Source organism: Sinocyclocheilus grahami, unplaced genomic scaffold (assembly GCF_001515645.1).
Source record: "Sinocyclocheilus grahami isolate Dianchi unplaced genomic scaffold, SAMN03320097.WGS_v1.1 scaffold76.1, whole genome shotgun sequence".
Taxonomy (NCBI): Eukaryota; Metazoa; Chordata; class Actinopteri; order Cypriniformes; family Cyprinidae; genus Sinocyclocheilus; species Sinocyclocheilus grahami.
The window spans coordinates 2214801-2286889 of NW_015505255.1; the positions used below are offsets into that span (position 1 = coordinate 2214801).

A 72089-nucleotide genomic window follows, 5' to 3' on the forward strand; every position below is an offset into this window, starting at 1 on the left:
CAAAACAACATGGAACCCCATTAATTTTTATTGTACGGTCAATAAACACAGACATTCTTCAAATCACCTTTTGTGTTCTGGAAGACCATGTCAAGGAGCAAATTTGTTCCTTCACCTAAGTTGCACAATTAGCACTGCCTTGTTTATTTAACAAAACAACTGAATTACACTGAACCCTTCATGAGTTCTTGTACACTTGGTAAATAAATGCATTTAGGTTCTGAACGCTCAAAGTTCTGTATGTTTATATTAAGGGGCTTCAATTTTAGGAAGCATCAGACCTCAGTGTTGGCAAAAGCAAGAGATCCGACTCTCAGTCAACAGTCTTTTCCGTCAATGGATGAACAGCAAAGATGTTCTATCACTCACTGCTCTACATATCAGCACTTCAATGTTTGTTTTCCTGCTCTATCTCTGCTTTTGGCCCCCTTCTTCAAATGAAGATCCCCTATTGTAAACTTAGCTTTTGCCCTCATCCATTATCATCACATTGTCAGAGATGGGAAATCGTGGGTAATGTTATTTTGGGGATGAAAGAATGAAAAACACTGTAAAATCCAATTTCCTCAGCTTTGTCATCAGCTGTACATCGAGGCAAATGGTACAGACAGCACAGCTGTGAATCATAAGAGCTGAAAATATAAACTGTTTAGTAGTAGAATCCGATGCTCTTTCTGCCAGGATTGTGCCATAACATTCATATGAAATCATTTCAGCTCAAATCCCAAGGACGATCTGCTGGAAGAGGCTTGCGTAAGTGTGATGGATGTGCGCTTGGCTGTTGAGACATGCAACAGGAGGTTTACATCCTTCTTCAAGCCTGAGCAAACCATCGCCAGGAGATATTGAGGAACCAAATGGAATTCAGGTCATTTCAGTTTCATGTTTGCAGGAATTTCATGTTACAGAATCACAAGTACTCTCAATTTTCCACCAGCTTCATCACAGGAAATCACCAAGCCACCTATCAGTGAGAGGATCTGAGGAAAGCTGCCAACAGTGAGCTCAGCCTCTCGTTTGGAACATTTATCGCAAGATATCAGTGCTCAAGCTTATAGACAATAAGTCTGTTTATAAGCAGTCGAGCTACAGCCTTCATACGACTGTCCGAGTGTACAATTAAATATTTGTTTTAAATGCCACCTTTGTTTTCTGGAGCAAGCACTCAACGCAGGTAATTTGATTGACATGTTTAAATGTTAGATGTAGCCGAACTACAATCGCATTGTGTGATGATTTCACAAAAACTGAACTGGTATGATTTCAGACTAGAATGTTTGAGTCATTTTAAAATGACCAAATATCGTTTGTGCATGTAAACACACTTATTTTGGAGAACATTGGATGCCATAAACCTTCATTGAATGGACCAAAAAAAAAAGTTGTCGTCTTTTTTTTTTTTTTTAACCTTGTCTTACAGGTTTAGAGCAACATGAGGGTGAGTAAAAAATGGCAGCATTTTCATTTTTATGTGAACTGTCCCCTTGGTGGTTTAGTTTCACATGTTACAAATGGATTTTACCAAGAGCAAAGTCTTGTCAGTTTTTAGTGATTTGTTCAGTGATGTATTATTCTTGTTATTTCTATTCTATTCTATTTTAACAAGAAGGCTGAATTCATGATCTTCTTTGTGACAGGGTGTGGAAATGCTCAAAACAGCTACGGTTGCTATCACGGGGGGACGGAAAGCACAATTAGTGGGCTCTCATGCAGGCAGCTGTGTGAGTTTTCTGCGCTCCGCTGGGGGATCCCTTGGCCTGCCGAGCTCCAAACAAACACCACGCTTGCGTCCTTTGCAGGGTGAGTCATGGGGTTTGCTGGGATATGATCAGGAGGAGACGTGCAGGAAATGAGCTGATGCTTTCATGCCCCTGAATGCAAAATTACCAAAGCGCCTTCTCTGCCAGTGTAGGGTGTCTTCAAAAAATCACAGAACTGAAAGCACTGATTATACCATCTATGACTCAAAAACAACATTTGTGTTCTCTTCTGGTAATTCCTCCCTATTGTTTTTCATCACACAGCTGTAATATTTAAAGAGCACAGGTGTAAAGAGCTTTGTTTAGGATTTCATGGAGCCCAGCAGTTGACAACTGGACTGCCCCTGTTCCCCACCCTGATACTTATGCTCAATTATCACAACTTCATTTAATTGACCCAATAAAACAATCCAGCTGCATAAACATGTAACAGAGGGTGTGAGATTTAGAACAGGGATTTCTCCCTCACCATGGATATACGGCCGTCTGCCAACGCAAATGAATCATTTCACACTGCGACATGGTGGTTAAAAGGTGGCTGAAGTAGAGCGCAGCTCCGCGGCACCTTGCTGGGACAACGTGTTGCTTTCTTATGCATCCATCACAGTGAACGACTCTCTTCCCAAATGGCTGCCACATAGACTTTGTGCTGCCCCATTTGGGGTGCTTTCATGGAGGGTTCTGCCCATGTGGGGTGTGAGGATGGGGGCTTAACATTAAGGTGATATGGGGGAGGGTCTCTGACAGCCGTGATAGAGTAATTACATGAACTGGCCATTTCAATAGTTGTGAAGAGGAGCTGGTGATCCCAATATATCTGTCTACCTTATTTATGTGCTTTGCTTCAAAGCAAGTTCCTATTGTGGAGACCAAACTGAATGCACCTTAAGATAATCTAACAAAGATCCTTGCATGAGATTACACTATTAACCTTAAATAATAATGTTTTGAGTTACCGCACAATCTGCTGTGAATTCTACAAATACAACATACTCAGATCATGACAGATCTTGTTCATACACTCAAGTATCCTGTCTCTTGAGAGATGTAATTGCAGAGTTTGGACATATTTTTCTGTTCTGCTCAATGTCTATCCTCACTCAAGGCTTTGACACATGTAGTGGCTCTTTCCTTCATCCCAATAGACTGACTCACCAGCCATACAATTATAGCTGATTAGTTTTAAAACTACCCAGAAAGCTTGTTTCCAAATTGGCCATACTGGAAACAATCCTTCATATTACAGACGTGATATGGGTCTCTCTGAGACTGAACTTCTCTATGTAGTAAGAGTGTAAGAGCGGTATTTGAAATGGAACAGGGTTATATGCTTTCAGGTTTATATTATCTTTGAATATGAACTTTATATAAATATGAATGTATACACTACAATGCAGAAGTTTAGGGTCGGTAAGAAGTTGTAATGCATAAAAACAGTGGTATTGTGATAATTTAACTGTTTTCTCAAGACATATTATTTATTATCACAGTTTTTACAGTAACTTGATCTATTTAATGCCTTGCTAAATGATGGAATGGTAGTTAGTGTGTGTGTGTGTGTGTGTGTGTGTGTGTGTGTGTACCTAGTACTTCCTACATTATAGGGACCAAAATGTTCCCACAAGGATATTAATACTGGTAAAATTTCTAGTTCCCATGAGGAAAACAGTTTATAAATCATACAGAATTAAGTTTTTTGAAAATCTAAGATAGTAGAAAGTTTTGTGTGAGGGGTAGGTTTAGGGTAAGGGGATAGAAAATACAGTTTGTGCAATATAAAAAAAACATTACGTCTATGGGATGTCCTCATAAAATATGGAAACCCAACATGTGTGTGTGTCCATATGGACCTTTATGATACACATAACAGTACCTACCAGAAGTTATGGTCTGGCTGGACGGTTACACAAAACCTTGGCAGGATAATCTAAGTTATGTTTTCAAACCAGACCTCCTAAATGTGATAATATTGTCCCTCAAGGACAGCCAATCCTTCAGCCTTAAAGTGAGAATGTGACAAAGAAAGACATGAATGATATGTTTTACTTGACTGATGATCTGACGCTGAGAGTGGACCCTTGGTATGGCAAGTTTATACAACACAGAGTGTTGGCCGAGCATAATTCACTTTGAAATCATTTTCATCATTCAGAGGGAAAATAATTATTTACGACCCCGATGGTGATACAGGAATAGGTTCAAGCCCCTTTCCATCTGTGTCCAATCCCAGGCTAATGCTATCATCACCTGTTTCCATGTGGCTCAAGAACATCTGGACCACATTAAAAAACGCACACACACAAGGTGCATTTTGTTGGCTGTGTCTTTGTGCATGTATTGGCACATGCTTAAGCATTTGGCTCGCATTCGTAAATTAAGTTAAAACAACAAATGAAATGATCAAAGAATGGAATGAAAAGTCCTGATTTCAAAAATCAATGCATTTAATTTTTGAGATGCCAGACTCCTTGGGGAGCTTTGAGCTTGTGCAGATTTATTGCTTTGTTAAAAAATAAAACAAATTATCATTCATCTGGCCGTATCTCTAGTGATCACATATCAGACACTTATAATCTAGTTTTAACATTGTGTTCCTATCAAATTCCAAGAATTTTTCTCATAAAAATCCAGTTTGTTTCTCAAGTAAGATGCTGCTAATAATTCATGTAAAAAAATACCAAAAGAAGCCTGTGAATCACTTGTCATTAATACATCCGTTTCCTGATTTTAATTGCACAAGGGGCAGGTGCCCTTATTGACAGTGTACTTTTATTTTAAAATATGCCTTTGGGACCACAACACAGCTGCATCGCATTTTTAACAGTGGTACATGGACTGCCCAGAGATGGGAAGTGCTCTGTTAGGAAACTTTTTCTCCCCAAAACAGACTGGAATCTCTTTATCCAGTTGTGTTCCTCCCATGCAGCAGCTGTGCAGCTGGTTCTAGCTGGGAACTGAGCGCAGTACGTCTGCGGTCAGGAGGGAGTACCTAGTACTTCCTACATTATAGGGACCAAAATGTTCCCACAAGGATATTAATACTGGTAAAATTTCTAGTTCCCATGAGGAAAACAGTTTATAAATCATACAGAATTAAGTTTTTTGAAAATCTAAGATAGTAGAAAGTTTTGTGTGAGGGGTAGGTTTAGGGTAAGGGGATAGAAAATACAGTTTGTGCAATATAAAAAAAACATTACGTCTATGGGATGTCCTCATAAAATATGGAAACCCAACATGTGTGTGTGTCCATATGGACCTTTATGATACACATAACAGTACCTACCAGAAGTTATGGTCTGGCTGGACGGTTACACAAAACCTTGGCAGGATAATCTAAGTTATGTTTTCAAACCAGACCTCCTAAATGTGATAATATTGTCCCTCAAGGACAGCCAATCCTTCAGCCTTAAAGTGAGAATGTGACAAAGAAAGACATGAATGATATGTTTTACTTGACTGATGATCTGACGCTGAGAGTGGACCCTTGGTATGGCAAGTTTATACAACACAGAGTGTTGGCCGAGCATAATTCACTTTGAAATCATTTTCATCATTCAGAGGGAAAATAATTATTTACGACCCCGATGGTGATACAGGAATAGGTTCAAGCCCCTTTCCATCTGTGTCCAATCCCAGGCTAATGCTATCATCACCTGTTTCCATGTGGCTCAAGAACATCTGGACCACATTAAAAAACGCACACACACAAGGTGCATTTTGTTGGCTGTGTCTTTGTGCATGTATTGGCACATGCTTAAGCATTTGGCTCGCATTCGTAAATTAAGTTAAAACAACAAATGAAATGATCAAAGAATGGAATGAAAAGTCCTGATTTCAAAAATCAATGCATTTAATTTTTGAGATGCCAGACTCCTTGGGGAGCTTTGAGCTTGTGCAGATTTATTGCTTTGTTAAAAAATAAAACAAATTATCATTCATCTGGCCGTATCTCTAGTGATCACATATCAGACACTTATAATCTAGTTTTAACATTGTGTTCCTATCAAATTCCAAGAATTTTTCTCATAAAAATCCAGTTTGTTTCTCAAGTAAGATGCTGCTAATAATTCATGTAAAAAAATACCAAAAGAAGCCTGTGAATCACTTGTCATTAATACATCCGTTTCCTGATTTTAATTGCACAAGGGGCAGGTGCCCTTATTGACAGTGTACTTTTATTTTAAAATATGCCTTTGGGACCACAACACAGCTGCATCGCATTTTTAACAGTGGTACATGGACTGCCCAGAGATGGGAAGTGCTCTGTTAGGAAACTTTTTCTCCCCAAAACAGACTGGAATCTCTTTATCCAGTTGTGTTCCTCCCATGCAGCAGCTGTGCAGCTGGTTCTAGCTGGGAACTGAGCGCAGTACGTCTGCGGTCAGGAGGGACCTCAGCCCCGGCCCTTCCATGTGCATGTAAGGAAGCTATAATGTCATGCAATTGGGTCCGTATTATTGTTGCATGAGGCTTGAGGAGTGATGTCAGAGGAAAGAGGAAACTAGCTAACTCCCAACTTTGCTCCAGAGGTCCGACTGAAGCTGGCTGAAGCCCAACATGCTTCAAGTGTTTTTCATTTTCATTGCCCCTTCATTTTGTCTTGCTAATTAGTCATGCGACAATGGGAGTACAGGTTTAGAAATAGCAGATGGTTATGTTAAGATTGAGGTACCTGCAGTGACATTTGACTGAAAGAAAAAAAAAACAATACATTTTGTGAAACTTCTATTCGTGTATTCTGAGAGAGGAATTATTGAAAGATGCATCACAATTCTACAGTTCAGATGCAGCATTAATGCATTTCAGCTGTTGTCTAGTAAAAAATATATTTTAAAAAGTTTTTTTCTTTTTCTATTAAGAATATAGAGTTATTCAGGTATTTGGAAGTGTCTAATGTGAACTGTTTGTGTTTATATTGAAATCTTTGACTTTTGATTACATGCATTGTCAAAAAAGTATTTTTTCAAAGTAAATACATTTGAAAGTAAATAAAAGATTATTGGAGTATGTTTTACAAGAACATATTTCCGTTTTTCTACTTAAAAATGTCATGTTTAATTTAATATAATTTAATTTGTGATAAAATTTACTAGCAATTACAAAGAAACTGCAAGTAACATTGAATTAAACATGGAGTTCTGAAGTAGGAAACTGAAATAGCATTTTTTATAGCAAATAGCAAAAAACTGAATTTTTTTTTTTATATATATATATTACAATGTACATTCGTATCTTGACAGACCGTGCACATTACTGAAATTTCTTCTGAAAATCTCAAGATAGAAAGGTCTTTTTTATCAAGATAGATGTCTCCATTAGGTCTCTAGTTAACTTAATTGATACCTAGGAGAAACGATTGAGAAATTTAAGAGCTCTCATATGGGATTTGTCTTTCCCGAGGAATTTTGAAGAGGTCCAAACACACTACTGTGTGATTCTAACTGATCTCTGAGATATGGCAGAAGGGGAGAAAGTGTCTCCCACCAGCTTAGCTTTCTCCGCTTATCTTGATGAAGACAAATGAACACATTCTAGTGTCTAATGTTGCAATCTCATTTTAGAACATCTGCATTTATAAATGTGACATGCATTAGTTTTATCAACTATTTGGCAAAGTGGAGAAAATCCATAGTTATTTAGAGAAGATGAATTGGGTTGGAAATGTACGCCAGCGCCTATTTGAGAGATAATACACAAATGTTTAATTCATCCTCTGGTTCAGTAGATGGGAAGGTTATATGGATCTATTTGACCATAAATCCTCTGAAAGAGCATAGGCTAATGATCAGTGAATTATACTTATCAGACTCCATAAGTGCTTCATCTAATAAATGTATGTCTCAGAGGAAAGATATTGGAATTCAGACCATTGATGGAGTCCACGCTGGTTGAAATCAGGATCCCAAAGGAGAAGCGATCATTGTGATCATTTAAAAAAAAGAAAATTTGTAAGGGTGTGAGAACGTTAATATTAATTTGAATTCACTATGCACTACCAGAGTCATAAAAATGAAAATACACCCTTAAGAATCACACATAAAGTCTGTAATAATGCCATTTATTGATTTATCATGTTTTTCTTTCTAAAAAGCAGCGATTTTACACTACTGTCATGTAGAAATATCGGTGTGAACTTGGTACACTGTAACCATATGAGACTCCAGAGGATTATAAATCTTATTCAACAGACTCCTAAGGAGGGAAGGGTTGATGACACCATTGTGCAACAACGTCAAATGGATTAAACAATCCTTGTAAGGCCTTTCGCCTGCAACCTTCCAACACTTTCCTGTGTTGATGGGTTCACACTTGAAAACATGCAACACTGTCTTTGAGGTGAAACAAACCACTTTTGTTCTTCGATTGTTGTCACATACTAACTCATGAGGGAACGGTTCAGACTCATTTCCACGCGATCCACAGGAAGGCGAACTATCACTGTGTAGTGGCCTTTCTGTGGTCTAGTTCAAAGCTCTGTGCTGTCCTTTTCTGCTCTTCCAGATCCAGACCAGTGTTGTGTAACGTAGCCAAGTCTTTTCATCATGCATGTTGGTCTGACTAAGGATATCAGCAGATTGGCTGGGCTGCTGGGAAAATCCATTGTGACTTGTTTCTTTGGGAATGCAACTTCTAAGGTAGTTGCACTACTGGGTGCTTCTTTTATCTGGCTCACGTTGCTCATATCTGAAGAGCTCTTACCAAACAATTTCTGACTCAGTCTGTTCTCACCCTGGTTGACATAAATCTGAATACTCAGTCATCTGAAAATGCAACAACTGAAGCAGAAATTAATCTTGCAAACGGATCTCTGTACAGGGATTTTTTCCCCCTGTCTTTTACTAATGATTTTTTTCCCTCAGTCATAATTTCTGTCATTATGCTGTAGCAAGACAATTCGAAAATCACCTTCAAGAGAAGCCTTTGAGTAAAACATTTTAATGAAGAAATTACTCTATATCTTAACTTCTATATTCATAGTACATAATTCTTTAACCCTGACAGTAAATGGGCATCAATAAGGAATCATTTGTCGAAAATACACACCAAATATTTTTTTTCCGTTTTTCTTTTTTTGAGGTAAATCATTTTTGTTTACATTGGTCAAGACATCGACAAAGTTACACATCGTAAAAACAATCAAACAATGAAATGAAAAATAAAAACAAAGCAATTACACAAACTTTAGAATTAATACTCATTCAAAGAAAACATATTTTTTTCTGAGATAGAGAGCTTCAGTGGTCTTAGTAAAAACTAATATGCCTACTAGATTTCTACCCAGTGGAAAGGCAAGTTAATTATGAGGTTTGAGAATGGCACCCCTCAGACACAACAGAGCTCCTTTGGCCACTTGCCGTGGGAGATCATCAGAGAGAGTGGTCGTAGTCTGTTAGTGTCTGCATGTCGCTGGTGCAGTGGTCAAAAGCATAGCCCTCTTTCACCGGGACTCCGAGTGCTTTAGTATGGTTAGTGGAGCCGGCGAAAGGAGGTCACAGCAGGAATGGGTGGAGGCAGTTAATTGTGGCGTGGATGTGGAGCTGCTAGTGGACGCGGGATGGAGATGAAGGGTAGTTCATGAGAACAGCCTACGAAGATGCAGGAGAAGAGGTGCTCCAATGCAGAAGTGACGGGTGGTTACTGTGTGGTGTTTTACCACTATAGACAACCAAAGGATAATGGCTAGTGGTTAACCTCAGAGGAAGACTTCCCACTGCTAGGAACGTACATAGTTGTGCTTTAAGATTTCTTCCCTGACATCTTCATTGTAATGGTTTTCACCTCTGTATACTCTTTCAGTCCGATCTCACCCCTGGAAAATGAAGAACAACTGTGTCAGTGGAAACATAAATCAAATGTATAGAAAACGCAATTTTCTGAGATTGCGTCTCATTGATATAACATTTTCTGATGTTATATCATTTATAAATGCACTTACAGTTCACGACCATTGCCGGACATTTTGAATCCTCCAAAAGGACACTGGCAGCTCAGGGCATTATAACAGTTGATCCTGCACAACAAAAAATACATTTCATAATCTTAGCAAGTTCATGGTATTACATTCAGCTCTGTGACATATTAGTGCTATTTCAGGATTTCAGGTCTTAGGGAAATCTTTCACCTTCACACATAATTGCAGATCATGTGGATTACTATTTAAATTATTGGATTTAAATAAATGTGACTACACTTGCAACCTGCTCAGGTTTTTGTTTTTTTGGGTTTTTTTACAGTACAAAGATCTGATCATTCTTAAATTAAGAAGCAAATTTACCTAAGGTATTAAGTCTTGTTTTATAAAAAAATTATCAAAGTTAATATCTGCCAATAGGTAAGAAAAATTAATTAAATTAAAAGAGAAAACATTCAATTTCGATAAATCTACTGGTAAAAAAAATACAATATATCTTATGGCATTTTGCTTCTGAAGTAAATATATCGTGATTTAAAAATGTTTGGATATTTTAATAAAAAACAAGACAAAAATACTTGTTTAGAAAACAAGATTTTTTTTGCAGTGCGCACGTTAAGGTGTGCATATAACAATGATATAAGGGCCCAAAACAAAACAACTGGATGGCATTTGTGTTTTATTTTGTGTGAGGATCTGTTGATGTGATATAACTCTTACCAGACAGTGCCGGCCTGCAGAGCTGCAGAGACATTCATGGCCTTGTTGAGGTCTGTGGTGAAGACCGCTGCTGCCAGACCATATTCTGTGTTGTTGGCTCTCTCAATCACTTCTTCAATAGTTTTAAACTTCATGATCTGCTGAACTGGCCCAAATATCTGAAACAAAGTAGTTTTTTTTTTTTTTTTTTTTTACATTTAACATTCCTAGTTAGATTCAGAATTCAGAGATCAATCAAGCTTACCTCCTCCTTGGCAATGCGCATGTGGTCCTGTACATCAGAGAAGACTGTGGGCTCCACAAAGAAGCCTTTAGAAGGAGGAGCATTGCCGCCACACTCCAGTTTAGCTCCCTCAGTGATGCCGCTCTGAATCAGCTCCAGTACACGACTCTGCTGCTCCGCACTCACCTGACACAGTCAACACAGAGATGATCAGCTACTGAATCCTGTGTCTTTATTTGCTCTGACTATTGGAACGTGTTTGATTATTAATGTTTCATTGTACTACATTTTTTTATTTAAATTCTTGTTTAATATATGTAATGACATGAATTTTGAAATAATTTTGTAAGATTAAAAATAGTATTTAGGTATATATTATTATACTATAGCATATTATTATACATTACCATGCAAAAGTTCTTTAGTCTTAAGCATAAGTCTCTCATGTGCTAAGGCTGCATTTATTTGATTACAAAATGCAGTAAAAACAGTAATATGATATATTATTACAAAATATTGTTACATTTTAAAATAAGTGTCTTCTATTTTAATATTATTAAACATTTTTATTTATTAATGTGATGGCAAAGCTGAATGTTAAGCATCCATTTGCTGCTCAAGAAACTTCTCTTATTATCAATGTTGAAAGCAGTTGCTTCTTAATATTTTTGTGAAAAAAAGTGATGCATTTTTTTCCATGATTCTGTGATGAATAGAAAGTTCAACAGAACATTTATTTTAAATAGAAATCTTTTGTAGCATTATATATGCCTTTACTGTCTCTTTTGATCAATTTATTGCTTCCTTGCTGAATAAAAATACATATAAAAGTACACTCAAGTTTTTGAATAACATTTTTTTTTTTTTTTTTTTTCTGAACCCAAACTTTTGAACGGGGGTCCAGCAGCGCAATGAGATTGTATCCAATCTGATCTCCAGCAAAAAGTTCTTTTGTCATAGTAATAAACATGTTCTTTCCATGGACTACCTGCCGACTATGCGCTCAATCTGCAGAGCTGAGAAAGTTAAAGAACAGTGCTCTTTAAGGTATTTTGAAAGGAAACTTCTAATGCTTCTTAAAAAAAAATTATATACAGTAATTCTTTGATATTTGTTCAATTTATGTGATTTAAATACTTTTATGCTTTTTTTTTTTTTTTTTCTTGTGTCTCTCACATTCAGACATTCACACTATCTCTCAACGGTAGAATTTATTAAAGTGCCCCTGTTATGGATATTTGAAAATTACCTTTCATGCAGTGTATATAACACAGCACTAAGTGAATGAAAACATCCTGCAAAGTTTTAAATCTGAAAGTGCACCGTGTATAAAGTTATTGTCTCTCAAAAGAAAGAGTCGATTCTGAATCATTGAAACGTTTTTAAAACGAATCCCAAGGCTTTTCATGTTGACTTCAACATGAAACATTAGCATATTGCCCACCCACTTGTTGGTCTTTTCGCATTGGTCTGAATGAAAATGCTAATTCATTCTTTGCCACTAGGTGCTGCTTTTGGAGCTTAAAAATAGCCTTTTCCCCGGTAATGGCTGTACACAAAGCAGCACTGCACTCACTATCAGGCCTTACAGGCATGATGAAATGAAAATGAGACAAATCGAACCAATCACCGCAGATTAGCATCACGCAAAGGAGGGGTTTGGAAAAATTAATCATTGAGCGAATCGCTTGGGAGTCATTGAGCAAGTAAGGTACAAAATAAATGCATATTATAAGACAATGAAAGTGTTTTTTGACCTTGCATGCATGTCAACCTGTTGTTGGGGACTCCCAAAACCAAAATATGAACCTTTCATTACCCATAATAGGGGCACTTTAATTATTTATGATATTTCAACAATGAACAGGGTCTTACCTGAGGTCCCTGCTCAGTGGTTGGGTCAAAGGGATTTCCAACTGTCCTTCTCTGCGCTCTCTCAACACTCCTTCGCACAAACTCCTCATAAATGGGCTCCTCAGCAAAGATACGGGAACCAGCGGTGCAGCATTGACCACTATTGAAGAAAACACCCTGATGGGCCTGTTCGACTGCCAGCTCAACTGAGAAAGAGAGAAAACATATTATTAAACATCTGCCAGCACTGCACTATTATTTAAATAAAACAAAGTACAGCCCAAACAACAGGTGATAAATGAGCAATGTATCCCCTACATGCCAATAAGTCATTTATTAATAGACTTGGAGCCATACTTTTCCAGTTAAACAGCTGTAACATATCTCTCCCCAGTTTTTTCTGGTGTGTCCGCAGTTTATGCATACATACACGTGAGTATGTGCATCTGTGTGGGATAATGGACACCTGGGAAAAGGGTGGCAGGCTGTGGAATTTGAAGGGTTAATGTGAGCCGGCAGATTTACGGCTGTGGTGTGATGCGTCCGGGCAGGGTCCATTCGGCTGATTTACGGGGGCCGTGCTCACGGCTGCTGAAAACATTTAAAAGCTCTGACTTATGCCTTGGTTTGGTGGGCTATTTAGAGACAATAAGGGCCAAGGGTTTAGGAAGTGAGATGAGCTCATTTGAACGTATATGGGCCTCTCAGAAACATAAGACACTCAATTTCTTTGCCCAGACGCAGCTCTAAAAGATCCCCAAAGGTCTTTGATGTGAGAGTCTGTGGAGTAGCACCTGTGCACAAACTGTTGCAGTGGGACAACAGGAGGCCAGCCGTAAAACAATGTCTGAATACTTACAATCAGCATCTGCAAAAATTATGTTGGGATTCTTTCCCCCGAGCTCTAGCGTGACTCTCTTCAGATTGCTCTTTCCTGCTGCTTCTTGGATCAGCTTGCCTACCTGTGGAGAGAGAAGAGCCGCTTTAATCACCGGGACGTCACAGAGGAGACTTACTAAATCTCAACATCAGTGGGATGCAGTCATTAATAAATCCTGTCGCATGAGAAACCCCTCTTCAACAAGGCGACCAGCACCAGCACCATTATCAGGCCCATGAGATTCGGCTCACATCTTAAATATCTATTAGCGCATACGGTGGCGGCCAAAGAGAATGGAATGTCCTACACGCAACAGTATCAGCTGGTTAATCGAGAACAGGAAGAACCATCCGCAGGTTTGTGTAGGATGCTCAACACTGTTAGGAGCCACAAAAAAAACTTAAACAAGAGCTTTAAAATGCATTTATTGGCTTTGTTAGTGCATAAATGAAAGCGTATGTAGTGATTATTGGTCTGGTTTTAGTTTCTCTGAGCTTAAGGAGCATGCTTCTTTTTAACAGGAGTCTACTGTTTCATAATTCCATCTCGTTTGCTGCTCTTCCTTGAATCTGTTCTCTTCCAACTGGATTTCACACTTCTTTTCACCTAAAGATTCACATTAGCGGTGGACTGGCTCTCATCTTGCATGCTGTTCAGGCCCTTACATGCTGTTCAGGCCTGTGTAAGCACTGCAGACATTGCACAGCTGCTGTCCATGGCACTGCTTCACATCACAGAGAACATTATGCTCACGTCAAACTATTCTTTTCCAACTGCACGTGTGTGTGTGTGTGTGTGTGTGAGAAAACGTCTCACTCTTCACAGCCAATTCAGCGCTTTAGAGGCTGGTGAGCAGCACTCCTAACCATAAACAAACATTTGTACATTTTTCCTTTCCGCAAAACATACTTACTGACAGAGAATATGTTCTCGATCTGTTTTCCATCAGATAGTGCAAAAAGAAAGGGAGAGGGGAGAAGATGAAGGGAAAACAATCCTCCTCAGTTCCCTCTGACACTCTCGCTCAGTGGAAAAAATGGAAGCTGGGCTCTTTGCACGAAAGTAAATGCCTACCTCTCACAGAAACTATGTGCATATGGGTGTTGCTCTCAGTTTTGGGAAGCTACTTTAGTTTTTCAAGCTACAAGATCATCATAATTTAAATTAGTTATGCTATAATAAAGCCACTTTTTAAAAAAAATGGTCAGCTACACTACAAGCTACTAACATTGAAGCTACTTAAAGTGGCAGTGCCTTTTTAAATATACACTACAGCGCAAAAGTTTGGGGTCGGTAAGATTTTTTTATGTTTTTGAATGAAAAGTATTATAAATATTATTGTACTGTTACCAAGACTGCATTTGTTTTATCAAAATACTGTTAAAAATAGTAATATTATTACAACATAAAATAACTGTTTTCTATTTTAATATATTTTAAAATGCAATTTATTTTTTGGGGATGTCAAAGCTGAATTTTCAGCAGCCATTACTCCAGTCTTCAGTGTCACATGATCCTTCAGAAATAATGCTAAAATGCTGATTTGTGATTATTACCACAGTTTAAAACTGCTGTGCTGTTTAATACTATTGTGGAAATTGATTAATAGAAAGATCAAAGGAACAGCATTTATTTGAAATACAAATCTTTTATAACAGCCTTTAAATGCATTTACTGTCACCTTTGATCAATTAATTACATCCTTGCTGAATAAAAGTATTCATTTATTTTATTTTATTTTTTAAATCTTGCTGATTGCTGACTATTTTTGAACAGTAGTTTATAACTATCCAACGATAGCCTATAATTCATACTTTTCTGTTTTTGAATGAATGAATAATATCTTAACTTGAACTGATACATTTACACTAAATATGAATATAATATTCACTAATGTATATAAAAAAGGTTATAAAAAGTGAAAGTGAAAAAAAAAGAAACCAAAATTGCCATGTAGGGACACAAATCAGTTAATTTACAAGAACTGTCGAAACAAACCCATTCATCCTAGTGAACTAATTTTGTTCAGTGCTAATTTGTTGGAAAACGTAGACTACCTTAAAAACAGCTGTTGTCACTTTACCAAAAAATGTCAAGTTACTAGTGCCACAATGTTTAGTTATTCCTGGTTTGTCTGCAGTCATGACCATAATTTGTGTATAATAATAATAATACATGTATAAAATGTTTGAAACCATTTAAAAATGTGTTTGAATATGCTTTTTGATTTATGCAAGATGAAAAGAAATCACACTACACACTTGTCACAAAGGGGCTAGACTCCACAAATAGCAGCAACGGGCAGGTCATAATACACCAGAATGCCTCACTCCCTTGATCCCCCCACCCGCCCCTGGCCTAGTCCTCCCTTATACTGAAGTGACTCAGAGTCTGTGTATGTACACACACACACACGCACAGCAGGAGAGATCTGGGCTGCCTAATCAAGTCCAGATTAGAGCTCAGCAACACCCACAGCAGCAGTGCTGACGGGAGGAGAAGAGCAAAACCCTGTGTGGCTGCTGCCAGTGAAGAGGAAGGGCGAGAGGGTGGGGTGTATAGTGATGAGTTTCCTGTGAAAGTCAGTCAGTGGAAGTGTGGGTGAAGACGGGTGGGTTGGGACCGTTTTCAGAGTGACGCTATGATCACTTGAGGATTTGTGTGGCCTGTTGATGTTTCTTTCTCAGTCACTGCATTCTTGTTTTATCAATGACATTTTGATTTAAAGGAAAGAAGAAGTCATCACAGTCATCAAAATAGCAGAGAACTGGGGAATTACTTAACTGTAATTTCCCACAAAAGAAACATCTGTTGCATTTCAACAAGTGCTTTTCAAGGGCACAAGCTTAGTTTGTTTTCTGTTTGTGTGAGAAGTCTTATGTCCACACACACAATTCTCTGTTTCTTTAACAATTAAGATGAACACAAAGTACATTTACACTACCGTTCAAACGTTTGAGGTCAGTAAGAGGTTGGAATAATTTTTGAAAGAATGCTCTTATGCTCACCCAGGCTGCATTTATTTTATGCAGTAAAACAGTAACATTGTGAAACATTTCATTTTCAAATAAGTGTTTTATGTGTTAATATATTTTAAAATTAAAATTTGTGAAAAAATGTGAATTCTCAGCAGCCATAACTTTAAGTGTCACATGATCCTTCAGAAATCATTCTGATATGCTGATTTAGTCCTCAAAAACATTTCTTATTATTATCAATGTTGAAAACAGCTGTGCTGCATAATATTTTTGTGGAAAACGATGAATAGAATGTTTAATATTTATTTATTTTAAGCATTTATTTGAAACATAATTTTTTTGGCAAGATTAACATAGGCCTATATAAAAATGTCTTTGCTGTCACTGTTGATTAATTTAACGCATTCTTGCTAAATAAAAGTATTAATTAGTTTTAAAGAATTTATTGACCCCAAACTTTTGAAAGGTAGTGCACTATGAAAGTTCAGTAAATAACTGAAATCATAACAGTTTAGTTTTTGCAAAGCCAGACTTACAGACCCAGATAACGTGATCATGTGCTTTTTTTCAAAGAAGACAGGTAATTCCTGTGTTTAATCCTTTATATATTTACGTATTCTTGGACAGACAGATGAACACTGTAGCTCCACTATGTAAAAATCCGCTGTAACGCGATTATAACTGGGCATGTAAACAAACTCACTTTTCCGGTCAAGCTAATGGCATCATAAGCTTTAGCTCTGTCTATTGTAAACATAAAAAAATTCACTTCAATTAATAACAAAACACATGCTACAAGTGTAAGAACAGATCAAAACATACACTGAAAATGTTAAATTTATGAGAGGCTGTAATTGAATTAGGGGCTTAAGGGTTCTTACCAGCGAGGCAAGTGTAGCTAGAGATAATCACTGTTTAAAATACGCTGTCACAGCAGAGTTATGTTGCTGTCAGTGAGGCCTGTTTTCAAGCGGTAAATTCTCTGTGCCTAACATGGTGCCTATTTTCAGTCCCTGGCTTTCTATTAAATTTATACAGTTGGCTTCAAAGAGTAATTTTTCCTCCGGGGCCACAGTGTAACTGTCTAATGTCTGATGCATAGAGCTCAATAGAAAGGGTAGTCATTATACAGTATGCACAGGACACTTATAAAGCATAAATGAACTCAGGTGTCCAACCAGACTGGCGCGACATTAACAGTACATATGAAGTGGGGGCATGCTGTCCAATCCTTGTTTCTGTGCTGTGCTTATGACAGACCACCTGTGGATTAACATCTCACTGCCACTTCCACCTAAAACCTGTTTATTAGAAATGATTTTGGAAAGCCAGGTGGTCCGGTGTGAGAGCATGTGTAGTATGAGACAGCAGACAGAACCCTTATAAACACAACTTCCTCAGGCTTCTCATTAGTAATGGGGTATAAATGCACTAAACCCTTCACTATCAGAAAAAAAACGTGCAAAAATTATACCTATAGGGGTACAGTAGCTTGTCACAAAGGGCAGTTCTCTTAAAGGTACAAGTTTGTACCTTATCTACCCCTAAAAGGTGCATATTAGTACTTTAAAGTAGTAATACGTACCCAAAAGGACCCAATATATATATATAGTGGAATTGAAGAATGAACTGGTGGGATGTCATTTAACAATATCAGGCCAAAAAGAAGTTTGTTTAAGGAGTTTAAAACATCTTGCCAAATCTCTGTCTTGTAAACACCTTTACATAAAAGGTGCTCCGTTTTAACGTTAAAATCTTCTGTACATTTCTTCTGTTCAGTCTGTTGAGGTCAGACAAGAGTAAACATATCCATATCGCTATGATTACATGCTTTCTTAACTGCTATTTTCTCACTGCTGTCACTTTTGTTGCGTTCTTCTTTTTATAATTGGGCCTTTAAGGTACTTCTGTGAACCTTTTAGGAGTAAATAAGGTACAAAGTTGTCCTTTTAAGGGTACTTTCCCATTGATAAGCTGCTGTACCCTAAAAGGTAAAATATTTGCACATCCCAGTGGTTCCAAATGACTCCTACAAGTTCACACTTTGCCACATGGACTAAAATGCCTAAAATGTTTAATGTGACACCCTGCACTCTTGCGCACTTCACTGATGCCTGAATGAAGACCACAAGACTGCGAGTCCACATCAAAAGTGCTATTCGGGACAGGGCCTATGTCACACCCGGCGGAAAGGAGGATGAGATTCTTCCATTTGTCCGATAGGAAAATTACCTCAGTCGATCCTGTGAACGCTACTTTGTCTATGCCCATGTGCGAAGCGATCGCGGCTCCCGCGGTTGGCCCATAGCCTGGCAAAATATTGACAACTCCCGGTGGAAACCCAGCCTGTGAAAACAGTACGAGAGGGAAAAGCTTTAGACGAGAGCTGAGCCAAGAACACCACAGGCCGTGGAGGGGGAATCCAGACCCACCCCGACCTCCCTACAGGCCCTGTGGAAGAGAGGATGGACAGAACTTCAAAAGGAAGAGAAGAAAATAGGCCTCTTAATCAAAGAGAAAGGGAAAGGCAGAACAACAAAGGTCTGGGTGGAGTTGGGAACGAATGATGAAATAGCACTCATTTGCATGAATGTGTGTTGATGTTGCTTTTGTATCACTTTGATCATTTTATGGCTGTATTATGAATGTGATGCGGTCATTCACAACAATGTTGCAAAATCACGTTGCTGTACCTCTTTGATCAGAGCACCGATGTAGAGGCAGGTGAGAGGGGTCTGCTCAGCTGGTTTCAGGACAACAGTGTTCCCGCAGCTCAGCGCTGGCCCCAATTTCCATGCTGTCATAACCAGGGGGAAGTTCCACTGTACAGACACAGGTCAGGAACTTACTGTGGGAGCTTGTTCAGACAACCTCATATCTCTGTTTCTTGAGAGCATAACTCCTTCACTAATGAATTCAAACTCTTGCACATTCATTTGGAAACCGTTTCTAAAACAGAGTCACACAGTCTTCTGTATCACTTCAGCCCAGTAATTTATGCCTGTCAGTCTCCTACAATCCTCAAAGACCTGCTAGATGGACCAGATTTCAGTGGAATATTTGGTGTGCACTGTTGGAAGCAAGTCATTTCTCATGTCAAGAGGTCTAGAGTGGTAAGCACTTCATCGTCACAATTAAATTATTATTTTTTTGCTTCCTCGTTTCTATTTATGTCCTTCAAGTATACCTCCCACTCACCAATGCGTTTCTCTTTCATTATTTCTCAGTTCCTTTTTCTGCCTCACTGGCACTGGCCATGACCTCCTCCTGCCAGTCTGTTTGTAGCCAACCGTACAGTGACTAATAAGAACCTCAAACACTTCCAGTAACCTGAGCAATATATTTTAAAGCTACAGCGTAATGGAATTAGCTGCAGATATTTTTTGCAGTTTTGTGACGTACATCTGAATGAAACGAATTACGGTGGGAACTTGGTTAAATCTATCACTTGTTGATTGGATGGATGCAGATCTGAATGTAAGCTTGTAGTTGTTTACAAAAATGGGAAGGGTTTAAGCATAATTGATGGAAAATTCCATCAATGTCACTAAAAAGAAGTCTGTCGTTTCAACGGAAGATCGAGTTATGACATTTTGATTAAAAAAATCACAAGGTCAAAATGTATATATGCATTTATAAGATCAATAGCATGAATTTATTAAATAGCCTTTTAATTTTAGGCCAACTTTAAACAAAAGAGGGCTTCCCCAAAAACTAAACTACCATACCTCAACAAGCCTGTCATCCCTCACTGAGGGGTTCAAATACCTCCCTATTAAGAACTGGGAATTTTTAAGCAAAATATATTAAGGAAAATCTAAAACAGGGCCAAAACACTCACAGGAACGATCTGTCCACAAACTCCGATGGGCTCATGTCTGGTAAGGGTGAAGTATTCTCCATCTGTGTGACAGAAAAAACAAAAGGAACCAGAGTATTAGTCAACACAGGGTAAATGGTGTCAAATACACTTTATACTTGTGCTTAGAAAATAAATCAAGACTGATGCAATTCAATAAAAGATGAAAATAAATGACATTATACAGAAAAGTTCACATTAGCTGACTTTTCAAGCAAAAGGGCTTATGATAATATCACTGTCTACAAAAGACCCTGTTTTTGTGTTACGGCAACATGGAAAAGAGTGTGATCACGCCATCCCCTCGCTGTGGAAACATGCAGTTGGCGTAAAGCATCTGGACGAGAGGCATGCCAGTGATTCATCTCACTTGGTGGCCAGATAAGAGAAGGCCAAAAACACACATTCTGTTTGTTTGTGCTGTAATTCTATTATGGATGAGATTGGAAATGAAATAAAGCAAATCACTGAGTTCCCACTATGCAAGTTTAGTTTAGCAACACAACAAAGGCCCAGTGCTGAGCTCCAGCGCTGACAGGGGGATTTACAGTTCTTTTCCCCTCCATTCTTCATTTTTATTTCTCCCGCTGTGAAAATCGTATCATAACAGCATGCAGCGGCATGTGTGCTTGTTTGTGCAAGATGAGAGAGTGAATATGAGAGAAATATGATCAAATACAAGAGTGACTGCTTTATATGAAAGACAGTATAGGACAGCATAAGCGCATAAGTGTGAGCCAATCAGAGAGAAATGGTGACAGACAGTGTTGGAATGCACAATAATTACAGGGACGCCCGAAGGCAGACACCTCTCTCAATTCCCTCTAACCCATGTGGCCCATGTGACAGGGGGGCCCTGAAGGGCGGCTCCACAATCTTCCCCGCGCACACATACTTGCAAACTAATGGCTGCACCGTGACATCAGAGCTGCAAGTCTACTGCTGTCCCGTAGTCTCCAGGCTCCCTGCCACGTTCCTTTCAAACAACTAAATTAGCCAGAACAGACCCCCAGTGCCCCCCCATGCCCCGTAGTGCCCCCCGGCCCCGTAGCTGTCACTGTGCTCCACCGATGGCAGCGCTCCACAGGAGGGCGGCCATTAGCACTCAGATTTATAACTGTTACGGGACCTCGTCTGTTTACCCTCACTGCACCTTCATAACCCCACAACATCTCCTGCAGGCCTCAGAGAAAACACAGCTCTACCCCGACTTAGAGCTGTGGTCTCTCTGCTCAAGGTCAAACTTCCTTAAATGTCTGGGATGGGCCTGTACCTAAAGGTCTGGTCTGCATTCACATAATGACAGTTTTCAGTCCAGTGCGCACGTATCTTCCATGCTCTCCAAAACGTCTGCTTCTGCATTGCTGTGTCACCAGCTTTCGTAAACATACAGTTTACATCAGTGACATTATGTGGTTTTGGATATATAATGCACCATCCCCTATGTGTGAAATGTAATAATGAATATACACTTTTTAATGATTCAGACAGAAGTTTTTTATGCTCACCAAGACTGCATTTATTTGATCAAAAATACAGTAAAAACAGGGAATTGAAATTACTAGTTTTCTATGTTAAAATGTAATTTATTCCTTTCACAGCAAAGCTGAATTTTCAGCAGCCATTACTCTGCCTCCAGTGTCACATGATCCTTCAGAAAACAATCTAATATGCTGATTTGGTGCTTAAGAATAATTTCTTATCATTACCAATGTTGAAAACAGTTGATAACAGTGATAGATTTATTTTCATTATTCTTTGATAAATATAACATTTAAAAAACAACATCAAGAAGAAATCTTATGTAACATTATAAATGTCTTTACTATAATTTTTTATCAATTTAATATTCCTTTCGGAATAAAAGTATTCATTTCTTTAAAAAAAAAAAAACAATTACTGACCCCAAAACTTTTTAATGATAGTGTACATATACAGATATATGCATATACATATATTACATGTAGAAAAAAGTATGTGTAAGGATTTATACAAAGAGTTTTATTTTATAAATTTTATAGGAAATAAAAAAACCTTTGTTTTTTAATAAAAAGATGTTTTAATACAAAGATTAATTTTTAAAATATATATTTAATAATTAAATAAAATTTTTAGAAATCTAAAATGAAACGTTAAATAATTACATTATTTGTGTTTTCTATCCCCACGAAAAGTGCCCACTGCTTTCCTTATTTCTGTTTATGAGTGCCTGTTTACTGTGAGGTGAAACTTTGCATCCAGGCTAACTTTTGTGGTTACTAAAATGCTAAAAGAAATCTCTGTAATCTACTTTTAAGACTCCAAACTTTTGTTTTGATATCCTTAGGGTGGTCAGACCCCCACTCCTTCAAACACCCCCATAATTTAAATGCTGTCTAATTCTATGGTGAGAGTTTATGACAGGATGAGCGTCATCTTACCAGTCGGAATCGTGGAACCGTGGATCTTATCTGCCCATCCAGCAAAATATCGAAAAGTTTTAATGGTTCCCTGAAGGTCCACAAAGAAGGAGGAGAGGAAAGGTTTCCCAGTGTCCAGAGACTCCAGGGTCTGGGAGGAGAGAAGGAAGATGAGAGTGTGGGCGTGTGATGAAAAATCACTCATAGAGATTAAACCTGACACCCCCCATGCTGCATTCAGACTAAGCATATCTAAAGCACACACTTCCATCTGCTCCCACTGGAAACATGATATTCATATAGCCATCACCAGAGACCTGACTTTGTTATCTCTGTGTCAGCCAGCCATGATTTCTTATCGACGTGGGATTAGATTGATATAAAGAGTGATTGTAACCACATGGACATCTCATTTTTCTTTCAAAGCAATTTGCTCTGACACTTGTTCAGAGCTGGATGGAGAAAATCTGTTGTTTCAGGCCATTTAAGACCAAGTCTAAACTGTAACATGAAAGAGATTTACTCAAAATGGCTACGGCGGAGAGCTGCATGCACAAAGACAAACATAGCACTTTTGTTTCTGAATCTGTCTCTTTAGACACATCTCCGCGAGTGGGAAGTAAAAACAGATGTCCAGGGCGGAGGAACACCGGAGATAAAAGCACATCACGGAACAGAACAATACCTCTCTTTAACGTTTCCCTCTTAACCTAAGTGATCGTTAGCGCCCAAAGGTCATGTGTTTCAACTCGGCGTTGTCATCATCATGAGTTTCAGACATTTGCAGGACAAATCAAAATTGTTAGAAAAACAACAACTCCTACGGCTCCTGCCATGAAGCTTCAATAAGCCTGAGGCAGACAGACAGGCCCACTCATTAGACACTTGCTTATTGTTGTGAGCGTCTTTGTCTGCTCAGATGGCTCTGTCCTGTTAAATCTGATTCTCACTCACCGAAAACTGGCACTGACTAGAATGAGACTTGGTTTAAGTGTGGTCAGATGAGTGAGTTTGTGAGTGAAGCTGATAGTTATGAGGGAGTCAAGACCGATGTCAACAAGAGAGCGTGGGTCAGGCATTTTGCTTCTAATTGAGCAGAACATATGGAAACAATTACCAGACATACAGTGGTGTGAAAAAGTGTTGGCCCCCTTCTTGATTTCTTATTTTTTTGCATGTTTGTCACACTTTAATGTTTCAGATCATCAAATATTTGTGATAATACTATAGACTGTAAAAAGCAAAAAAGATGCCCTGCATGTGTTAACGTGGGCCAAAAGTAAAGGTTGCATTATATCCAACACGACATTAAAGTTTACATTTAATAAATCAAATTCACTTACAGTATATTCCCTGTTGAAAAAAACAGCATATGCTGGTTAGGCATGTTTTGAAGCATGGCTGCTGGTTTGAGCTGGTTTATGCTGGTCTTTAACTGGCTTGTGCTGGTTTAAGCTGGTCATATGCTGGTCCTAAGCAACTAGCTCCTGCTCAGGACCAGCTTAGGACCAGCACATGACCAGCTAAGGACCAGCAGCCATGCTTCAAAACATACCTAACCAGCATATGCTGGTTTTTTCAATAGGGTTCTCTACATTTCATTCAGAAATGTTACCCCAACAAACATTTAAGTAGAAGTTTAGTTTTTGTGTTGGATGAAGTACTCACAGCAAGGTAGGCACTGTCTCTTTCCACCAGGTTAGCTAGCTTAAGCAACAGCCTCCCACGTTCAGATGCATCCATCTTCCTCCATACTGAACCTAGAGAGAAGGCCAAACGCGCAGCCTGCACGGCTTTGTCCACATCAGCCTAACAGAAAGGCAAGGGGAACGGACAGAGAGAGAGAGATAGAAACAAGAGGAGGGGAGAGACAGGAGAGCACTTAATTATATAACCTTATCCTGTAAACAGGTGTTTGTCCACCTCTGGGACAAATGAAATCCATTCATTCCGGATGAGTCTCAATGACTTCCCCAGTTGCACGTTCAGGGGGTCCCTGTTTCCTGTATCCATTCTGGTTTTCCACACTTTCTGCCTGATTTACAGAGAGGAACTACAGCCTCTAGCTTGCTTAACCACATTAGACTGAACTACAGCCCCCTCCCTCCCTCCCTCTCTTTCAATTCTGGATGCTTATTCATGCTGAGTGAAGGCTGAAAGTGAGAAGCACAATAGCGGTGCTGGACGACTAAATGTAGTCCAGCAGAGCAATTGTGCCAAACCTGCTCTGGCAATGGTTTGACCAATTACCAAATACACACTTTGCTGACAAACACACTAGCATGCTAAAAAAGCACACACACACACACACACACACACACACACCTTATCTGCTTCCTGGACGTCACAGATCTTCTCCCCTGTAGCCGGGTTGTATGTGCTGAAGACCTTACCGCTCACAGAATCATGCCATTCGTTATTAATAAAAATCTACAGGGAGAGAAGAGAAAGATACAGTTTAGTTTTCACAACAGTGAGGCCCTTTTAAAAAAAATCAATGCTAGACTGTAACAATGACTTTTTTAGTTTTGGTGCACACACCAATAGTTTCTTGGAATAAACATTTGATGAAAAAAGGAATAAAAAAAAAGTTATTTTAGCTACATTTTCATTTTCATTTAATTTATCTAAATTTACTAAGTTAACTAAAACTGAAAAAAGGCACAAACACAACAAAATGACTAAAACTTAATTGGATCACAAATTGTGCTGGTTGGAGCAAGACTCTAGAGTTCAAATCAATAAGCTCTACTCCTGTCTTCTTTTACTCAAGTACATGATTTAGATACAACGTACCACTACCTTAAATTGCTGTAACAAATCAAGACAACTGTTTGCATGAGAATTAAGCATTTTAATGCAGAATATGTCAAACACCATCCATAAAATGTGCATCTTTAGGCCCTTGAGGAATTACTGTGAGTTAGTTAGTAACTTCATGATGATGCACAGAATTAAAAGAGACAGTCTTTCTCCTCCTGTGTGTTTCATGGTTGTGGTGTGAGAGGAATCTCTGGGAACCGTGTGCAATTGCAGGGCTGCCCAATATCACTCTCTTGGGAGTGATCCAGCAACCAGACAGAAAGAGGTGGGGGAAAGGGGAAAGGAGAGATAAATCCTTATCAGACACACAAGACACACAAATGTGCCCACAGATAGAAGTGCATAGATACCATAGACACACAAATGCAGAAATACACACAGACACACGTTTCACAACATCACTGCTCGTTTACGAGATCATAAAACACATGCTGCACTCTGGCGCTGGTGATGCGTTAAAAGAAGCGGCCCGTAAAACAACCGCCTCAGATTCCAAAAGATGGATTTTTCAAGCTCGATAAAGAAGAAAAGAAAAATACATCTTTCTCTATGCACACAACATACACATAAGGCAAGTGTGGTTTCAATAGTCAGTTGAAGACTTACGCAAACAGATGGCACTTAAACCGATTTCAACAAACTGGTGACAGATAAGGTGTTAAAGCATCTGCTGGCTGTGAGCTCTACATTTACTCTTACATAAAACACATTTACTCTTTCTGTCATCTGCATAGAGGAAGACGTCTGGTTCAAAGTGAACCGCGGCCCTGGGCCTCCTCAAGCTCTCCAACATGTTTACTAATGTAAACTTACAGGCTTAAGTACAATTTAATTGGCTGTAAACCAAGAGGTGTGTTTACTTTAGAACAGGTATAAAATGCCAGTTGACTTGGAGGTGGTTCAGGCTGCCTCAGTCAATCCCACTCGGTGTCTCCCCTAAAACTGGCATGAATACAGTAAATCACTCCTGGTCAGGCTAGGTATCAGTCTGTACCATGCTGATTCCTCTCTGATACATGTACATCAGACTCCCTTCTCTCTCTCTCGCTCGCTCCTCACAGGCCTCTTGCATTAAGGGGGCCACCTTTAATCTGACTCTCATTTGGAGCACTTCATAAAAGTGTCAGTGGCCTCGTCGAGCCGAGGGCCTGTTACAAAAACAGAAAGCCCTGTAGAAGAGCGAATTAGTTTTCAAATTTATAGAGGCCACTGTAGTGGAATGCCTTAAATCAGGGGCAGACTGTGACAGGCCAGTGGGCCGAGGAAGAATGCAGACGGTGGGTAGCTTTATGCTCTTCGTAACCCCACACTTACGGCACCCCGGAACGGAGGAGAGGGGAATGCTGGGTGAGCAGCGGACTGGGCCACCATCTAAATCACGACTAGAAAAAGGCGACCATTAGAGGCCATTTGGCCCAGTCTTCCCTGAGCTCTGGGGGCTCTCGGACTATTGTCTCTTCCCATTGAGAAAGTTGATAAAGAGCGACAGGCCGGTGCAGTAAATCAACTCTCAAGCTTTCTTTATACTTTGGCTTTGATTAAAGAAAAGGGATAAGAACGCAAGTGCAAAAGTGCAAAAATTCATATTGATCACCGCTTCTTTGCCGTAACCCTGCTGGAGACTTCAACAGGGCTGTAAAGAACCTGAGTAATCGTACTTCATTACTATACTTAAGCATTATTTGGAATTTGTATCGAAACTGAATACTTCTAACACAATTACTTATCAAAAGATACTTTTTACTTGTTAGAAATTTCATTTAAACACCTGAGGTAAAAAATACATTTCTCACAGGTCACAATGACTTAAATCTCCCACATTTTTGTCCATTTTAGTGAATTACCAAAGCAAAATAAGCTAAAATTATGCAAGCTTTTACATGCCAACACCTCCATTTCAGTGTAGGCACAGTTATGGTCCATATCTGTCCTTGTGTAGAGTAGACATCATAAAATAATTTCAAGCATTGCTAAATAGGGACAAACCTGACTCAAGTGTAAGCATGGTCGACAAACAGTCAACTATTCAGTTGTCAAACACCTATAATATTTGTAGAATTTAAAGTTGAACTATTACTAGTGAGAGGTTTCAGGATTCTGGATAGTATTAGGACATTTTTATTATAGAGGTGAACTTTAATTAACAAAGTTTTGAGCATGCAATATGCTCAGTTTAATACTTTCTTTCATACCATACTTTTTTTGCTTGATTTTGGCAGACAAAAGCAAAGAAACGTTTAAGTAAAATGACATTAATTTTAAAATTACATGTCATTTTACTTAACTATTTCTTTGCTTTTGAAACTAAAAAAGTGAGTCTTCACTTTTAAAATACATTTTTACTTACCCTCACTTAAATTCTCATGATTTTTAACAACTCTCTTCAGTGTGGCTAAGCTAAAAACATAGTGGAGTTTGTTTGAGGCAGAGTGCTGGAAGTACTTTCAAACTTGAGTTGAGTATGAAAACTAACCGCCAAGCTGTGACAACTAGATTTTGTTTACAACAGTAGGGGGCCAGAAAATGTATTATCTTGTAAACAAAACAGCCACTTGATGCAGTACACAAACAGAAAGAGAAGCGCTGCCAGTTCATCCTACGCTAACAGTTACGAAATCGGACAGAGTGCAGATAGGCTGAGATTTTATGCGCAGGCCACAGCACAAGACAGCTGCAAACATTTAGAATCACTCCATGTTTTTTGATTTAAGCTGTCAGTCTCATGGTGCTGACTGCGCTCGTCTGCAAAGCTAATTAGATGGTGAGATATGCAGTGCCTATCACAAACAGATTGTGGAAGAGGGACCCACGGCGAACGATGACAGCATCACTAGGCTTATGCTCCTTATTGCTGAGATTTTTATCACCAGCATTACTTCACACAGGAAAGAGGGTTATCGGCCACAAAAGCAGGAGGTCGACTTTGTTCCTCAGGGAGCGCTAGAGCTAGAGAAGAGTCTTTTTGGGGGGTGACTCGAATGACTCTAGCAGTTGTAGAATGCTGATCCGTTTCTCATCTGCCTCGGCGAGCTCTCTGGAGGCTTCGCACAACTGCAGGAGGAAGCGGAGCAGGAACGCGGACGGAGGATGCCAAAGCTCACGCTACAGCCAGCGAAACATCTGTTTGGCCGCCAGCACCTTCTAATGGCTCAGACACATGAGGGATATTTAATGGCAAACATTTCTTGGCCATTGTAAAACTATTCTTTTTTTATATGTGCGCTTTATCTGCGCTTTCATGGAACAGGCCGGGATTCTAGAGCCAGACGGATCCTAACAGGGCACCTGCAGCCCGGGTCTCGGTCTGCACAGGAAGTTTCATATCCTTTCCTGAGCAGCTCACTTTCACTCTGCAACTGGACACACTTCAAGATGCTGATAATTACTGATGTTACAGGAGAAGAGGGAGCTTAAGACATGGAAGTGAGACTGCATGTCATGTTCTCACTCTCTCTTTTCTGTAACATAATTCATTGCAAATACCACGAGTGAAATGTCGAATTGTGCAACATATGTTAATCTACAGAGCAGGTTGACAGGGACACCCCAACTGTCAATCTTAGTTAGCATTCCATAATAAAAGTGTAAAAATTTAAGTCTAAAGTGACAAAACTTTTTATTAACAATTTATTAACATTAGTTAACTAACAATGCACAATATTTTAGTATTTATTAAACTTGGTTAATGTTAATTTCTACATTTACAGAGTGTAAATTGCCAATAGTTCATGTATCTTGAACAAATATGATCAATAGCATATTTAGTATCAATTTAATATATTTATGTAGTATATGAATTACAATTATGAATTACCATATTATAGATTATTATAGATGAATAATCACATATTATCTAGATTAATAAACGCTGTTAAAAAAAACTTTGTTAGGTTGTGATACATAAGTAACATTACCTGTTCAAGTGATAGCTCACCCAAAAATTTTATTATTGTCATAATTTTTTCAACCTCAAGTCTGGTTTTCTTTCATTTTTCACAGAAGAAGCAAAGTCATGCAGGTTTGGAACAACATGAGGAAACGTAATGAGTAGTTGCATTTTTGGGTGTACTATCCCGTTAACAAATTAAACCATTGAAGATTCTTTTTAAACAACACAAAATATAAATTATAATATACTTACTTGGCTAATATAATATAATATGATATAATATAATATAATATAATATAATACTTGGTTAGCATATCTGTGCACAAGCATTTTGTTCCTGAGGGAGAAAAACAGTGCAAAGGCCAAAGATAATCAGTGAGGAAGATGTGAAAAAAAGATCAAGTTTAATAAATTATAAGTCAAAGCAAAAGAGGGTGAGAGAGAGAGAGTCCTCACTGTGCCGCTTACAATAAATCAAGTTTCTCAGTGTATGCTCTACTTTGGCCGCTGTTTGATGTGAAGAAATGGTGGGTTTTGAAGTGAAAAACTCCAGAGGGTATGGAACAGACTCTCGTAAGTCAGGGCCACTGACCCTAACAGTGAGACGTGGCCATATATTACACCCTGCTGGACAGCTTCTAGAGCAGAAAACCCCCCAGACTCCCATCTGCACTATCTCATGCACTGAAGGATTGATGGGGCCTACCTCATTCACTCAAGCTGTCTCCCAGATTAGCTTACAAATGTCCTCACTTCAGCGCACACTACTGTCCTTAAAGCCCTTAAAATATAAAGACATGTCCAACAAATGGCTATCAAGTGTCTTTTTCTCCATGAACCTATCAGTATAGAGAAACTAACACGTGCACAGACAAATATGAAAATTCTATCATTTACTCACTCTTATTTTTGGAAAAATCAAGATATTTTGGACCACACTAACTTTCATTGCATGGACAAAAAATATCTTAATTTTTATCATGAAAACATTCTTCAAAGTATGTTCTTTTGTGTTCCACAGAAAAAAGGTTTGGAATGACATAAATGTGAGTAAATGGTGACAGAGTTGTCATTTTTTAGTGAATTATACCTTGAACAATTAAACCACATTCATTAGAAAACCCAGAATTCTATGCAAAGATTATCTATGCATGTTTATTGAATATCATTGATCAATTCCACTGACTGCAAACCACATCTAATCCAAATGTGCAATTATCAGTTGCACGGCACAGGGGAAAGGGAGAGAGTAATATCCTGTCTCCTGTTTCCTATCTTCTTCCAGGTTTTAATCTCAAGGGTCTGCTTCATTTATGTGTTATAACTGAATGGAGTGAGCAAATCATCACTCTGCCTGCTGGAATCCAACACCTCTCTTTCAAAAAGACTCCTGGGCCCTAATCAATTACACTGATACACACACCTATCAACATAACCTTTCCTTTCTTTTTCTCTCTTCCATTTGAAGAGAAAAAAAAGAGAAAACATCCATAACCAGCCATCACCGGAGACAAATTTATGGCTTCCTTAGTGCCATTATCAGCCCAGTGGGCCAGCAGACAGAGAAAGAGAGAAAGAGAACTCCTTCAGCAGACTAGCTCTCCCGTGACCAGTCAAACACGCTCTTTATACACTGTGTGGAGTCAAGAGGAGATTCTGTAAGACTGTAAATCGTATTGAGCTCAGGTGTCTGCACCAAACAACAGGACTTTGAGAAATATCAGCGTGATAAGCGGAAGCTCGGTCGTAAATGTTCAAAGTTCCCTATCAGTGTGTTTAATCTCAAGTCTGTAACAAATGCAGGTGTAGTGACTGTCACATAATAGGCGCAAATGTAATTGGTGGGGTAAAAAGTTTACTGGGGAGCACAAAGTCTACGTTGTAGCAATTTTACTGTCATTTTACCATACAAGAAACAATCCTAACTATTCAGGTTATTTGGATTTAGCATGTGAACAAATTAAACAAAAACTAAATAAAAAAACTGCAGCACCCATTATATCAAGTGCTAATCTTATACTGTAAATAAGTCTTTCAATTAGTGCTGTCAAATGATTAATCACAATAATTTACATAATATATGTATGTGTATAAATACACACACATACAGTATATATTTTGAAAATATTTACATGTATATACATTTTTATATTTATATTCTTATATTTTATACTATATATAAATACATTTAATATATAAACATAACATATTTTTCTTAAATATATAAATGCATGTGTTTGTATTTATATATACATAATAAATATACACAGTATACACACATATCATGTAAACAAAAATGTTTATTTTGGATTAAAAAATAAATAAATATAACCATGACTATGTCTAATAACCATACGCTCACATACAACAAACCATTCATTGCTGTAAAATACGTTTTGTAATGATTATTGTATTACCTAACTGAATTACTTGCCACCACCTCTCCCTTTCATTGCTTGATATTAATTATTTTACTTTAAATGCCAGAGCTGGATGTGATTCAGTATGTACATAAGTGGTTAACACTGACAGAGGAATGAGATGTTAAATATGCCCAATAATGATATTTCCATAACTCAGCGTCTCTGGCATAGAGCACTGCTCCTTAACAGCACAGAAAACACAACTTAAGAAGTCTCCAAGGAGTTTCGCTAAAATGGCTTAACCTCAGACTTACACAAATAATAAAAAACTTGGCTCTGCACTGACTACATTTGAAAGAATAGTATTGATTGGGCATATTTGGACTGTTACATCAGAGCCTGTGCTGCGCTGCACCAGGCACACAAAATCAAAAGTGAGAGGGGGGTGGGGATAGAGAGAAAGAGACCAAGAGAAAGAGGGAGATGGACAAGGGTGTGAAGGGAGTTCACATCACTAATGCCCAAACTGCAACCCCACACACACCCATACAGCCAGCACACAAATTCCTAAGTATGAATCCTTCTCACACTCCCATGTGTTTATGAGAGCAGGAGATGCAGGGTGTGTATGTCACAGGTGTCTCCAACTCTTGCTCTGGTTGAACTTCACTCTCTTTACCATAGTGATAATGGCCTGCGCTGCACTTTGACTTACCCTCTCACCTCACAGTAATAAAATTATTACCATCAAAACTGGCATAATATAAGATGACCTTACCAACAAAACAAGAGAGATTATATTTTATAATAATTTATGGAATGATTCAACATTTCTTTGTCATTTTCAGAGAGATTAATATAAGATGACTACATTAAAATGATATAATAGCTAGTGCTGAAACATCTGAATAAGCCCAAAAGTATTAAAGTGTCTAAAAATGAATGTGAAAGCCCAGACTTTGGCATGTTGGCATACTTCGCCTTCTTGTCATAGTAAGCTATACTTGTTATCAACCCTGAAATTGTAGTGGTGTACAAAGTTTCTGTTTTAAATGGGGTGTATCCCTGAACACTTGCATTTAGTGTCCATAAATTTCGTACACATGATCCGGATTGTAAATATTGTCATTGAGCTTAAGTAAAAGTTGATCACAATAATGAAGAAGATCAAGATCACAATAATGAACATATGGCGTGTTTGTGATTTGTTTGTTTGTTTGTTTTTTAGTCCAGAACATAAAGACATTATGAATAATTTAGATACTAGGCTGTGAACTATAGACTGTACCACAGAATTAAAAGGAGAGATAGAGGCGGATCTCTAACGCGCACCGAAAATCATGTAAAGTACAGTCGTAAATAATAACAACCTGTTCAAGGCAAAACTTCTTAACCGGTTTAATAAGATTATTAAAGCTCTATGGACTCTCATTTGTCACTATATCAAGATGGAGAAAAGTTTCATGATCGATGCCCTTCTGTATTAGATAACAGGCAGCAGGTCTGGACTTTCACACTCTTTATATGGACACAAATAAAGTCAGTTTATTTGATTAGAATAAAACGGAGAATCGATATACTTATTGCAAATAGCACTTCAATTAAACTGCGTTCCAAAAGAATAATCCGTATAGCCAAAACTTGCTATTTGTTAGCAAATGCATGTGCAGACAAGCCTCCTGATCTACCGTAGCCTACTTAAGAGCAGTAACATTTTAAGATTAATACTGCTACATTCGGTTTAAATGCGCGAGTATGAGCCTGCTATCAATCCCGTGGTTGCATCACGTTGCGTTTCTTGATCAGTGATTTGTTTGCGCGCAGTCACAACAAAGCAAACGTGCCACCTAATCGAAGTTTGCATTTCCTAAACTGCCGTTTAGGCAGTTTTATGATTCTTGAACGAAGTTGTAAAAAAGTCTCACGAACCTTAGTGTACTTGATTTCAGGGTTGGGTACCGGCGAGGGCACCAGATGAAGAGATGCCATGAGCGCAGCCGGGTCGTTCTTCACCTCTCCTGGCAGTTCAACTTTACTGGAGGTCATCGCGTCTCTTGTAGATGCCGGTTGGTTTTTTTTCTGCCGATTTGCGATTACTACTTTGGAATCTTTCCTGTGTTTATAACCAGGTGTCAGCCCTGGTCCATTTTTATTGGGCAGAGAATTGGGCCGTCCTCCTAATATAATTAAAATGGAGTATTTACATAAACTAGGCTACTCTCTCTCCCTTTCTGACCATACTGAGTGAGAGAGATACCACCCACTTTCAAGACAACGGTATGTAGAAGTATCAGGAGTTATCAGGAAGAAAATCAACTGACAGGCAGTAGTAAACTGCACTGTAAAAATGTTTTGTCAGGTAACCTAAAAATGTGTTTCATGTGAATCTAAATGATCAGTTTCAAAATAGTATAGGCTGTACTATTGTATTATTTAACTCAGTAACACAACTGAATGTTAACACAGACCCGTTTTAAGGTAAAGATCTAGTTAAAAAAATTATTTGATAACATATAATTAATTAATTAAATACATTTTACATTTTCCATGCTCTAGCCTGAAACGCCCGTCTGGTGGTCTAAAATTGTACAGCAGACCATTAAATCTATCTTTCTTTTCAAACTAGGCTATAAATATCGTGTACTTTGCATACAGTCTGTTTGCTATCTGAAATTATCAATAAAAGTAGGCTACTATGTTAAAAAATAATGGTTAGCTAGGCTTTCTCTCCATTGGGGTGCTCAAACTGTCACGTAAACGTTAAAGTTTTCTTTGGCAAAGTCGTTTGCCCCTTTGACTCTCACAGATTGTCCTGTAACATATCCTATCTATCCCGTCAGCTTGTTATTCGTCTATCTGCATCAAGCGATCACAGGTTATTTCCTCGGCAACCCTCCCGCAGCGCCGGGACTCAGTTATTTACCTCAGAATATCCAATAAACATTAAAGACCATCTAAAAGGGCTTTTAACGCTCCCAAAGAGGTTGTGTTTTAAAGGATTAGCCAACACAGACGTTCACACTTCCACTGTGTATCTGGTGGATAAGGAAGCTCTTCAAAACCGGCTCGCGGTAAAAAACTTCTACGATGATGTCGCAGATAAATAAAACAAATAATCGCCTTCACACTTCCACGGAGGGCTAACCAGAGAAATCTTGTAGGAGATTAGCCTAATCTTGGGAGTTGGAAGCGTTTATAGGCTACCATAATTTGTCTGTAGTTGGAAAAATCACACTTTAGCCTAAATAAAATCCTAATTATTTGTAACATAACAATGTCCTGTCATAAAATGTTGTTCACACTGTCTCCTGCTATTAAATAAATAATGCCTGCATATTAAACAATTCATTTGGAAAATAGCAACATAACTTAAACATTTTTAATGAGCAGGCTGCGTGATAGCAGTTATCATGTGTGACATGCTAGGGCCGAGGGGTTGTTAAGATGATGAAGGGGATGGGGTGTTATAATTTGTTAGAACCCACTGGGGTGCTTTTTCTCCATCAGCACATCCCCCTCATTTCACAGCACTGACAGTGTCTGCCTCACATCAAAGACGACACCCCAGAACAAGTGACAGTGATTAATGCAAACAAAACATAGGCCTACCGCTACCATCCTATCGCTTCTTCTTTTCACAGCCTGTACCGACAGTCACGGGACGCCGCTGGCTAACTCTGGCCATCCTTGGTTTTTACTTTGTCAAATAGTTCCACCCGATGGACAAATATACGTATTACAACTCTTAGTTGTGCTATAGTGTGCCCGCTTCTCCGAATGAGAACTGGAAATAATACTCAGAGTAACAAACAAGTAAGCTAAACATATAAAATATGATGTATTTCTGTTTAGAGAATAAATAAACCAGACTTGCTTGTGCATTGTGCTTGCGTTTTAAACTAAAAATAGTCTACTGAGTGATAGTGTCATCTACTGTGGATGATCCATTGTGAAGGTCTATTTGGGATATGATTTGATAAAAATCGCACAGTTGTGTAACAATTCAGCAAAAAGAATGTAGGCTAATTCATTTAATATATTCTGAAAAGCAGCCTACTAAAACGAATAGCATATCTTCTTCTGTTAATAATTGTAGTACGTAAATAAGTTACGCTTCTTTAACAATAACGTTTATGTGAATTGAACTGTCTGATATTTCTAACGTCGCTTCTGTAGTGTTTAATGTTCGCAAACGTAACGATATCATCCACTAGTTGATGGGACTCTCGTTTTTGTCTCAGCATGAAGAGGATGGATGGAGTGAGAGCAAAGAGGAAGCACCGACCTGTCGTGTCAGTGTGTTTAATGACATCTGAGCAGCAGGAGGGGCGGGGGAGGTTAAAGCCTAAGACACTTAAACTCCAGCGAGATCAGCCTTCAACTGTCTGTCCGGACATCACATCTCAGCTGTCGGGGAAAGTATGGAGCTCGAAAACTTCAGAAATTTGAGGGAGAGGTGCAGCGTGAGGCGGGACATCATCAGAGAGTTTCTGGCGGAATTACTAGGGACATTCGTACTAATAGTAAGTCTTTCGCCTGTCAGGACTTCAGAACCAAGTAAACTGAGACTAACAGTTTTGAGATTTCAATGCAATAGAATTATAATGAGTGTCATTTTTTTTCAACTTATTTCATTCTTGTCATATGGGTGGTGTTAAGGTTGATATTCTTTAATTTTAAAGAAACACTTAATATTTTATAGACGTGTGCCCATATTATGGTAGTAATAGCTATATGTGTGACCACATAATGATTTAGACTAAATGCACTGCATTACACACAACACCCTCTAGTGATGTAAAGTGTCTTATTTATGCTTCTTATCGATCCGTTCTAATGGCCACTTAATTGCATATGGCTATTGAAGGGCTTTATCTCAGTAACTACAAGGTTTTAGTCTAATTTGACAAATGCTAAATTTCCCTGGCAGTGGTTTATGTGTTTTAAGTGCCTGTTTTGTTGTTGTTGTTGTTTTTGTAATTGTCCTCCAAAATACAATTCCAATTACAAATTCTTTTGCTATAGCTCTTGTGTAAACAAGTGAATATGCTGACACACATTCAGGCTGGGTTGACTGTAAAAAAATTAAGAAATTATCCTGTTCCCAGGAAAAAGGCATTTTTCATGAACGTCAGATGCTTTCACGTGATTTATAAATGTTACACAGTTATCTTTTAATAGACTAATCTTAAGGTTTGCACGGTACTTTGTATTGTACATTTTTACCGTTTAGTGAACTATTTAGTTTTTTATAAATGTTTTAATGTCAGGTTTGACAACTTAGAGTGAAGAGAACTACATTTTACTACAAACATTAGTACCTGAAGTTGTGAGTAATATTGCAAATCTTCTTTGACTTAAATTATTTCAATTAATATTAAAACATGAAATACACTTAGACGTTTCTACAGTGTATTCTACTTGTGTTAATTACGTGAAAAGGTTCTGATTCAGCATGACAGATTTTGTTGCTTTGGGGTGCCGCCCTGACCATAATGGCCTGAGCATTTGAAAAAACTGTCCTACTAATTAGTTTTGAATAAGTGCTCCACAACAAGAGTGCTTTTCTTATCTATTTGGCGGTAGCTTTTTTTCAACTAATTGTCTTCCTAAATTGTCTTCTCTATGCCCATTTCCTGTTTGCAGCTCTTCGGTTGTGGTTCAGTGGCCCAGACTATTCTCAGCAGAGAAAAACATGGAGAAAATCTTACCATCCACTTTGGCTTTACTCTAGGGGTGATGCTGGCTGTGTACATGGCAGGAGGCGTGTCAGGTAACTGGTCTCACTGGCAAATAGAAAAGTCTAAAATACACTTGTGTTTATGTAACATGCATATTTGCTACATTTAAAGGGGTCATATGATGCTATTTTAAAGATCATTATTTGGTGTATTTGGTGTAACAGAATATATTGACATGCTTTAATGTTCAAAAAACACATAATTTTTCAAATACTGTATATTATTGTAGGTCCTCTATGCCCCGCCTCTCTCAAACACGTCGTTTTCAACAAAGCCCCCTCCTTTGACAAGCGCAGTCTGCTCTGATTGGCCAGCTGACCCAGTGCATTGTGATTGGCCGAACACCACAAGCATGCGTCGGAAATGTAACACCCCTTACCATAATCGCGAGCTTCAGCTTTCAAAGTAAATATCAAGACAGTTAATAATGTCGTTAGTTTTACCATCAGTTCAAGCCCGAAAGGGCAACAGAGTCGCGTGACAGACACAGTGATGATGCAGTACACAAGCCACGGTTAAGACAGCTGACGTGCTATGATTTCTGACAGGCAGTTCACTCTCCTGTGATGTGACCCTGTTCCCCTCACACACACACACACACACGACGCGTTACTCTGCGCTGCGCAAAACTCTGCATTTGAACAGTCAATAGCAAATACTTAAACTATTAACAAAACATACTTACAGTCGCTGATTCAGAAGCGCCATATTGTCATAGCAAAGTCGGACTTTACCCTTTTTTTTAAAAATAGTTTTTGGCCACAGCCAGCCTTGTACTCTTCAAGGTTCAAAAAACTGTCGTCCATAAAATGCGTTGCACAAATTCAAACATCTGGGTTGTGCTGTTCTGTTGTAAATAAATCTTAACCAATGATTCCTAATTGCATCTACTTCCGGAAGGCCAAATAAAGTGCTTTTGCTTTCGCACTGAAACACAGCGTCTCCCTGACATGGCTGCATCAACACGACTGCTGTTCCTGAAACCACGCCTTCTTTCTTTGCGTGCACATTTGGGCGGCATTATGCAAATATTCCCACATAGTGACGTAGACATGTGGGGGCGTGTTAGAATGAACCGTTTTAGGTAGGCGTGGCTGACTCTTAACTTTTATAAAGAATATCACTTTAGTCTTTGCAACTTTACAGATCTTCTTTATGCACCAAGAGCTTGTAACACTTCAAAGAGAAAGGAAAACTTGAAATCGCATCATATGACCCCTTTAAATAAATTTACCCGACTGTCAGTCTGCTATAAAAATAACACACATATCTAAAAATAACTTTTAAATGAGTCCAAAATGCATGAAAATGCATTTAATAAAGAAAAGGCATTAGTCTGGGACAGCTGAGTTCTTCTCATTTCAAAGGTCATATTTAGCTGTCCATCAGGGCTGTTTTTCACGGTTGTTTGTGATCTTTGATCATGTTTAACAAAACATGCAATGTTCAATCTACATGCGACACAAACCACCTACTCGCCATATGCAACACTACAATATCCATGATCTAATCAAAACTACATAAACAGCCCAATTTATTCCTCTGTTGCGGAATAATCATGATCATGATTGCGGAATTACGGTATGTGTGTTTATTCTATCAAAAGCTAAATCTGGTCAAAGGAGTAAAAAGTCTAGTGAGGTAAAAAAGTTTTTAAAAAAAGTATTTCATGTGGTAATAAGCCTTAGACAGCTGGATCAAATATACCCCATACAGAGTATTACATCTTGACCTTTGACCCTAAAGAGAGAGAGAGTGAAGGGTGGATTTGCTTCAGTGCCAATTTTAGGATTAATGAACGACATAACAGAGGGGGGAAACCTTGTGCTTATTGTATTTGATGCGCTCGGCATTCAAAAATATACTGTAGTGATGGACAGGGGGAGGAGGAAATGATAGGTCAATTACATGCTCTTAAATCTTAGATAAGGCTTAGTGCCAAGTGGAGGTGTGTGTCGGGTTTGATAAACCAGACTGGACATGTATGTCTGGCCTTCATTAAGAGAATTCCTCAAGGATTATGGTGAGGTGAAGCTTTTATTATAATGTGTTATAATAATGCAGATGATTCCTGGAATTTCTTTATAATCTTATCATTAAAGTTGCCCTGTAATAACACAGTGGGACACGAAACAGATATAAAACGGACAGCGCAGAGAAGCCTAATGGTTGTACAAATGAACTCCGGTATGTTTGAAAGCAACATACAATTAATTAAATATTGTTCTGCCGTTAAGTGCGTATGTTACCTTCTACATTATGCTCTGACAGACAGCGGCATGTGCCACTACTGGAAGTGTCACAACATACCATGTCATGTTCTGTAATTTTCTGTGGAATATTCCACAATCCAGTGAATCTATATTTTCAAAAATGAAAATTCTGTCATTAATTACTCACCCTCATGCCGTTCCAAACCCGTAAAACCTTTATTCATCTTCAGAACACAAATTAAGAGATTTTGAATGAAATCCGAGAGCTTTCTGACCCTGCATAGACAGCCACGCAACTGACACATTCAAGGCCCAGAATGTACAAAATGTTGTACTAAGAATGTACTTAGGTAGTAAGGACATGGTTAAAATAGTTTATGTGATATCAGTGGTCCACCATAATGTTATGATGCTAATTTCTTGTGCGCAAAGAAAACTAAAATAATGACCTTATTCAAGAATTTCTTCTCTTCTGTCTTTGACAAAGTTCATGAGAGTACCACGATGCATGCGTGAAGACTGACATGGAAGAGAATAATTTATTTTAATCATTTTTGTTTTCTTTGCACACAAAAAGTATTCTCCTTGCTTCATAACATTAAGGTTGAACTACTGATTTCATTTTTGGGTGAACTATCTCTTAATACCACCTCTCCATATCTCCTGAATCTGATGGGCTGTTTACACCACACCATTTTCAACTAAAAACAGAAAACATTTGATGCGTTTTGGCCATTTATGTATGCGAAAACAGATGTGTAAACTTATGATAATGCAAATTTGTGTAAAAGGTGATGTTATGTATGTACATATTTTGTGTCAATCTATAGGAATGCGAATGTGCTTAGGCACATAGTGTTTCTTTATAAAGCAACATCGCCAGCTACTGGCCTGGCATGCATAATACAGTGGTTTTAGTCATTTTCGCAGAACTGTGTGTACAGGGTTCATTTTGGCAATGTTGTCGTCTGTGTGTGAGACACTTTTTTTTTGCAAAGCAAAAATTGTTGTCATGTAAACATTCCCTGAGTGCCTACTGAAAGGACCTCTAGATGTCTACAGGATGCCTTCTCCTGGCCCAGCCAAGTTCTCATTAGGGTCACAGTAGTCAGCATCGTAATTGTGAGGACACACTTCAGTTCACACAGGAACTGTGCCTTCACAAATCAGCAGAGGGTGAAGCTGTTAGCGCACAACTACCAGCAATGTGGAAGTGTGTGGTCATCCTAAAAAAACAATAATAACATAAAATAATAATACTGAATGATGATAATAAAAATACATTCATTTGTGTTATTTATTTATTTGCACTTTTATTTGTGTTAGCATATTAACATCACATTTAATATTTTATTTAAAGGGTTAGTTCACCCAAAAATGAAAATTCTGTCATTAATTGTTCCCAGGTCCAGAATAGTAGTAAGTAGTACTGAACGTAAACAACGCTGATTACGTTCAGCGAAAGCGCACACATGCTGAACGTAAACAACACTCATTACGTTGATTACGTTCTGGAGTACTCTCCAAATGGAAGACGGTAACTCAGGGAGAAGAATTAATGAATAAATTCTGTATTATTGTTTTCTTTGCGCACAAAAAGTATTCTCATAGCTCCGTAAAATTACGGTTGAACCCTAGATGTCACATGGACTATTTTACCGATGTCCCTGCTATGTTTCTGGATCTGGTAACATTTCAGTCATATTGCTGTCTACGGAGGGTCAGAGAGCTCTCAGATTTGATCAAACATATCTTAATTTGTGTTCCGAAGATGAACGAAGGTCTTACGGGTTTGGTACGACATGAGGGTGAGTAATCAATGACAGAATTTTAATTTTTGGGTGAACTATCCCTTTAATAATACTAATAATTATTCATTGCACTTTTTCACATGTTTGCATTTTATTTTTATTTTTTTAAATGATTGTTTTTATAACAATTGTACATTTGGAAGATGACATCAAGAAGTTTTAAAAAATCAATCATGAATAAAAGGGAAATGATTTTAGTGTTGCAGGGTTGGGTTGTTCAGGGGAAATGTGTCGAGGGGCATGAGGCCCTGTGGTTTATCATTCAGTAGTGGCTTCTAGACTTCAAGTACACAATTGTGCATGTGTTATTGTGGTGATGCATGCAACTGAATTATCAGAAGTCAAGCGTCTTGAGCTGCAGATCTGCTCCTCATGCTGCCAGCAGTTCACTCCTCTCACTATGTCACAAGGGAAGACAGAGCCATATATAAATATATATGTATGTGATGTTAAATATAGCCAGAGCTCTGCACTAAAAGTCGTCAAAAGTGTGCATCTGTGCATGAATAAGTTGGCTAGCCCAACAGCCCACATGACTTTGATAATCTTACATGCTGTGATGATGACTACAGTATTGAACTAATGAGCTTTTCTGGAGCATACGTGAGATGGTCCTCAATGCAGAACACAAGATCCAGATCTAACTCCTCCCACCTTACATATACCTAAACCTACCCGTCTCCACCCCCTGATCCCTAAACCCACCCATTTCCACCCCTAAACCTACCAATCTCCACCATCTAGATGTGGATCTGGCCTGTTATTATTAAAGGGCTAGTTTATCAAAAATGAAAATTCTCTCTTCATTTACTTACCCTCAAGTTCCAAACTTGTATGAGTTTCTTTATTCTGTTGAAAACAAGAGAAGATATTTTGAATAATGTTGGTGACGGTAGCCATTGACTTCCATAGTATTTTTTTCCACATTATGAATGTCAGTGGCTACTGTTAACTAACTCTACACAAATACATAATTGAAAATATACTTTCTTTTATATAAAAAAAAAATCTTATGAATGAACAAAAGAAATGAACATTCTGGTTTTTAACAAAATTGACAAAAAATATTTTGCCTTAACCAATCAGTTGTGTTTTAATGTGCAGTATTGTTATTATGCTTTTTAGATTCTCCAAAAGACCTGAACAACATTATTGGATTCCTGCTTAATCATGGGTCAAAATTGCAATCAAGAAAAATTAGCCACCAAATGTTTGGGAAAACAGTTAGGTGGGTCAGGAAAGGCCAGTGTTTTCCATTCTGAAGCAGTGGGGTCAGAGACAGTTCTGCAGGGCTGAGCGCTCTTATGTCAAAGCTGAGGTACTCCTAAGCCATGCAGTGATGTCTGAGGACTTAGGCAGATTATGTCAGACCCAATTCCCATTGACTACCTCAACTAGTTTTTGCAGCCAGTGTTTATGATGAACACTCTGGATTAAGAGCAGGAAAGTGAGAGTATATACACCTATATAGCAGTTAGAGAAAGCACATCATTTTGAGTGTGAGATTTATGACGCAGCTTGCTCTTTTGATTCTAATAGATGACAATCTATACTACAAAAAACCTCAGCATGCTTTTATGCAAACCTCAATCAATACAAAATCACCACACAAAATAGACCACTAAAACCAATACAGATACTTTGCTGTCATCAAAAGGTTGCAGTCTCTCAACTGTTGCATCTCATTGCAGGTGGACATGTGAACCCCGCTGTTTCTCTGGCTATGGTTGTCTTGGGGAAACTCCCATTAAAGAAATTTCCTGTCTATGTGGCAGCCCAATTTCTAGGTGCTTTTGCAGGGTCTTGTGCTGTCTTCTGTCTGTACTATGGTAAGTTTTCAGGGCACTTCTATTTTTTGCCTCCTGTTATTGGCTCCTCTTATACCTAAGGCAGACTTCTTAAAAGTCTGCTTTGTAAAAAACTTTGGTTTGTAAACCGGAAGAACAAAATGGCAAAACATATCCATTTTTCCCTTAATAATAAATATAATAAGTGATATTGTTTTCAGTGCAACCTGTACATATCTGTTAACATGAGAAAAAAAAGGGTTTTAGGTTTTCATGACCCTTGGCATGACATTAGTCATGCGCACAATATACACACACACACAACTCAAACTAAACATAAACATTTGTGTCTGGTTGGGTTTGATCTTTGTTAGATTAAGATAGATATTAGATATAACAGTAGATTGGTCAAGTTACTCCAAAAAAATAATGTTACAGAGTAGCCTAGTTTATCTAGATTGCAATAGAATTAAAAAAAAAAAATTTTTTTTTTACAATTACACTAAACAGTCATGAAATTACTACCTATGGATTTTTTTCTAAAATCGTTCTCTAGTTGAAAAGCTGATTCTCTTGTCCATAGGTGCCTTTGCAAATTTTGCTGATGGAAAACAAATTGTAGTTGGTGAAAATGCCACAGCAGGTATCTTTGCCTCATACCCACGTGAAAATCTCTCATTGTTAAATGGATTCATTGATCAGGTGAGTGAAACACAGTAATTTGTTTTTTAAATTATCAAATAATCTCACTAGTAATTATACAATGAAATGAAACAGCACTTCAATGTTAAAGCATGTGCTTCGGCTTATAGACTGTTATTAAAAGGTGGGAACAAATACATATACATCATAAGCATATAAATCTAAGGTGAAGAACTTTGAAAGCACATTTCCATCTCAAGAATAAAAATAACTAGTTAGTTATAATTCTCACTATAACAATAACTTTCTCTCATAATTTTATTTCTTACTACAAGCTTCCAAGAATATTTTGCTCATTAGTCTCTATTTACAGGTGATTGGCACAGGCGCCCTGGTCCTCTGTATTTTAGCCATTGTTGATAAGAAGAATATTGGGGCACCTAAAGGAATGGAGCCACTGGTTATTGGTCTGAGCATCCTGGCTATCGGTGTGTCCATGGCTCTGAACTGTGGCTATCCCATCAACCCTGCCAGAGACTTGGGACCTCGACTCTTCACTGCTATGGCAGGATGGGGACTAGAGGTGTTCAGGTACAGAAAACCCCCTATGCATTAACATATTCTTCTTATTATTTTTTGTTCGGATTTTCTGCTACTTCCCTTATCTGTATTATTGCTTATGCTGTAACAGGACATTTTTGGGTGTGTACAATAACACAATGCAGCTAGAAGTGTTACTATGTATCAATGTGGCAAAAGAGTCAACCAGCATGTGAGAAACAGGCACACCACCCACTAGCATACCTTTTGAAACTCTAAATAGACTCTAAGTGCAAAGGCCTATCACCATTCTTCTGACAGAGCAAATAAATTTTTTAACGCACTGTGTGTCTCCTGCATATTAGAGCAATTTTAAAAATGTACGTGAGGCAGCCTGAATTCTCCTTGCATGAATATACAAAACCAAAAACAGGATGCAATTTATTTGTATTAAAGAAAAAAAACAGCATCTTTTACTATATCTCTTTTACTATAACTCTAATTTTCAAAGTCATTTTTAAAGAGAGAGAAATTTTGTTGCTGCTCTCAACAGCAAGAAGAGCCACATTTTGTGCACAGATCTATGCCGAAAGGATCAAATTAAGTCTGATAAAGTATTGAATAAAATAACTGCCTAATATATGCAATAGAATATGGCTGTGTTTACGATCACACATTTTAGCAGCGAAAACCCTTCAAAACACTGTAGCCTATCTGGCATATTCCACTTTTGCATTTCTGTTCATATGCTTTACTGCTCATATGTATTACATGGCTCTCTAAGATACTTGGTCATTCAGCAGTCAAATATTTTTGTATAATTTGTTATTCAGCTACAGACACAGAATGACGTCCAGTAAGAGCTAATCATATATCAGTAGTCTACTAGGCCTAGGTGAGGAAATGCTTGATCTGTCTGCTTAATTTGTCTTCCAACTTGAAAACAAATTAGGGGTTACCTGAGGGCAAATGGCTCTGGTGTTATAATTGCAACAAACATTATAAACAGTGAGCATGAAGATTACTTAAGTTCAGTTCAGCAAAGCGTCTGCATGAGGTGGCAATGCATTTGTTTACAGTTACCTTTGCCAACCTGTTTGTAGAGAAGGTTCAAGGACAGAGAGCACTTGTACTCTTAGTAGCCTATAAAAGGATCAAGGGATTGAGGGAGGGAAAGAGTGCTACAGACGGGGAAGCACTGGAGTGACACACTAAGCACAGATTACAATAATGAAAGCATAAGTGTCTATACAGCTAGACACCAACACTGTTGACATCGTCCACCAGTCTGACAGCTGAACAACTCAGGATACACCTGTAATGTCCTGAATTAGATTGAGAATACCTTTTAAATTCTAATTCAGATCTAAATTTGAATTGAGGTCGTAAAGAAGGCAATTGTAATGGACAATTGATGTAGAAATAAAATAAAATAAAATTCAAAGAAATGCATGCTTTCGATTAATATTTTATCCCAAAATTTTCAGATATAAATTCTTTATATATAACTTCAGATATAAATTCTCAAAATGAATTTCTAAAAGCTCTCAACGAGAGGGAGCTCAACCTACAGCATGTTCCAATGGTGGAACAGCTAGCAATTATTCAGCTGAGGGAGCAACACACCCAGTTCTCAATCCGAGAAGGGGGCTCGACCTACAGCATGTTCCAATGCTGGAACAGCTAGCAATTATTCACCTGAGGGAGCACCACACCCAGTTCTCAATCCGAGAAGGGGGCTCGACCTACAGCATGTTCCAATGCTGGAACGGCGAGCAGTAGTTTACCTAGGCTGAGTGAGCACAAACCCAGCTCTCCCGAAAGAGGGCTCGACCTGCAGCATGATTGTAAAATCAGAAGTGTAAGCATACTGCAAGCTAGCCAAACACTCAGCGCATCAGGGAGGCAGAGGAAGGACCTAATCCACCTGATGCTGCTGGTTCCAGGTGCTCTGGAAAAACAGAGAACTCAAACTTCTCATGTGAGAGGAGTTGCCATTCAATTTAGATGAAGCCTGAAGGGGCACGGATGGCAAGGAGGGAGTTTTTAGTAGAGAGTACCCATAGAGAGATAGCTAGCTAGCGTCTCTTCTACAGGGGGCATTCTCTCATAGCCGTTTTCGCGCATCGCCTCGATGTTCGCATAACTGGTATGCTGAAAACGATGGATGCGTGAGGAAAACGGCCTCTTCCATTCCTTCTCGATCTCAGTATGGGATGAGAACGGAGCTTTTTCATTGGAAAATGCTTGCAATGCACGCAGATTGCCCCTCGAGGACATCGCGTGCATGCTCTTCGCCCAAACAAGCAACACATAGATCGTGTGTATAATCTGGTGTCAAATAGCGATGACACGGAGGCACACACCTTCTAAATGCTCTGCTAGTGCTCGCCATAATGAATAGAGATAGCTCTTACTTTTTCCTTGGAAATGCACACTTCAAACAGAACAGTCAATGAAGACGAAGAAGGGAATGATGTGTGCTCCCGGCGCCTATTTATACTATAGTCGCACCGGTAGTGGCGTCATGGCTGTCGCCGGCCAACGAGTTGGTGTTTTTTCAGTGTATGCTTCAGACACGGGTCACGACGAGGCGTTCCCCATAGCGACCCCTAGAGGACTTTGTCATCACATGAACATAAAAACCTTACTATTTTTACTGCATTTATGTTCAAATAAATGCAGCCTTGGTGAGGATAAGAGATGTTAAAATACAGACACATATATATATATATATATATATATATATATATATATATATAAGTCTTTTCTAAAAAATGCATACATATATAAACAACCAAAGTAATTATAATAAAATAACTCTCTGTACCAAAAAAATATATATATTGTAACAAATCCTTCAAAAAAAATCCTTGCACATTACAAAAAGAATATTTATAACTTTCTATTAACTATGAGTTTTATCTGAATAAACTCCTAATTACTGCTTATTAATAGTTAGTCTAAAATGCGGAACATTAATACAGCGGGTAAAATAAGTATTGAACACCACCATTTTTCTCAGTAAATATATTTCTAAAGGTGCTGTTGACATGAAATTTTCACCAGATGTACAACCCAAGTAATGCATACATACAAAGAAAACAATACAAATAAGTTCAGAAATTAAGTTCTATGTAATAAAATGGAATGACCCAGGGAAAAAGTATTGAACACGCTTACTGAAATTTATTTAATACGTTGTACAAAAGCCTTTGTTGTTAATGACAGCTTCAAGATGCCTCCTGTATGGAGAAACTAGTGGTATGCATTGCTGAGGTGTGGTTTTGGCCCATTCTTCCACACAAAGTCTTCAAATCTTGAAGGTTCCATGGGCCTCTTCTATGAACTCTGATCTTTAGTTCTTTCCATAGATTTTCTATTGGATTCAAGTCATGTGATTGGCTGGGCCTTTCTAGCAGCTTTACATTCTTGTTCTGAAACCAATTGAGAGTTTCCTTGGCTGTATTTGGGATCATTGTCTTGCTGAAATGTCCACCCTTGTTTCATATTCATCATCCTAAAAAAATAGTAGGCTAAATCGATTTATTTTTTTTTCTTGCATGTCATGTGCGGGGATCCGTATCATCCTGGTAGATGGCAGCAGATATTTATCAAGAATGTCTCGGTACATTTTTCCATTCATCCTTCCATTTATATGAATTTTGCCAGTGCTACACCATGATGTTTTGGGGTGATGTGCTGTGCCATTTGACCTCTAAACATGGTGTGTATTATGGCATACAAAGAGTACACTTTTTGTCTCATCTGACCAGACTATATTCTCCCAGTATTTCACACAGGCTTGTCTAAATGTGCTGCAGCAAACTTTAAACGAGCTTCAACATGCTTTTTCCTCAGCAATAGAGCCTTGCGTGGTGAGCGTGCATACAGGTGGTTGAGTGCATTACTTATTGTACTTATTATTTTCTTTGAAACAATTGTACATGCTAATTCCAGGTCTTTCTGAAGCTCTCCACAAGTGATCCTTGGCTCTTGGACAACTCTTCTGATAATTCTTTTCTTGAAGAGGAGCACCTGGTCGTGGCCGGTTTATGGTGAAATGATTTTCTTTCCACTTCTGGATTATGGCCCCAACAGTGCTCACTTGAACATTCAGAAATATAGAAATTCTTCTGTAACCAATGCCATCAGTTTGTTTTGCAACAATAAAGTTGCGAAGGTCTTGAGAAAGCTCTTTGCTTTTACCCATCATGAAATGTTTCTTGTGTGACACGTTGGTCATGAGACACCTTTTTATAGGCCATCATTTGGGACTGAACCAACTAATATTATAATATTAATTTCCACTGACAAGGGGCAGGATTGCTTTCTAATTACTGATAGATTTCAGCTGGTGTCTTGGCTTTCCATGCCTTTTTGCACCTCCCTTTCTTCATGTTCAATACTTTTCCCCCCCGTGTCATTCTACTTTATTACACAGAACTTAATTTCTGAACTTATTTGTTTTGTTTTCTTTGTATGTATGGATTACTTGGATTGTTACCAACGTCTGGTGAAAATTTCATGTCAACAGCACCTTTAGAAATATATTTACTGCGCAAAATGGTGATGTGTTCAATACTTATTTTACCCGCTGTATATATGCACATTATTGTTGAAAACTTTGGGTCCATTTTATGTATCTACATATATATATATATGCATACACAAAACAACTTGAAAGTGATCTGTTCGTGTCCATTTGATTGTAATCAACAACAAATTTTATGAAACTTGTGTGACTGTGTTGAATTTTCTTTTAATTTCAGTCAATTCTTCTTCCTGTCATTCGAGTTCAAACTACTCACCATATGTGTGTGGCCATTTCCATTATAATTGAAATTTTCCTTGAAAATACATTCAGGATTTTGCCCAGTCCTGATTTGATTCTCATCTGTTTTCAGGGCTGGAAATGGCTGGTGGTGGGTTCCAGTGGTTGGGCCGATGGTGGGCGGTGTGGCCGGGGCAGTGATCTACTTCCTGATGATTGAGCTGCATCACCCTGAGCTTGAGAAAAACCTTGAAGATGACAACAGCATCAAAGATAAATATGAATTGAACACCGTAAACTAGAAAGAGAGGGAAAGTATGGTATCTTTTCCTTCCCCATAGACCTCAAACAAGAAGCACTGTTATTTCTACACACTCTCCTTCTCTGTCTTTTCCTCTAGATCTCTTTTCTGAGTCTTTTGCCAAGTCAGTTCATGAAACCAAGCAGCTATGAAAGACAGCAAGTGTTAATTATCTATAATTCTAGCTTTTTCAAGTTCTTAACAAGTTTAACTTTTTCAAAGATCACCATTCATTCTATCTATTCTACAGAGCGATCGACAGCAGAAACAGTATTTAATGTAAAGCATCCACAGTTTTACCATCAATACCACTGCCAGTAAAAGATCACAGGTGCTAACAGATCCTCCGTATTAACAACTCTGGAATGTATATATAGATCATAATAATTTTCAACTGGTTTCTCAGGTTTCCTTTTTTGTTTCTTAAGATATAGTCAATGCAGGTTGTCTAGCCTCAGCCAGAGAAAGTTAAACCACTCCAGCATTGCACCTATATTTTTCCTTCATTCCTTTGTCTAATCCTACTACTTCTTCTTATCTTGCTTGCCATAAGATGATGTTCTTCTCTCACTAAAATGAAGGAAAAGGGTACTTTACTGTCCACTCGATTTAATCAAAGATGAACAGGCTAAATGGTCTGTTAATATCGTCTGTAAACGACAGGACGAATCAATACAACACATGAATAGATGAGCTACTAGCTGCATGCATAACTGCTGATAAGGTAACTCGCATGAGGTAATGGGATGAACATTGCAATGCATGCAAAAATGAATTTGCAATGAACTTACATGAAAGCTTAAGAAGAAATAAATGTGTATTTATGCTACAATGTGTCAAAATGTTCAAGAAAATTATTGCATCACAACTTATAGTAACAGTATTGCGTATAACATCACATTTCAGACTTAGCGAAGCTTAATGTGATGTTTTTTTAGGTATTTCGTAACTGTTGTTTGTGAAATAAAATTGTTTAATATGTGTTTTTTTCCTCTTTTTAAGAACATTATTATAGTAATTTATTTACTGGCACTTAAATGAACTAATAGCAGTTTTTTGTACAATTCAAAGAGATATTTCAATATTTTTGTCTTTTTAGCCCATTATTTCAGGTTCAGATTTTTTTACTTATTGTCTCATAAATGAAACTTTTTGAGATTAAATTACTGCATTCAAAATGTTGAAGAAAGTATTGTCATTCTGCTAATGTATACCTAATATATTAAAATAAGCATACTGTTATACATATCTCATGTCTGTTTTCCTGTGAATGAGGATTTAGTCCAGAGCAGCCCCTATTTCCTTGATATATCTGCATTCTACAGTACTGCATGCACAGTCAGTTTAGTTCTGCCCTGAGATACTACACATCTAATGTACTTTCTTAGATAATGGAAATGACCTTTGCAAACCTGTACACATATTCAATTTGTGAATTAATTTGCTTAGAGAAACATTAATTCACCTCGACATAATCAGCCAAACCAGAAACATTTCACCACGCTCTACTTGTTCCAAACCTGTATGAGTTTCTTTCTTCTGTTGAGCACAAAAGGAGATATTTGGAAGAATGTTGGTAACCAAACAGTTGATGGTAGCCATTGACTTCCATAATATTTTGATTGTTTACCAACATTCTTCAAAACATCTTCTTTTGTGCTCAACAGAAGAAAGAAATTCATACAAAGGAAATGATGACAGAATTTTCATTTTTGGGTGAACTATTCCTAGGGAGAGATAAAATAGACTTCTGACTAAACTAAAGTTCTGACTGCACTGATCTGCACAACTATATCTGACCTTATTTAATCATTATCACTGTCTGACCATCAACATCAGCAACATCAGCTGAGTTTATGCATACATACGCCCTCCGTTTCTGCTAACTAGACTGTAGTATGTTCTTCAGCCAACCATTCTATGAAACAGCACAACTGCAACATGCTGCATGGTTAAATATATAAAGTTGATTAGAATTTAGAAAATTATCAACAGCATTATCTTTAAGAAGAATTAAGATTTACATTTTAATGTGGGAATCAGAAACATTTTTAACAGAAATGAAAAGAGAAATAAAATTTAAATCTTTAATGACATCTATCAAGGCTGAAATGACAAGTGCTTACACACAAACACACACACACACACACAGATATTTCCATGTTTCATGGGGATATTCCATAGATGTAATGATTTTTAGACTGTACAAACTATATTTTCAATCCCCTTTCCCTAACCCTACCCCTTGCACAAAACTTTCTGCCTTTTTAGATTAAAAAAAAACTTCATTCTGTGTGATTTATAAGTTGTTTAAAAAATGTCCCCACAAGGTCAAGATGGTATGGTATTACTATATTTGTGGTGATTTGGTCCCTATAATGTATAGAACACCACAATACCCATAATGCAGGACCATATACAAACACAGGTGCAACTCTCTGTCCTGTTAACTGTTGTAAACAGGCTTTTATTTACTATCTATCTATCTATCGACAGGACATGGACACATACTTACTGTCAGCATCTGATCTAGAACTAGTTAATGAGATAAATAATAAAAATAAACCGGGTCTAACTACAAGAAGTAGAAAAGACCATGTAGTGAGTTAAACCATCATTTGACATCTCTGAATGGCGTTTGGAGACATGGTATTTGAGTAGTAAAGTTGTCAGTAATGAGTCAGCGTGTACCTTTCTGAACTCTTTCTGACAACATTTTTTCACCAATCGTGGCATAGATTCTTATGTAACACCATGCAGCCAATCAGGGCCATCATTTGGCTCCAAAATGACAAAAGGTTTCAAAGCTCACCCAGAGGATTGAACTGCCTGAACCCTCCCCTAACAAACATCCCATCTGGGCCAGCTCCCTCCCCTCAGACAGTTTCAAAAATTGTTCAGTAATCACCTGCCTCACAGTGGCCTCTTCTCTTGCCCGAGAAAAAGAGAGGGAGGAAATATTTGGATTATCTGTGTGGACTCCTGAAGTGGCCTGAACATGAAGACTCTTATTAAAATAGTGTCCTGCTGTCTGATCATCTTTCAGCTGACTGATGGAAGGAAATTTAGGGGTAACAGAGCAGGTGAGGGTGAATTATGCTTAACTTTTAAAATTCTGTCATCATTTTCTCACCCCCATGTATTTTTTCCTTTATTTGACTTTTGCAGAACACAAAAGAATATATCTATTTATTTAGTTTTTGCCCACTGTCAACTGGATGCAATGCTGTTTTGGACCACACTGACTTGCATTGCATGGACAAAAACAGTTGAAACATTCTTCAGTATATCTTCTTTTGTGTTCAGAAGAAATCATACAGGGTTGGGACAACATGTGGATGAGTAAACGACCGAATATTTGGGTGATCTGTATGTTTAAAATGATCTTCTGAGCAACAGTGAAGCACATGCTTCTTTTTCCCTTATTCACTAAGGTATTGTAGCATGCACTATATGTTGTGACAGAATGTGGTTCACAATTAAGCTTAGTGATTGCAGGAAAAAAATGTAAATAGAAACAACAAAAACACACAAAAAAACAGAATAGTATGTGTAGGTGAACAAGAGGTGCTACTGATGCTCCTTGGTAAAGTAAAATATTAAGGAAGATATGGATGTGCAATAACAGTCAGCATTAATTGTGCTATGTCTCATTTAATCAATGCTGATGTAAATTGCAAAAACTTGTATTAAAAAAAATCCATAAAATCACAGAGAAATAATATCCTAGACTGTGTTTGCAAATAAAAGCTGAAAATACTGAAAGAGAAATAAATATCTTCATTCACACACTGGCCTTGCTAAACATGTACATTTTTCACATGCAAAAACTACATCACAGAAGAATATGCTGAATCAGAATGTGAGGTTTATCATTATCATTTATCTCAGATTTTAAAAATCCAGACACTTCAAAGGGAAATTTGTTTTGTATTAACTCTAAATGATGCATTCAGATTTTTGACCTTTCATAGAATGCTAACAACTAATTGCTAACCTGACAGAGAGATCAATTCCTCTGTCAATGTAAGCAGAGACAGTTAGAGAACTGCATGTCCCATTAAAATAAACATTTGCATAGGAAAACATTAAAACGGGTTCAAATAGTAGGAATCTCAGACAGCTCTAATGTTTTTACAGGACATGCAACAAAAAGTGGTAAACCCATGGGTACAATAGGTTTATGAAACATTTTATATTACATATGTTGATGCAACATAAATGTTTAATGCATATGAGAAATGCAACATGTGTCATATCCTACTCTCCACATGCTCATTTAATGGGCAAGAGTGATGGGTAAACACATTTTATATTGACTCAAGCTCAAACCATCAAGCTCAAAGTTCCCCCGGACCTATATGGGATCTAAACATACTCCTATCTTATTTTCATTTGTAACTTCATTTCCATGCAAAATTTAGCATTGCTGCTTATGGAAATATACAGGTGCATCTCAATAAATTAGAATGTCGTGGAAAAGTTAATTTATTTCAGTAATTCAACTCAAATTGTGAAACTCGTGTATTAAATAAATTCAATGCACACAGACTGAAGTAGTTTAAGTCTTCAGGACTATTGTACAGCCTAAAAAAAAAAAAAGAACTGTCTGTGAACCTCAGTTTATGTATGACCATACTAACAGACACTGAGCCTGGAGAGAGGATGAAGATGCCCTACGAACCTAAATCAGTCTTCAGGCTTTACACTGACAGCACAGATGATACATGCACAGTGGAGCTCTTCAAGCCTCACACTCTGGACGCTTGTGGTTTCAATAGCAGCCATCCTCTGGCTATCATCATTCATGGCTGGTCGGTATGTTGAGTTCATTGATTTAATAGAAAAACAGATCAATAGTTCAAATTTACAAAAGGTCATGACCTTGGCATGGATTGCAAACAGCTATGCAGAGTTATTTCTAATTTGATAAAGGCGAAAGTAAAAATAAATAAAATCCTCGCTGTGCTGTAGGTGGACGGAATGATGGAGAACTGGATTTCCAGGTTGGCATCAGCACTAAAAAGCTCAGAAGGAAGCATCAATGTGGTGATTGCAGATTGGCTGACTCTGGCACACCATCACTACCCTATAGCTGTTCAGAACACACGCATTGTGGGGCAGGACATTGCCCACCTGCTGAGGTGGCTAGAGGTGAGGGTTGGTTTGGGAATACAAATCTCTTTACAGTTATGGATGCAGAATTTATTTCCCAAGGGAATAATGCTACCATCCTTACATCTTACATGGAACTGACTCAGTAGAATGTTAATAGATCATAAGCAGATATTTTGTACATTTCCTACCGTAAATATATCAAAACTTAATTTTCGATTAGTAATATGCATTGCTAAGAACATCATTTGGACAACTTTAAAATCGATTTTCTCAATATTTAGATTTTTTTGCACCCTCAGATTCCAGATTTTCAAATAGTTGTACCTCGGCCAAATATTGTCCTATCCTAACAAACCATACATCAATGGAAAGCTTATTTATTCAGATGATGTATAAATATCGATTAAAAAAAAACTGACCCTTATGACTGGTTTTGTGGTCCAGGGTCCTGACTTGATGCATAAGAAACATTTCTTATTATCAGTGCTGTCGGAGCTAATAGTCTCATGTGCAGCATTCTGACATGTAGTGTCTTTTGTAACATTATAAATGCCTGTAATATTGTGTTTGGTCAATTTAATGCATACTTGCTGAATAGTACATGGCATTAATTTGTAAGTGTCCCTAACAGGATTTCAAACTATTTCCTTTGGGAAAAGTGCATTTGATTGGTTACAGCCTTGGAGCTCATATATCTGGGTTTGCTGGGAGTAACCTAGCTGTGTCTGGAAAAACCTTGGGAAGAATTACCGGTGAGACAGTCTTGTCAGCATTGTGAATGTCTCACTAAACAATGGTGTTAATATATAAATACGAGAAAGATTTTAAACTCGAAGATCTTAATTCTCAGCAAATATTTTAAAAATGACAAAACCATACATTTATCCCTGCCTGACGCTAAATATTACAGTAACTATATATTAAATTTAAGTTTGTTTTGTTCGTGTAGGTTTGGATCCTGCGGGTCCATTGTTTGAGGGAATGTCTCATACTGAAAGACTCTCACCTGAGGATGCTAGGTTTGTGGATGCCATCCACACATTTACCCAAGAGCGCATGGGGCTCAGTGTGGGCATCAAACAGCCTGTTGCCCACTTTGACTTCTATCCCAATGGAGGATCATTTCAGCCAGGGTGCCAGCTGCACGTGCAAAACATATATGCACATTTAGCCCAGTATGGGATTATGGGTGAGTTGCTTGGATTGATAGATGGATGAATGGATGAATGTACAAACAGAGAGAGGAAGGGACAGGTCCATCCTCATATCTTAAATGTTATATTAGGATGAGAATGAGATATATTCAAAACATCCCATTAATGACACTGTAAGAACAGCTAACTAATAACGACAGCTATCCAGATGAAAGGCATAGACACATAAAAGCAGCTGTCATCCTGACAACTTAATTATTTCAAATTCCTGTTCTGTTCTGCTCTCCTACTGAGATATGCCTTCAGGCAATTAAAAATCCCTATGGGAAAAATCGAAGCAGAAAGACAGACCCGAAAGTCTGTCCATGACTCTGACAGGCACACTGCAAGGGTGGGACGACTGTCACTTTTGATGAATTTCATGTTTCTTTGCTGAATAAAAGTATTAATTTTCTTTCAGAAAACAAAAATCGAACTGATCCAAAACATTTGAACCATAGTCTGCATATGGCATCACAATTTAGCCGAGCATTAGCATCACTGCTAACTCCCCACAACACACCACAGTAAATCTAGACAGACAAGTGTGATTAAGCTAAACAAGTGAACCTATGATTATTTGCTGTTTATTAGTCTTATGTTGTGTCCATCTAACTTTAGGTTTTGAGCAGACAGTGAAATGTGCCCACGAGCGTGCTGTGCATCTCTTCATTGACTCCCTGTTGAACAAAGACAAGCAGATTATGGCCTACAAGTGCAGCGACAACACGGCTTTCGATAAAGGCTACTGTCTGGACTGCCGAAAGAACCGCTGTAACACTTTGGGTTATGACATCAAGAAAGTCCGCACCGGCGCAAGCAAGAGACTGTTTTTCAAAACCCGTTCACACATGCCCTACAAATGTGAGAAACAGTTATAACAACCTAAAAAAGTGTAAAACAGTCAATTCCTATTGTTATGTAAAATGAGAGATGATGTCCTCTGTTAAAGTTCTCTCCCTAATACAAATATTTTTAAAATAATAATAATAAAAAAACACATATGGAGAAATAACTTTTTTTTTCTTCAAGAAATGTTTTTTAAGTATGTTTAGACATTTTATTGGGAATCAAGAATCAAGACATTGTTACTGATTAAGAATACACTTTTTGCCCAATTAATGTTTGTATTAATGGTTTTCCAGTTGTTTTGGGGAAAATATAAACCGTTCTACTCTGTTTTCCTTCCCCATTAGTGTTCCACTATCAATTCAGGATCCAGTTCATCAACCAAACTGATAAGATCGAGCCCACCCTCACAGTCTCTCTAACCGGGACACTGGGAGAAAGTGAAAATTTACCCATAACACTGTAAGTATGCAATTCACATTGATATCAGCAACTGCATCTTAAGAAAACATGATCTTAATCAAGTGTTATTGAGCATTAACTTAATGAGCTTTGTAATGACTCTCATCATCATCATCCATATCATCATAAGGATATATCTGTGCTTTCTGCAATTTGAAAAGCTTTATGCATTTAACCATCATCTGCTATAACCAAACTAAAGCCTATGTAACACTGCATCTGTTTGGTAGTGTATAATTACAAGAACATACGTTAAAATAAATGTACAAGTACAATTTATAACTATGGTTAGTTCATAAGTAAAAGCTTAAATTAGTGTGACAGTAGCAGAAGCTCGAGATTTAACAGTAAGCCAAAGATTCCTAAATGAAAGACTACTTGATAACATTCGGGATGAAGAACATCAATGTTTTATGTACTGGGCTCTAAAAGCTCAAAGTAACAAGCTCCGCTTCAAAGGGAAACCACTCAATTTAGTCATCATAGCACACAGAGAGCTCTCATCAGAATAACTCATTTCGCATGAATGAATGAAATACATGTGTGCTGGGAACATGAAACAGACAGCAGAAAACTGCAGGGAAGTATGCAATGGACTAAAATAGCATCTCGAACAAAAGCATGGCACACAATTACTCTCATGCATTTTCACCCAATTATTGTTGTGTTTTATTATAGGAATCTAAAAACTGAATGAAGTAAACCTGAACAATTACTTTACCTAATTCCTCTTTCTCAGAGTTGAGGAGATTTCAGGTAACAAGACTTTTACCTTCCTCATCACTCTGGATACTGACATCGGTGACCTGATGATAATGCGCTTCACCTGGGAGGGAAGCCAAGTATGGGCAAACATGTGGAGCACGGTTAAGACCATGATACCTTGGGCCAAAAGCAGCAGAGGACCACAGCTCACAGTGGGGAAGATCACAGTGAAAGCAGGAGAGACCCAGAGGAAGTAAGTGTTAGAGGAGATGGATAAGAGGTTGCCATCACAGATGGTGGATCTATATAAATTCATAAGGAATCAATTGAACGCTCACATTGGAATAAAAGGCAAAAAAGATGCTGACTAAAGATTAAGAGCCTGGATTTAGTGTATAATGATCTAAATGATCTTTAGTGCCTCAGTATAACAGCTTTTAAAAAATAGACAAGATGAATAGATTAAAAAATAAGAGGGAAAAGTAATGCAATAGACCAGAAACAGGCATGATAATGTGTATGCAGACAAGACAATATCTCAACTACTGTTAAGTAGAGAAATACAGAAAAACACACACACAAAGAATACATTTTTAAAGCAGACACAAAAAAACGTTAACATTTTCAAGCTTCCATTTCATGTTTAGTTATTCTAGCGTCCTCTAGTGGACATTGCCGTTGTTTGAATAGGCGTTTTTGAAATAAAGTAAAAACGCATTACTACCTAGCTGAAGCTCATAACAGCTCTTTTCTCGTCAGAACTACGTTTTGCCCACAGACAGACGAGGGCATGTATATCGAGCCGTCGCAGGAGAAGGTGTTCGTGCGCTGTGAAAAGAAGACACAGCAGAAGCGGAGGATGATGATGAGGATGAAGCACGACTAAAACAAACTCACCTCACACATGAGATCGTGTCTTCACAGCCTTTGGGACCGGATTTCCTGTAATATATGCTTAATGTTTCTAACTTTCATTTTTTATGAGAAATTAAAGAATGACCAAGTGTTCCAGGATTTTGTTATTAAACATGGTTAGGTTTTCGTATATCAAATATTTTTACATTTTACTGTAGGCTATGCCAACTTTTAGCAGAAGCCCTCCTTCCAGAATCCCGCCCTCAAATGTCAGCAAATAGAGAGCATTCTGATTGGCTAAAAGGCACGGGCCGCTCTCTTGATTGACCTTGTGTTTTAGGGTCTGTTTACACCTGGGGCATGTTCAAGCTCAAACCGGTGTGCACCGTTTTGCACCGTTTTTGTCGGGGCTGAACGCAGCACTGGTCATTTCATGCGTTTTCGTTGATCGGATATCTATCTGATTTGTTAAAAGGTTTCCATGCATTTACACTTGGCTACATAAATGTGTCGTCGCAAAACAGATTTAAATCCGATCTTCAATTCCCGCACTATATATAAAATTAACAAGAGTTCACGTCAACAAAATCAAAAAGATAAGCGCTGCATTTTTATTAATTATCAGTTCATTTCAAGATCAAAGACCGCAATAGGAGAGCGCGCGGCATCAGTCTTCAATTCCCGCACTATATATAAAATTAACAAGAGTTCACGTCAACAAAATCAAAAAGATAAGCGCTGCATTTTGATTAATTATCAGTTCATTTCAAGATCAAAGACCGCAATAGGAGAGCGCTGGAAAGATACGTTTGTCTTACTACTTTTAATGAAGATGATTGTGTGTTGTCCGCAGCGATGCGTGTTGCTTTAGCGCAGTCTGACTAATGTCATAAAGCCTATAACACGCTCTCACACGTTTATTATTTTAACATTTTGGGAGGAGTAAAATTTACATATGTGGTTTCAACAACCAGATGCATTTACACTTGTCCAGTTTCGTCTGGAATGGGGCCCAGACCACCTCCTGAAGTGGTTTGAGCGATCGGATTTATATCCGTCTCGAATACGTTTCAGAGGACATTTACACCTGGCCTTTTCACGATCAGACAAAACGCATGAAGTGACCAGGTGTAAACAGCCCCTTAGTGTTGATACTCGCCCTGCGTTTCAAATCTGATTCCGAAGGGCACTTCAGAATGAGAATCGTTGTAGCCACCATATTGAGGGGTCGTTCCAAACTGCTCACAACCGGCCACTTAAAACGGGCATTTGGAATGAAGGATATGGACACTTAACTCCCATGATTCCTTGCGCAGGTTTAATTGTGTGAAAATGGCACCTTCTTAATTGGCTCGGAAGAGTTTTTGGTCTCCTATACCCTTCATCCATTTGAAACCAGTGATGTAGACAGCACTGCAGGGGTAGGGGAGAAATCATGTAGGCCTAACAACTTTTTTTAAGTACCATACAGTATATAGCAATTGAACACTGTTAAGAGCTGCCATCTTTGCCTTTTTATTTCTGAAATAGAGTATGACTCTTATTAGACTCCCAAAACTGACTGAACATTGTCCCATTACAGATAATTTATTATTAAATAAAATATGAGCTCAACCTCCAAGCAAACATCTGTGCATTTGTGTGTTGTAGATATCTTCAAAGTAGATCAGCCTGTAATAAAATGTTTCTTTATGTGGTGTGTCCACTGTGTTTTAATTGTCGGAATAATTGTCTCATGAAATCCCCTATGATAATGCATAGGCATAAAAACAGGGAGGTAACATACATAATGCATATTTATTTATTTATTTGCCCTACTATTGGCACTACATTAAAGATGCTTTCTTTTCATTAGCACACATCCTGAAATATATTGTCATATTAGTTTTTTAACTTATAGGATAACTTATAGCCAGTCCATCCCTGGATAAAGTAAAAAGTAGACACAGGATACATCACTTTCCTCTGTAAAATTGCAACTGAACTTGGCAACAAATGATTGTATACAACAGATTTGACATAACTACACAAGTTGTGTAACAAGAGGGTGAGAGGTTGACAAACAAAAATGTTCAGTTTATGAGAAAATTATTTGTGAAAAGTGTGACTCAATTCAACTTAAATATAACATGAATGAATGATTTCTATACTGTGATGGCTTGTTGAATACTTCAGCGGCGTTCTTGAAATATACCGTTACAATATGCAGTAAAGTAATAATAAAAAAAAAAAACATGCATTAGTGCAAATTTGTAGAGCATACAGGCAATTAATACAATTTACGTCAACACATGGACATGTTTTACCAGACAGTGAAAGGAGCTCTTGATCAAGGCTATTTTATTAATGCATTTCAAGTACTTCAAAAAAATTACATGTCGTTGCACAATACTTTTTGCCAAGTATTTAGTAAAAATGTTCAAAAGTGAGCGCAAAAGAGAAGAGGAAAAAAAAACTACAAATAAAGCAAAAAAAAGAAAAGAAAGATACTGTATAAAACACAGCGGACATTAAAATCAAACAGTAGTAGTATTAGACATTTTCTCCATCTTGTTTTTCAAATTCTATCCACACCATGCTTACATATCAGTGCACATTATTTATAAACTTAAAGCTAGACGAGCAAAAAATATTTTGTAAAAATTAAATCCTAGGCCAAATCCCCTTACAAATTCAACCAAACCCATTTACCACAGAATAACACAAAAAATTATTAATTTGAAGCCAATTGCAGTCAGAACAGTAAAGTCAAGCTCGCTAAAAACCCATTTCCCATTAACATGTACAGAGACATACACAAATGAGGTGATGATTTAGATCTAAGGGAGGACTTATAGTCAGCAAAATAAGCAAATCATCCATGTTTTAAATGCACATCCTTAAAGGATGCAAGGTTGTTTGAGAAGACAGACTTAAGAAACATCGGACTTCTCAGTCACACTACCAGGATCACATTCAACAAACTTAAAACAGAGGACAAAATATTCCTGGTCTGTTGAAATACAAAAAAGCACAAAAGAAAACTTTAAAAAAGGACATCTGTGATGCATGAATCATTTGTAACCCTTTGCCTTTGTTGAGACACAAACACAGAAGACAATCAAAAGACATTTAGAGAGAATGGAAAGGTTTCTTTTAAAAAAGGATGTTGGACTGCAGTGATAGTAGTATAGTTACCATGGACTGGTTCAGATACACTATATAGCAACACAAGGCATATATGTATTGATTATATAGGCTGCTAGTCTGGATCTTTTGTTTTTTAACTATTAAAAGAGGTAATGACTGAAATCTCTGAGGAAAAGTTGCTTTGTATAAATATTGATTGGTGTGTAAAACACTAAAGAATCTACAGATTGCTTTTATCATCTCTCTCTCTCTCCATCTATCCCATCCTTTCACTAATGCACACCACTGAGATTTACTCATTTGTGTAACTGTCCACACTTTCCTGTTTCCAACATTTTATTGCAAAATAAAAACCTTTTATGGATTGAAAAACCAAATATTTCCTGATGTTGTGCTTCTCTTTTCAAGTCTGTCTCCTGTGGGGACCAGTGTTTTATCGGCTGAACATAAAGTAACAGTGACTCTCAGCAGATCATAGCTTTTTTTAACCATCATCCTTCTCATTAACTCCCTCGCCCACATGGAATGAAGAACTGCAGCTATTTAGTGGTTATCAGCTGGGGAGGGGAAAATAAACAAGTGCTCTGCACAAATGTGGCTTTCAGCAAAGTGAATCTGGTAAAGGCCTTTCACCAATAGAAACTCTCTGTGCTGTTATTTCCTATTATATCCTGAGTGTCAGTTAAACATCCTTGATCATCATCATCCAACAGAATTAAAAAAAATGACATGACTGAAAAAGATCTGATGTATTTTGAGATCTCTGTACAATCGCACGCTGGAGACAATGAGAAAGCTTCAGAAATAAAAGCTTTTTAATCCTTTTGCTTGCATTTTAAAAACATCTTAATTACATACTGGAAAACGAGTCTTTTTAAAGAGTTCTCTCAGCCATTGTTGATAGGCAGAAATATCTATGTGATATCCCATCATGCTCATCTCCACAGGAGGGTGGCAATCCAAAAAAAAAGGGATAAAGGGGGGAAAAATGGTTTAATCACTTGAGAAAGAATATGAAAAGCAGAAAAAACAGAACAAAAATCATCCATTCTGTCCTCTTCCTCATGACTAGCTTCTGAATGTTTCTCTGAGCTATGCAACGAAAGCTTTGCTGGCTCCCAGAGCAGTGGTTTCTTACTCTTTAAAACGGTTGTTTTCTTAAGTATAGTCCTTTGAAGTCCTTTTATTTGCCAGTTTCTTAGTTTGTAGATGGGGCTCATTGATTGATTCAGCTAACTCTTTGGAGTGAAGTGTTTCCCACTGTAGGCACTAGGAAGAACCAAGGCAATGAGGAGGCTGTCTCAGCGTCGCATCTGGCCCATCTGATAGTTCTCTCTCTGCTGGCGATGGCGCTGCGGCTGGGTCTGTGCAGCGGGATTTCTTCTCCTCTTCAGTGTGCCTAAACAATAACACATACAGGTATGATTAATCACTTGAGGTGCAGGGGTTAAACTAGGTTTTTGGAGTTAAGGCAATTCTTCAAATTCAGTGACGTGACCTCGCTGAATATCGCCTCTACCAGAGTCCACTACTCTTAACATTAAATGTGTTTTTTGGACTGGGGTAAAGTGAAAATATTCCAAAATATAAAATATTCTGCGCTTTAAATAGTTTTTGACTACAGAAAAAAAGAAAAACGGATGTTTGAGTGATTGTTTTAAGGTTGTACTCTGGACTAAAACTCTGGCTTAAGCCTAAAGTATACTTCAATTTACAGTGGACACTGCGTAAATGTCAACAGCATAGTTCACGCCTTGTCCAAAAGATGGCAACTGCCTCTGCCCTTTGTTTCACATTCACTTTGCCCATTGACAATTATATTTTTATCACTCATAATGTCTGGAGAAAAATGGCACAGATACTGGACAAGGATTAAACTTCCCAGCATACGTGTTGAGCACCTGCGTTAGTGCATTCTATGAAATGGAGTATACTTTGAAAGAATATAAATTTGCTGTATGCATACACTAAACATTCCCATCAAAACTGAAGTATGTAACATTCCTATTCTACGGAGCATTTGATTGGACAAAAATCAAGTCTGGCCTGTTTTTATTGGAATAGAAAGACTGAATTTTAAATGCATTTATCTGCTAGTGAATTATGTAACAATTATGTGTAATAATAGTATACAGACGAGCTGTATGTTAGTGGTCATGTGAGATATATTCCTGGCTGTGGTTTGGTAAGGAAGTCTGAGCCACTTATGACCAGGTGATGATTTAGACAGGGATCATTTGGGGTACATTACCTGGCAGTGGTCTGGGTGGGGGTAATTTAGGGTTGCTGCTAGGTGTGTGCACACTGCAGATCTTGATGAACCCAGCCATTAGCATGATGAGAGCAATGCCCATTAGAAGAACCGCCCACCAATGCTCCTGAAACACAAATATTAAAATGAGATGAGCACTGCCAGTGATAAAGAATATTGCTGAGTGAAATATCACTTCTCATGGTCTTTCATAGCGATTAAAGCCGCAAACAAATGCAGGGAACAAGTATATAGGGATTACATAAATGAGACACTTACCACTATCCACTCTGCAATGCTCGAGTAAAGCTCAGGGTTGAAAATGGCCTTCTTAAGCCTTGCCAGAGGGCCATCAGCATCCACCAGCCTACACTTCATGAAGACATCACAGTAACCTTTGAAGTCATTACAAGGAGAGCCAGGCTGTAACGTGGTGACCTGTTTGTTAAAGTAATTAGCCCATGTATCTGAGCTAGTGCTGCTGCAAGTGTTGGGCTGACCTACAAAGACAAACAAGAAACAATGGGATTAGTAAAATTTGTTAAATACATATTTAAAATATATATTTCTTTGGAATTACTTTAGATGTTTTATGACAATTAAAAAAATTAATTTTGTTGGGGTCTGGAGTGCATGCTTGAGAAATTGGTCAGTGTTACTCACCCTTCTTCATACAGCACACATGACACAGCTCTGTGTCGTCTTTCCCCTCCTCAGTGGCACAAGTGCAAACATCTAGACCATACTTCTGACAGATAGAGCCAGAGCAAACCTGAAAGAGAAAGAATTCTCAAACAGAATGTCCTCAAAACAAAGACAACTATTACACACACATATGCACATATACAGTGAGAAATATTCAATGCTTGGAAGTCTTCATGTGTATGCATTTGGGCCAACATGAAAATATTTGTTCATGCCAACGTGAAAACAAATAGGTCAAATTGTATTACAGTTATTAAATGCAAAATCTGTTTATACTTTGACATTAAATTCTTGACATTGAGACTTTTTATAGCATTGTCAATTCCAAGGGACAGAAAACATGTACAGAATGAGCACACAACTCGTGATGCAGCACCTACCCCATTAAGGCAGACTTGGGTATTTGAGTGGCAGGATGTAAAGTTTTCTTTAGGCGTTGAGGTGGGGCACTGGGCAGAGTTTCCATTGCACATGCCCTGAAGAGCACACTCAGACACCTCCCTGCATTTCACATTGCTGGACTTAAAGGTACACTCTGACGTGCAGCATGGACCCTGACTGGGACTGCAAGAGAAAAGTACAAGAAAAAATTTCCGCTTTATTGCACTTAATGAAATAAGTGTTAACGTAATAAGAAATTACTGCTAATGATACAGATTAAACAGACTGTTAAAGTTCTTCTTGCGCACCTGCATTTAACGTTTGGCTTCAGTTTACACTTCAGTGCCTCTGGCGCATTGGCATCATAGCAGCACTTGTCCTTGCATTGATCGCTATAGCCACAGTCACACTCTTCATTAACCTCAACCAAACCATTACCACAGATGGGCTGTCCTGATTCTGGAAAAGAACAAGACAGTGAGAGAGAGAGAAAGGGAGACTAAAAAAAAAGAAGTCTGCCACCTGATCAGGGCTGAAGGAATCAGTTTTTTGAGACTTTGATGAAACATTTCTACAGAACGGCGCCATGAGCTCATTACAATGACAATCCTCCCAGAGCGATCTGAGATTAAGTGCCTCACTCAAGGCCACTGCCGTGATAGCTCATGTCTCGTCCCAGCCGAGAGCCTTAGACACGACTCCACACAATCATGTGACATACAAAAATCAGTAAAAATAGTGCACAATGTACTGTGTTAATATGAAAGAATTTTCTGCATTTATTTTTTACAGGTGTTTTATCTGTAATTTTACACTTCATTGCATTGTGTTTTAGAAACTGTCCATGAATCTACTACATGATATCCTGGCAGAAAATTACCAGTACATTTTTCTCGTATGAGGTTAAAATCTCACCAACAAAGCAGAGGAATCTCTTCTTATCCAGCACTTGGCTGATGTTGCGAATGCTGCAGATGGAGAACTTGTTGTTGTTGAACTTGTCTCCTGATGTGGCTCTTGCATACATGATGTAGTTGCCTCTTTCTTTCTGGTCCTGAGTCTTAGACTCTCCCGGAGAGCAATCACTTCCGGAGTCATGCTGGAAGACAGAGAAAGAAGACCAGTGTAATCAGCGTACAGACACATTTGAAATATTCACTATCCTAGCAGCTATTGCCCTGCAGCTTTGGCCTGAAGCTACGTAAGAAGGGTTGGAAACCTGGTCAGTACCAGAAAAACTAAGGTTGCTTTTGAAGGTGTTACTAGGGCCAGAAGGGGGTGCTCTCTCTGCAATCTATGCCAGTAATGCACATTTTGCACCATTACAATGATGGGGACTGGACAATAAATAAAGGTCCTCTCTGCGTTTGTTGGTCCTAAGCTGGTTTAAGGAGCCTGGCCAAACTGATGTTCAGCTGGTTTTCTAGCAGACCACCTGAACAGACCATACTGAGAGAGCAGATATCCCTATGAATCTCAGTAAAAACATTTTGAGTGTGGGAAAGTGCTTTATAAACTAAATTAACTAATTATAAATATTCTAAAAATACTCTCTTTGCAACTGAACTATACGTATTTGCCAGAAACGAGATGCTAATTGGCCTGCAACTACAATAAACTAGCCTGAAAATTCCTACCACTATTTTTCAGTGGGCCATGGGCCAATTCTTAGCAATTGCTTTTAAACTGAAACGATTTACACTGGATTGAGAAAATGTGAGGTCAGGTTACTACAAAAGACTGGCTAGATGAATCTGACAATTTAAAAGTCTCAAAGGCAGTACTGTAATGGATAATTTATTCTTAGAGCTTTAGAGAGTAAAATTAATTTGTTCATAAAGGATTCAGCTGAGGGGTGTTTCTATTGCTAATCTGTCAAGGATGCTGCACATGAATTGAGAAGGACTCACCGGAGAGCCAAAGTTATGTCCGACCTCATGAGCGAAGGTGATGTGGGAGACTTTAGGAGGAACGTGTGAAGCATAGTTTTGCACGGTGATGATGCCAGTGTTCAGAGACTTCCTCTTCCCATCAGAGTACTGCTTATTCTTCTCACAGATTCCACCAGAGCTCCCTGAAACCAGAGAAGCATCAATTAAAAAATAATGAATTAAACGATAAATAAAATAAATCCTAAATTACATAAAATCTCTATGTGATGGTATCATTAGCATCATAATCCTTAAGTGGTGAAATCATAAAGCAATTAAAATTTTGTATACAGTATTTTGCTCTACTCATAAACATTTCTACAAGCATCCAAGTGAATGTAATTAGTATTAATTATTATTTTGCTTTACGTCTACCTCAAATTTTATTTGCAGACTCAACTATAATTCTCCAAATAGTATAAATACCAGGGGTGTGGACTCGAGTCACTTGACTCGAGACTTGACTCAGACTCGAGTCCAAAATTTGATGAATTGCGACTCGACTCGAAATAATTAAAGAAGACTTGAGACTCGACTTAGAATTTGACAGCAGTGACTCGAGACTTGACTTGGACTTGAGCCCTGTGACTCGGAAAGACTTTATGATCAGATCAAAGTCGTTAGGTCCCTGCAGCGTTGCGCTTGACTGGCAATAAGCTAGAGACTACGTTCGGGGAGCGCTGGATAGGTTAGTATAAATTACTGGAGTAATAGCATACCTTATGACAAAAGAGAACAAAGATAATAAAAAAAACTAATTACATGATTCGTCTAGTAGCGATCTCCGCTCCTGAAAAGTGCTGCCCTGTCCGTTTGATCGCCGCCCAGCAGACACACGGAGCGGGCATGAGAAACGAGAGGTGCGGGCGCGATCACCGTTTCCTCTCACTTGCAAAGTATGCTTGCAGTAATTTCTACGAGTTCTTTCTGCGTTTCCGCTCACATATTTTTAAATCTCTTTCATTATGATCATTATGACAAATAATGTCTCAATGGCTTAGATATAACACCTAGAAGTATATAGCTATTCTTATGCACACATGCAGAGGCGGACAAAGTACTCAACTCTATTACTTGAGTGAAAGTACAGATACTGCTGGTCAAATATTACTCCATTACAAGTAAAAGTTGTAAAGACTGATTTTTACTTAAGGAAAAGTACAGAAATACTTGCTTTTAGAAGTACTTAAGTACCAAAAGTAAATTTCCTTTTTTATGTCAATGCACTGTTTTATTGTTGTACGTAATACTTGCAATACTTCTGATGCAACTTAGAATACATTACACCTACTAGCTTGTAGTATCTTTGGAATAAAGAGCTTTCAGAATGTTAAAAACCTATGGGGGAAAAAATTAACACCCCTACCCACCCCCACAAAAGCAGGATGGTAGTGATCTCACACAGCTCTGACAGTGTGTGTGCACACATCTATGTGTAGCCATTCATCCACATTTGAACAGAGTGGACAGTGAAGTCCTGTAAATACAGAGTGATAAGGAAGAAAAAAAATCAAACCTGCTTTATAACCCAGCAACACAACTATAGCTGTATGACTTTACAACAGCAACACTGCTTTAACAAAAAAGCAAAACAGCAAGACCTATTTGACATCAATTGTTTAAGACTTGAATCTTACAGCTGAGGACTCGCAACTCGACTTGGACTTGCCTGTCTTGACTCGAGACTTACTTGTGACTTGCAAAACAATGACTTGGTCCCCCCTCTGATAAATACTTTGGCCCTTTCAACCTGCGCTTTGTTTGATTGTCCCAACCATGCTGACACAGCAACACTGGCTTTACCAATGATTTGGGATCTCTTTGTCCAACCAATGGAAGATTGGGACGGGGGAATATGTGCAAAAACTGTTTAGTGACCTTGGTGTTTAAACTTGATTAATTACTCAACACTGACAAGTGTAGAAATGAAGTGATCTCACTGTAGCTGTGGCTCAGACGCCCACAAAAGCAAATATCACTGAATAAAAACAACCGGCGTTGCGTACACATAGACAGAGGGCAAAGACACACGCCACTCTGCCATCAGAACACTAGTACCTGTAAAATGGTTGTGTGTGATAATACTCCCAAACATCTCACAGAAAATGCAGAATATGAAAATGCAAAATGCACAAATTGATTTCATAATCCGTGCGCACGCGTTCGCAATCCGTCCCCACAGGTTTGTAAACTGTACTCACAGACTCATTTTAGAAGAACAAATCTTATTGTATATTGTTTTATTGTGTATTAAGTGGAATACATTAAATTGTCTTAACTGCATGTTCACAGCGATTCTCTTTCAATTGTAGCGTGCACGAGGTGGAATACGATTTAATAAGAATGATGTGCATCAAAAATCTTCTGTTTATTTGTGATAATATTAGCACTTTATTATCATTGTCTAATAAACCTGGCCTTGTGTATTACGATGCTTTTTCTAAATGCATATGTAAATGTAATATTAACAATAGCTTAATAATAATAATAATTATTATTCATTTATAACTATAAATGAGGCATAAGACAGTAATATGTTTATCATAAAATAAGTAATGAATGCTTTATTTTTAAATAACCTTTTACAGTTTTGGAAATTTGTGCACCATTCATTCTTAACAAAGACTTGTTTTGGTGATTTTATTATAGGCCTACTAAGCATTTCCCCCCCAAAATTAGACCATTCAGTGTAGGGTTTAAATACATTGTAGGGTTTAAATACATTGTACAGAATACTTCCCAATGACTCTCTCGGTCTACCTTTATGCTTCCATCCAATACTATGGTATTTCCTAATGCAGCTACTTCTCTTCTGCAGTACTGTCTTATTGCAATCCGGTCTCCAAATCTGGGGATGTATGTCAGTAGTTGCTCATCTGACATACTATTGACTGCATCTTGAATACATCCAACTCTCTATCGTTTTTTAGAACAATCACGAAATTCTCCATTTTGAAAAATAAAGTTTAAACAATTGGCCTGGTTGAATCTGCCGGCACAGATTGGGGGCGGGGCTACAAATCCGTGGGTACAGTTTACAAACCCCTGGGAACAGATTGCGAAAGCATGCGCACGGATCATGAATTTGTGGGTACGGATTGGAAATTCGTGGGTATGGTTTATTAATCCGTGGGCACGATTTGTTAAACTGAGGGAACAGTTTAAGAATGTGTGAATACGGTTTATAAACTGAGGGGACGAATTGCAAAACCGTCGCCACGGATTGATTTCCCCCCCCCCCCCCTACAGGTGACTTCCCAGGCTCCGTAGAACAGAACAAAATAGAATCAATGCTATTTAAACACATCTATCTAAATAAGGACATTTCTTAGACTTCTGTTATGTTCATAAAAAGTTAAATATAATGAATACAGAATTAAAATGATTTACATGCTTATTACTATTGAACAAATGTATTCTAATACTTTATTTATTTGGATTTCCAAATGCAGTTTCACATCTGATTCGCATCGCAGGTCTTCAGCCCTGCCTCGCCCCCTGACATGCTGATTTCATTTCAGATTAGCAGACACTAATTTAGGTCACTAGCACACACAGAAAACCTCTCAGGAGATAAAACTGGGGAGACTTTTTATGTGCATCTCTGATCGTACCTGAAGGAGCCCCGACCCAGGCCAGACCCAGGACTCCATCGTCAAAGTCTCTATCTGTGAAGACGTAGGCTAGGCAGTAGTCATCGTGATTCTGCTCTGAGTTGAGTTCTAGAAATTTCTCCACACCGATGTTGGGAAATCGAAAAGGGTTAGTATGATCGCTCTCATCATCAGTAGTGTTGATCTGAAACGAAGACGCAAATCAACTTCAGTTTAATACAAATGACAGTCTGCAGTCGATGTTTAGTCTACATGAGATACAGGATAGATCGAACATCTTGTCTACATTCTTAGAAAGACGTCACTGACTTTTTTTTTCACCATCTCACATAAGAGTGCCGTGTTAAAACAGGGTGTCAAGTTTGTCTGTTTTTGTGCACAAAACACTTTTGTCCAAAACCTCTTTTAAAACATTCTGTGTGAACGGACCCTTAAGTAGCCAAAAAAAATCAATTGTAGAGCCGTAGTCTGGGACTAAAAAGTGAACTGTACAAGTCTTCAAAAGAGCTGCAGTACATGGTCTGACATGCTTTTATTGACATCTGGTCAATACTGGCCAAGATCTGTAACCCCTCAGCATAACAACATGAGCCAGTCAGTCGAGAAGGACTTGTATTCTAGCCAGCAAATCATGGTGGATAGGAAGAAGAATATCCAGTTTATATACCAGACATATTTACATTAGCATCAGTAACTACAAAATACTCTTAATCCATATTTCACTTCCAACAGGGAACGACATACATATAATTAATAGTAAGACTGAAGAAAGAGAGAAACGCACTCACCTTAATTCTCTTCACCATAAAACTGATATTGCGAATGCCCTGAAAATCTGTGCTTTGATAGATGGAGTCAATGGCCTTTACATGACTGGAAATCTGCACAACCCAAAAGAACAAGCCTATAAACGTACAATATAAAAAGCTGCAGGCACTATATACCATTAAGTCACCCGTGCTTTAGGTGTACCTGTGCGATCACAGCCTCCCTGGTGCCGTAGTATCTGAAAAAGAGGTGATCCGTCTGAATGAAGAGCTGACAGGTATTTCTCTCTACCTGTGCTGCACGACGTTTCCTCAGGATCACTGGTCCATCAGCCATCTCTTCGTCAAGGACGTGGTTCTTCTGCTGCAGAGAAAACAGCAAGACATATACAAACCTAACTGAAGGTTGAGAAGAAAAACATTTTTATGTTTGAGCACAAAATAATTTCTAATTATTTATAATAAACGAATGCATTTCTCATCATTGATAATCTACTGTATATCTAATTTATATCAGATGAAGTACATGTGTTCAGGCAAGATTTCAAATTTAAATCTGAACTTCAGAATCATGGGAAACAGGAGATGTTCCAGATCTCTCCGTGTGGTGGGGTTTCCATGTTTGTATGCATTGCGAGATCAGAAACACGGTGCTAGTTG

At 38.1% G+C, this 72089-nt stretch overlaps 4 protein-coding genes across 8 annotated transcripts in view; 2 read left to right on the forward strand and 2 right to left on the reverse strand.

The window, feature by feature from the left end:
* Positions 1–7818: 7818 nt before the first annotated feature.
* On the reverse strand, positions 7819–33869 carry LOC107585984 (retinal dehydrogenase 2-like). Its single transcript, XM_016273187.1, has 13 exons — positions 33590–33869; positions 24911–25015; positions 24254–24394; positions 22607–22736; positions 20169–20230; positions 19021–19149; positions 18560–18673; positions 13329–13431; positions 12491–12675; positions 10637–10801; positions 10393–10550; positions 9697–9771; positions 7819–9570 (listed from the first exon to the last, which is right to left on the reverse strand). The coding sequence occupies exons 1-13, from the start codon at positions 33704–33706 to the stop codon at positions 9498–9500; spliced, it is 1557 nt and encodes a 518-aa protein (XP_016128673.1). The 5' UTR covers positions 33707–33869; the 3' UTR covers positions 7819–9497.
* Positions 33870–35975: 2106 nt separating this feature from the next.
* LOC107585985 (aquaporin-9-like) lies at positions 35976–49969 on the forward strand. The gene is made up of 6 exons (XM_016273188.1): positions 35976–36183; positions 37307–37433; positions 43117–43254; positions 43796–43914; positions 44228–44445; positions 49302–49969. The coding sequence occupies exons 1-6, from the start codon at positions 36082–36084 to the stop codon at positions 49468–49470; spliced, it is 873 nt and encodes a 290-aa protein (XP_016128674.1). The 5' UTR covers positions 35976–36081; the 3' UTR covers positions 49471–49969.
* A 2393-nt stretch (positions 49970–52362) lies between these two features.
* Positions 52363–59006, forward strand: lipca (lipase, hepatic a). Of its 4 annotated transcripts, XM_016273191.1 has the most exons (9): positions 52363–52552; positions 54115–54287; positions 54444–54623; positions 55219–55339; positions 55537–55776; positions 56402–56644; positions 56977–57091; positions 57831–58049; positions 58556–59006. In XM_016273191.1, exons 1-9 carry the CDS (start codon positions 52468–52470, stop codon positions 58680–58682), a joined length of 1503 nt encoding a protein of 500 aa, XP_016128677.1. In that variant the 5' UTR covers positions 52363–52467; the 3' UTR covers positions 58683–59006. The 4 variants fall into 4 exon arrangements, with proteins under 4 accessions (XP_016128677.1, XP_016128679.1, XP_016128678.1 ...); XM_016273193.1 differs by lacking the exon at positions 56402–56644; XM_016273192.1 differs by lacking the exon at positions 54115–54287.
* Positions 59007–61177: 2171 nt separating this feature from the next.
* The window catches only part of adam10a (ADAM metallopeptidase domain 10a), a 43396-nt gene continuing 32484 nt past the window's right edge, over positions 61178–72089 (reverse strand). The window contains exons 4-14 of one of the 2 annotated variants that reach the window (XM_016273190.1): positions 71635–71790; positions 71451–71543; positions 70663–70846; positions 67028–67191; positions 66033–66216; positions 65426–65576; positions 65117–65300; positions 64695–64803; positions 64311–64531; positions 64032–64158; positions 61178–63179 (exon numbers count right to left, since the gene is read on the reverse strand). In XM_016273190.1, coding sequence (XP_016128676.1) covers positions 63082–63179; positions 64032–64158; positions 64311–64531; positions 64695–64803; positions 65117–65300; positions 65426–65576; positions 66033–66216; positions 67028–67191; positions 70663–70846; positions 71451–71543; positions 71635–71790 — 1671 coding nt within the window. In that variant the 3' untranslated portion in view covers positions 61178–63081. Of the gene's footprint in view, positions 63180–64031; positions 64159–64310; positions 64532–64694; positions 64804–65116; positions 65301–65425; positions 65577–66032; positions 66217–67027; positions 67192–70662; positions 70847–71450; positions 71544–71634; positions 71794–72089 lie in introns of both variants that reach the window. The other variant, XM_016273189.1, reaches the window with a different exon arrangement.

Coding starts and splice junctions, on each gene's coding strand:
- LOC107585984 (XM_016273187.1), bottom strand. CDS start 33,706: ATGACCTCCAGTAAAGTTGAACTGCCAGGAGAGGTGAAGAACGACCCG. Junction 10,551..10,636: donor TGCGCATTGCCAAGGAGGAG/GTAAGCTTGATT, acceptor ACTTTGTTTCAG/ATATTTGGGCCAGTTCAGCA. Junction 9,772..10,392: donor CTGCAGGCCGGCACTGTCTG/GTAAGAGTTATA, acceptor TTTGTTGTGCAG/GATCAACTGTTATAATGCCC.
- LOC107585985 (XM_016273188.1), top strand. CDS start 36,082: ATGGAGCTCGAAAACTTCAGAAATTTGAGGGAGAGGTGCAGCGTGAGG. Junction 37,434..43,116: donor CATGGCAGGAGGCGTGTCAG/GTAACTGGTCTC, acceptor ATCTCATTGCAG/GTGGACATGTGAACCCCGCT. Junction 43,915..44,227: donor TAAATGGATTCATTGATCAG/GTGAGTGAAACA, acceptor CTCTATTTACAG/GTGATTGGCACAGGCGCCCT.
- lipca (XM_016273191.1), top strand. CDS start 52,468: ATGAAGACTCTTATTAAAATAGTGTCCTGCTGTCTGATCATCTTTCAG. Junction 57,092..57,830: donor GAAAATTTACCCATAACACT/GTAAGTATGCAA, acceptor CCTCTTTCTCAG/AGTTGAGGAGATTTCAGGTA. Junction 58,050..58,555: donor GCAGGAGAGACCCAGAGGAA/GTAAGTGTTAGA, acceptor TTTTCTCGTCAG/AACTACGTTTTGCCCACAGA.